Source organism: Phocoena sinus, chromosome 18, assembly GCF_008692025.1.
Source record: "Phocoena sinus isolate mPhoSin1 chromosome 18, mPhoSin1.pri, whole genome shotgun sequence".
Classification (NCBI taxonomy): domain Eukaryota; kingdom Metazoa; phylum Chordata; class Mammalia; order Artiodactyla; family Phocoenidae; genus Phocoena; species Phocoena sinus.
The window spans coordinates 52466689-52538777 of record NC_045780.1 but is presented as its reverse complement, the minus strand read 5'-3'; the positions used below and the strand labels follow the sequence as shown (position 1 = coordinate 52538777).

The 72089-nt window shown below is 40.1% G+C and overlaps 1 protein-coding gene across 2 annotated transcripts; it reads left to right on the top strand.

Annotated features, from left to right (window-relative positions):
• The first annotated feature begins 19807 nt into the window (after positions 1-19807).
• On the top strand, positions 19808-67342 carry OBI1 (ORC ubiquitin ligase 1). 2 transcript variants are annotated; one of them, XM_032611647.1, is made up of 6 exons: positions 19808-19925; positions 29279-29414; positions 31817-31908; positions 34348-34596; positions 44147-44235; positions 63840-67342. In XM_032611647.1, exons 1-6 carry the CDS (start codon positions 19854-19856, stop codon positions 65353-65355), a joined length of 2154 nt encoding a protein of 717 aa, XP_032467538.1. In that variant the 5' UTR covers positions 19808-19853; the 3' UTR covers positions 65356-67342. The 2 variants fall into 2 exon arrangements, with proteins under 2 accessions (XP_032467538.1, XP_032467539.1); XM_032611648.1 differs by lacking the exon at positions 29279-29414 and having other exon boundaries at positions 19816-19925.
• Positions 67343-72089: the final 4747 nt, after the last annotated feature.

The following is a 72089-nucleotide window of genomic DNA, read 5'->3' as shown; positions in this document are numbered from 1 at the left end:
CATTGTTCTTAGCCTTGACTTTCTATCCTCTTGAAGTAAATAAATAAGTAAACAAATAAATAAATAAGACAAAAAAGCAAACTTGTTGCCTCTGAAGTGTTTGGGTATGACAAAAATGTAGCAGGAATAGTCAATAGTTTAAAGTCACTCGAGGTATCCTTTAAGGAAATCTATCAGCACAAGTCACAGGCTCAGAATCAAACCTTTCCATCTCACATAAATCATACTTTTCAAGGGATTCAAGGGACTCTGAGAAGACACTTGTCAAGGAATCTGCTTTCATTGAAAAGAAGAGAAACTCCTTCGAAATCCTTTCGGTGGATTGAATGCCAGTCGTGGTTGGATTTAAGATCTGTTGATAGTTCCCCAAAAACCCACACCTCGCCTGATCCTTTACTCTTTCTCTCTATTCTTTGCCACAGCAACTATGCAATCACAATTAGATAGAAAGAGGAACGCCTGGACTAAAGTTGGGAATGATATTTGACACGGCCCTGCTCAAACAGCAGTCAAGGTGGGCCAGCAGAGTCTGCCCTTTCCCCTGGACTTGAAAAAAATCAAAGAGATGGGGGAAAGAGAAAGCAAAACCTTTATCAAAATTTAGAACTTTTGCTACTAAAAGATACTCTTAAGGAAATAAAAAGAGAAGCCGCAAACTGGGAAAAAATATTTGCAAAGCACGTATCTGACCACAGGTTTGTATCTAGAATATATAAAGAATTCTTACAACTAAAAATGAAGTCAAGCATCCAGTTTCAAAAATGGGCCAAAGATTTGAGCAAAGAAGAAAAATGATGGCAAAAAAGCACATGAAAATATCCTTTAGGGAAATGTGAATTAATACCATAAGAGACACCACTGCACACCTATTAGAATGACTAAACTTATAAAAGCCTAACCATACCAACTGTTGGAGAAGATGTGGAGCAACTGGAATTCCCATGCACTGCTGGGGGAAGTGTAAAATGATGAGTGACCTTGGACAACATTTTGCCAATTTCTGTAACACAAACACACAATCTAAAGTCTGACAATTGCAGGAGAGTTTCTATGTAGATAGCAATGGCGTATAAGACCTAAGAAACTCCAAATGGAGCCTCCTGATCTCCATTTGAAGCAAGGATAATCTGCTGGCATTTTTCCTCCCTGGGCAAGGGAAACACAGTAAGTCAACCAGCAGAAAAAGACCTGCCTTCGAACGTGTGTCTCAGGTCTGGCCTGTGAGTCCTACTGCCCCAGTGCTTAGCCTTGCATATTTCATGTCACTTCTGGTACTGAGCACACCTGTCGCTAGCAGCAGCATGTCAGCGGGGGCTGTCAGTGGCAGCTGTTTCCCAGCTGTTTACAGCAGAGCTACATTGCTTCAGGCTGAGCTTCTGTGCTTTGTCCAGCCACCTGGTCTGATTTCTTCCACCTATCCTCTATAAATCTAATGATGATTGTTTAAGTTTTGATGCTATTGGGAATAACATAAAGGTTGATATTCTCTTTAAGAGTTGAACTACAGTTTTGTGACCCCAAAGTGGTACTAAACATTCCTCTTGGCCTAAACTTGTCATAAGATTAGGTCACGCAGCCCAGGAGGCATATCTGGCCCCTGACTCTGAATTCCTGGATTGATTTCAGAGCTTTCTGAACCCTTGGATTCACTCTGGGGGCACTCCTGTTTAGTATTCACTTTGCTGTTCAAAGAGCATATGGCTTTTTAGTCCTCAGAGAACAGCGAGTGCCCTGATGAGAGTGAATGCTATAATCTCACTCATTTTCATCCTCATCTACCAAGGCTTCCCTTAGCAAATTCGGCCATTCTTCTAAGTCCAGACCAAGTCATTCCTGCTCCAGGAGCTCTTTCAATATTCTAGCCTATAGAGATGCATCTCTCTCATTCCTGGCTACATTCAGAACATATAATATTCTGCCTTTTTATTCCACAATCCAATCCACTTTATACACTGTTGATAGGTTGGATTTTCTGAAGCATATCTCTGATCACACACTCCCTTGCTCAGAAATTTCCATTGGCTCCCAAGAGCTTACAAAGCAAAGTCCAAAGTCCTGGGACCCTCGACCACCGGCCTCAACCCATCTGACTGGTCTCTCTACGGCTGCCCTTATCCAGTTTGTTTATGCTCCAGCTAAACTGAACTGTTGGCTGTTCCTTAATGCTTTTCTATTTCCATAACTTAGTTTATGCTATCACTTCCACCTAGAACACCCTTTCCCCTACTCCATACGTCTATATATGACAAGCCCAAATGATGTTTTTCTAGGAAGTCTTCTTTTTAACCCACTTAAAATAATCTTTCCCACCACTCAATTCCTATTATTGCACAGTTGAATCTCTCTTAAGACTCTTGCCATTTTATTCCTTTTTAAGAGTTATTTGTGTATAAGTATTCTCCCCCCACTGAACTACAATTGCTTTGAGAATATGCAGGGTCCATATTCCATTTATCGTTGCTCATAGTCTCTTGAGTATAGTAAGAGGTTAATAAACAATTCTTTCCAAGACCAGCTCAGTCTTGTCCTCCAAAGACAGCTGGGCCAGATTTTGTGAGAAGAGAGGAATCTAAATGTTTGCCCCCATATTTGCTAGTTCTGTGTCCTAGGGTAAGCCACTTAGCCTCAGTTTCCACAAACGTAAAAGTAAAGTGATGACATCTTTCCAATCTGCTCACTGGGCCATTATGATGAGCTAATCAGATGATGCATTTGAAAACCGCAAAATCCTGCACAAGGCTTACAGTCCCCAAAGTCAGCATCTGGCATATGCTTTCGGAATGCATACATTTTTATACACTGCATCAAGAAGTTTTAGACACATAGAACCATTAAAAATTAGAGTAACTCAGTGACATCTCATCTAGTACCTGTAAGGCCCAAGAAGCTTGGGACTTTGCCCCTAAATAGTGTCAGAGACACAACTCTGAGTCCTGTGCTATTTCCATTAAGCCATGTATAGCAGGCACTCAGAAACATTTGCTGAACCAGATAAATTCTATGACATTTTTATTTAAAGTTCAAAAGTCCCCATAGATTGAGTTTCCCTGTGGAATGTACATGGCTGAGAAAACAATATTGAAGCAGTGGTTAAAGCTCACACGCTACATCCCACCCCACAGTTACTCTCCTACTTGGAGCAAGGTCTCCAAACCTCTCTGAGCCTCTGCCAGAGGGTAATCTCTAAGAGGGTGGGGACTTTGTGTCTACTTTATTCATTGCTGTGGACCTAAACCTAGATGAGTGCCTGGCACATAGTATGAGTTCAATGTGCATTTGTTAAATGAATGAATGCACCTCAGTTTTCTCAAAAGTGAAATAGCAAGAATCTCATAGGGTTGTCCTGAGAATTAAATGAACGGAAGCACTTAAAGCTCTTGACGGTGACTGGAATCCAGTAAGTAGAATCCAGTAAGCTGGCCATTATTACCATCCTGAAAACAAATCTCTCATCATCCCTACCATTTGGGGCTGGGGTTAAGGGGAGGGCTCCAAAAGAATGGGTGCTCTAACCTGAGCACCAAATCTCTGTTACCATGGATTGCAAATCTAAAACAAATTAGGAAGCACATTCTGGTAAATGTTGGTTCCCTAGAGATGCCTGTATCAAACCAAGTACTATCAATCACTGAAGATCAGAACTTGGAACAACTACAGACAAAGAGAGCTAGAGAACAAAAACTTGAGAACTAAGTCCTAAACTAGAGAACAAAAAGGGTTTGCTGACGCCGAACGATAAAATTATGTGTTAACTTTTTCATAAAATGAAGAAACACCCTTTTCCAACCAAATGCCTTAAAAATTTAAAGTAGAAGCAAAATAAGGCAGTAGTAGGGCATCTAGGTTATATTCTTCTTATATTAAAGGGATGTTTTATTAAATGCCACATTTGCATCCCCTATTGAAGATTGGTTATGAAATTAAACTTGTTAACACCCTTTTTCACAAATACTCACACCTAAGCAAATTAAAGGACAGTTAATTAGCTATTTAGGTCAAGTGAGAGCAACAATATATAACACAAAAGGATAACCAATATTTAAATAATATAATAAAATATAATTAACAAGAATATTGACCTAGGCATAATTTAACATACCCTTGAGGATCCCAGAGGCATCTCAGTATTCTTCAGAGTCACAGAATCATCATTAAGAATTTCAATTATAACTGTGTAGTATTGATACTGATTACCTGAGCTTTCTGTTCATTTGAATTCAGTATGGGAGTTGTTAGTTATATAGGTGTATGAAGGGAAGTGTGTATGGGGGTCGAGGTGTGTATATACATATAGCATACACACAACGTTAATAGGGAATGTATGTATTTCCTTCCTGCCTTGCTTTCCTCCATGTTCCCCTAAAAAGCACACAGTATTCTAATAAAACATTCTCACCAGTTTAAAAAAGGGCTTTAGGCAGTAATTTAAATTTTTTCCACTTAGCATGTGCTTTGACTCCTAAAGGCTTGTGCGTTTGTACTTTTAAAAGTTTATTTTTAAAACAATGAGGTTTCATCCCTTGTGGATCTTCCAAATAATGGTTAAAATGCCAAAATAATGACAGATCCATTCAAACATCAATGAATTTAAAATTTATTTTTAACTGTATTCTGTTATCATTCAACAAGACTGACTCTTCCGGTAATTACCTGTCCACTATCCACTGACTACATTGGTCTCTCGTATCTATGTGAACGTTCTAAAACAGACCTTTCCTAGTTCATTAATCTTTTACATACAGATTTTAAATCAAAAGGCGAGAGTCCTTCATGGAGAGGTTTGCATATTGAAGTGCTCCAAGATATATTCTGTTCTTCCAAAATAAATTCACGCAACAACAATTTTTTAAAAACCTGATTTTAATTACGTCATCTTTTCCCACAACTAATTTCTTTCTGACAAATATGAACCTAAGAGTTTGGAAAGTGTTCTTTCTGCCAGGCAGAGTACCTATGCTAAGACCACAATGCTGAATCTTGAGCGAAATTAGAAAATTCAGTAGTTGCACGTATGCCGCTCCTTACCTTGTTGTCCAAGCTAGAAATCCGGGTATAACCCTCGTTACGGAAGACAAGTTTATGTGCCTGATGCACAGTGAGACCAAACAAACCGGAACGTTGGAGTTTAGAGCAGAGAAAGGTTTATCGCTGGGCCATGCAAGGAGAATGAGTATGGGGGCTCATGCTCAGAAGACCCTGAAACTCCTCCAAGGGTTTCAGCAAAGCGTCTTTATAGGTCAGGTGAGGGAAGGGCGTCGCAGGGTAAGTGATCAGCTGGCGCACAATTCTCTGATTGGTTGATGGTGAGGTAACAGGACGGTCAACATTATATCAATCTTTGGGTGCCAGAAGGTCAGGGGAAGGGCGGCTACGTGCTCATAATCCTCATGTACTTAACTTCTTCCATTTGGTGGTGGTTTTTAGCATCTGAAAAACTCAGGAGATATGCACGAGATACTATTATCTGGGTACTTCAGAAAGGAGATTAAAAAAAAAAAGACTATTTAAAAAAAAAAAGGAGCTACAGCAGAGGATATGGGGGCGGGGTCTGTCCCAGGAAGTCCCCTGAGGATCCTGCTCGGTTACACTCTGATGTCACTTTCCCCACCCAAACTCTAGAGCGCAGGCTCAGAAGTTGTGGCTTGCGGGCTCTAGAGCGCAGGCTCAGTAGTTGTGGCGCACGGGCTTAGTTGCTCCGCGGCATGTGGGATCTTCCTGGACCAGGGCTCCAACCCGTGCCCGCTGCACTGGCAGGCGGATTTCTAACCACTGTGCCACCAGGGAAGTCTGATCAAGTCTTAAATGTATCTATAACCCCAAAGTGATTCAAGCTCCTTGAGAGCAGACACCATGTCTCACCCAATTTAATACCTTGCAGGTATAATACATATTTTCTGGAACACAATGCATCCTTGACAAGTGATCGTTAAATGAACAGCCACTGAAACACAAGACAGAAAATCTATTTATGGCATTTAGAAGCTATGTAGTTTTGCTACCTCTCTGAACCTCAATTTTCTAACTATAAAAAAGGAAGAAAGGTAGGCTATCTATTAGGGTTGTTGTAAGGAACACATTGGACACATTCCAGAAATGTCTGCTGGACTGAACCACTATTCTCATTGGCTTACCTTTTGCACCTCTGCCAGTTACGTGTCTGAGAAGGAAATTTTGGTGAAAGTCAGAACCTTTTCTTTTGCTACTCCTCAGTTTTTGCAAAGCTACAGCAATGTAATTGAAACGATTTCTTATTTATTTAGAGATTATTTCTTGAAAACATACAGTGTTTAATGATACTTTGGTGGAGGTGTAAGAAGAGGAGGGAATGGGAACAGGGAGGGAAAGTGTCCATCAAAGCCCATTTGAGTCGCTAAACTACCTTCTTGCTTAGGGTGTGGCCGGGGGAGGATGAGAAGGTTCATTTATCAGATGACTCAAATTTTGACTTTTAACGTTATCTCAAAGAGAATCTAAAGACTTCATTGTAGACACACTGATGATATTAAAAGGAGGCATCTATCATTCAGCCTATGCTTGTATATCAAGATAATAGTTCTCAAAATTTTAGTACAAACCATAGTTAGAAATCTATTCTGTATCACAAGTCAGCACAGAATAATACCACTATCACACACAAAGCGTTGTGTATTTGTGTTCTGTTCTCTTCTATTAAAAGTTTCTTAACGTGTTAGCTGCAACCAGGACAGATGGAGGTGAAGGTGATGGGATGGGAAAAGTGGAAAAAGTCAGTATAAATTGCTGAGGGCTTGCAGTCTAGAAGTGGGGCAAACACAAATCCCAGGTAAAAATTTTCATCCAATTCATCCTGGTTTGGGGGGAGAGAGGATGAAGGAGATTTTTGCACCTTGGTTTCCCTGCTTTTCACTCACTAAATGATTTCATGACCCACTAATGGGGATGTGACCCATGGATTGAAGACAAACCAAACTTTTACAAGCTATAACACTGCCTTTAGTGCCAAGAATTAAAATTCTAGGATAAATCCTATTTTGGGCAATGTGAAAGTAATTATATTTCATGGTATTTCGCCCTGAAGTAATTTGTGCTAAAGGAATTAATCTGTTAAATATCAATATTCAAAATATAACACATTATTTGTGATAACTATTTTGAGACTTTTTCATTTTTTAATATACTGAGGAGTCTTAAAAATAAATAAAAGACAAAAAGTTAAGTGTCCCAGCCTCTTGACCTCCTAAAGGTATTTCTTATACCTGTAGGTGATAAAGTATTTCCCCCAATGCCTTTAAACAAAGAAAGTCACCCTCTGAAAGTTAAATGTGCACATCTGACGTATCTTTCAGTAGGTAGACAGCATCTGAGGCCCACAGGAGCAGAGGTTGGCTGCAGCTAATCAGTAGGAATGGCACATCAACAGAACAAATAAGTCACCAAAGGAGGACAGTGGGGAGACACCGAGGCACAGAGACCCATTGGCAGTATCTATGTGTCCAATCCTCTCTAGTAAAGAGAGGCTCTGATTCCAAAGGTCAGAGAGAAGTTTTCTGGGAGATTATCTCCCCAGGATTCCATAGGTGGGAACCATGTCCCTCCAGACTCTCCACGTTCCTTTGTTCTGAAGCAACGATCACTAAATGAAAGATACAAGTCATTGGAAAGGGATTTGCCTCTTTGTAATTTCACGACTTTGCATTCTTCTTTATGTATGTGCCCATGAATTTGATTAAGGTGAGTCTGATAAGTACTGACTGACCAGATATATCCTAGTTTCGGGACTTTTCAAGGCTGAGACCAGAACCCTGAGGCAAGTTGAGTTTAGCAAGATCGTGCCGCCTGTAAAGCCTCGTGACAGACAGTTCACAGTGTTCCCCATCCAGTCCACAGATCTGTTGGGTGTCCTACTGGCCCCTTGGCATTCCTCAGCCATTTAAGTCCTCCCTAGAGCCATACAGAGGAATTTTTATAATTGACAGTTATTTTTATGTTATAATTATGTTAAACAAGTAGATCCAGTATTTCAGACTTTTTTAAAGACTTGAAAGATCCTTCAGAGTTTATTTAGCCCAACTATTTTCAGATGCAGATGAGAGAACCAAGGCCCACAGAGGTGTACGTATTCCACTGTGTCACACAGGCAGGTGAGGGCTGTGCCAGGGTTAGCACCCACCCCTTGATGTCAGGCATCTCTGAATCATCTCGAGGGCAGTTGTCTCTGAATTACTGTGAATTAAATGTGTAGGCAATAATCTTCTGATAAAATGTGCTTAGGTTAGTCCCAAGGCAGAAGTAAGAAAGAGAATATATCAAGAGAGGTAGGATATTTCATTGAAAACAAGAAAAAGCCCCACATCTAACACAAGCATATAGAACCTGGGACAGGGGGAGAGGGATGAACTTCAGGTTGAAAAAAGCCCCTCAGTTCTCTCTTAATCTTCTCCTTCTCTTTCTTTCCCCTCCTCTCCCCTCCCCTTCCCTCCCTCCCTCCTTCCTTCCTATTGTTGTTACTTAAATCCAGTGGTTTCTTCATAGAATAATTAGGAGTTTGTTCATGAAGCAAGGAATAGATACACAGATAAGTAAACAGATGTGTCCATGTATGCATACAAGCGTGCACGCACGCACACACACCTCTCATTTTCTTTAAAGATAGACATATTGTCACAGATTGGGTTTTCTGGGAAGAAGACACTAAGACAGAGTTGAATGTGCAGGGGTTTTGTCAGCAAGCGCCCCTATGATCAACACCCACGGAAGGAGGGGAAGGAAATAGGATTGATTGGGCAAAGGAAGAAATGAGGCTGGGATGCAGGTCAACGGATACCTCAGCAGGTTGTACAGGGAGCTCCAGAGCTCAACTGGTTTGAAATGGTCAGGCTTTTATACCCCTACCTCCATCAGTTACCAGATGTGGGTGAGCCTAGGAAGGATACGACCCAGCTGAGTCAAACCCCGAAGGGGCTGAGGGCCGAAGGATATCTGCTGACAATACTCCCAACAGCTGGGGCCCCCACCTCCCCTTGAAAGGGAGGACTGAATGGTTTAGCTCTGTGTCCAGCATGCATGTATTCCCAAGAAAGAGCCAGCCTGAGCTGTATGTACAGACACAGGCACCACATGGAGTCTCACACAGAGTGAGCACTTAGAGGGCAAGGCTGTTGTGTTAGTGAGGATAGGCTAGGATCTGCAGCTACGAAAAAAAACCAGTCTGAAGTCTCAGTGGCTTATAACCACAAAGACTCATTTCTAGCTCATGTTTCAAGTCTGTTGCATGTGGTCTGAGGCTGTGATCTACGTTGTCTTCACTGCAGTACCCAGGCTGAGCGAGCAGCTGCCACCTAAAGATTCCCAGTCCTCACGGCAGAGGAAACAGAGGCGTGAGGAAGTGAGCGTGAGCCCTTTCAGCTGCAGATTGCAAGAGACCTATGTTACTTCTGCTCATGTTTCATTGACCAACGAAAGCACCTGATCACACCCAACTTCAATGGGATTCTAAAATATAACACTCTTCCAGGAAGGGGAGGGCAAGCTGATGTTGGTGAATGGTAATACGACTTACCCCAGTTACATTAATCTCAAGGAACACTCCAGCAAGACTAAGAACAATTCTACAAATCACCATTTAAGTTCAAGAAGTACAGAAATGGTGTGTGTGATCATGAAAAGTCTGTAACTGCAGAAAGGGAGGAAAGAGATTTGTGTGAGGCTCCTGAGGATGGCAGCCATGAGAGCTGGATCCAGACACAATAGACTTTCAGTATATTTCTATGAAATTGAATTGAATTTAGGGTTTCATGTGGGTTTCTTTTGAATTTAGTTCATCACCAAGATAACCTAGGTAGCACATCCAGTAAAATACATGGCATAATGATGCACGCTTTGAAGAATTTTTTTAATGTTAAAATTTTGTGGTTATAAAAGTAATATTTTTTACAATTAAAAAAAGCATAAATAAGAAAAAATCATAAATAAGAAAACAATCTAAATCAGTATAAGTAAGAAAAACATATAAATAAATACGAGTAAGAAAAAAAATGTGTCTTAGTTAAGGTTGCCATAACAAAATATTATAGACAGGGTCGCTTAAACAACAGAAATTTATTTTCTCAGAGTTCTGAGACTGGAAGTCCCAGATCAGGGTGCCAACCCTAGTTGGGTTCTAGTGAGAGTTCTCTTCCTGGCTTGCAGACAGCCTCTGTTTTGCTGTGTCTCCACTTGGGGGCTGTGAGTGGTAAGAGAGAGTTGGTGGTGGGGGGTAGATCTTCCTATTCTTACAAGGCCACCATCCTATTGGATTAGGGCCCTACCTTTATGACCTCATTTAACCTTAATTACCTCCGAAAGACCCCATCTCCAGGTACTGTCATATTAAGGGTTAGGGTTATAATATATGCATTTTGGGGAGATACAATTCAGTCCAGAGCAAAAATTATAAATAATAATCTCCCAAGGTTATTGTATCAGGAGAGACTAGGTTATGCTCTGGTAGCACATCTTAGAGTCACTTATGGTAATAAAGGTTCTCTTTCAGGCTATTTGCCTGAAATCTGACTCTATCAAGAGTCAGCCAGGGACTATTTTCTTTACTTCACTCTGGAATTGAAACTAACAGAGCAGAAACCATTTTAAATGTTCCTGGTTACCGTGGTAGAAAGAAAGAGAGCTCTCAACAACCTCAAACAGGCAATGAAAGGCTCCAGTCAAGAAGTAACCATAGGGGCTTCCCTGGTGGCACAGTGGTTGAGAGTCCGCCTGCCGAGGCAGGGGACACGGGTTCATGCCCTGCTCTGGGAGGATCCCACATGCCGCGGAGTGGCTGGGCCCGTGAGCCATGGCCGCTGAGCCTGAGCGTCCGGAGCCTGTGCTCCTCAACGGGAGAGGCCACAACGGTGAGAGGCCCGCGTACCGCAACAAAAAAAAAAAAAAAGAAGAAGTAACCACACTAATTGTACCTGCATCCTACTCCCAAAACTGGACCAAGGGCTTCACCACAGACAGGAGGGCCAGGCAGGCAGACCAACCACACCCTCAGGAGGCAGGGAATTGGACATCACTGTAAACAGTATTCATGGCTACTATTATGGGTTAAATTGTGTCCCCTCAAAATTCATATGCTGAAGTCCCAACCCTATTACTTCAGAGTGTGACCTTCTTCAAAGACAAGGTCATCACAGGCATAATTGTCTTTTCGGATTACCTTTATTTGATATTGATTATATATCTCTGGACTCCTGCTTTTCCCATTTAATCTGTGTGTTTACTACTTTTCACCTCATGGAATCCTGAGATTTTAGTTGATTTACTTTTTTTTTTTGACATCTTTATTGGAGTATAATTGCTTTACAATGGTGTGTTAGTTTCTGCTTCATAACAAAGTGAATCAGCTATATATATACATATATCCCCATATCTCCTCCCTCTTGCATCTCTCTCCCACCCTCCCTATCCCACCCCTCTAGGTGGTCACAAAGCACCGAGCTGATCTCCCTGTGCTATGCGGCTGCTTCCCACTAGCTATCTGTTTTACATCTGGTAGTGTATATATGTCCATGCCACTCTCTCACTTCGTCCCAGCTTACCCTTCCCCCTATCTGTGTCCTCAAGTCCATTCTCTACATCTGTATCTTTATTCCTGTCCTGCCCCTAGGTTCTTCAGAACCATTTTTCTTTTAGATTCCATATATATGTGTGAGCATATGGTATTTGTTTTTCTCTTTCTGACTTACTTCACTCTGTATGACAGTCTCTAGGTCCATCCACCTCACTACAAATAACTCAATTTCGTTTCTTTTTATGGCTGAGTAATATTCCATTGTATATATGTGCCACATCTTCTTTATCCATTCATCTGTCAATGGACACTTAGGTTGCTTCCACATCCATCACAGGTACAATTCACTAAAGTTAAGACGAGGTCATACTGAAATAAGAAGTCCCTTATTCCAATATGACTGTTGCCCTTATGGGGGAACTTGGACAGACATGAGCTCAGGAAGAAAGACATGGGAAAATGAAGGCAGACATCATAGGGGTGTTTTTGCAAGCCAAGGACCAATACAGATTGCCAGAAAACCACCAGAAGCAAGGGCAGAGCATGGAACAGATTCCTCCTCACAACCCTCAGAAAAAAACAACCCTGCCAACAACTTGGTCTCCGACTTCTGGCCTCAAACTGTGAGACAATACATCTGTATTGTTAAGCTGCCTGTTTGTGGTACTTTGTTATTAGCAGCCTTTGCAAACAAAGACAGCTATCACAGTAACTCTTGTTTACGCCCCCCCCAAAAAAATTCCAGTTACATCGTTAATTTATGGTGAATTAGAGTGCCTATTTGCTCATATCCTTGTCCCCACTGGAGATTCTCTTCTTTGGTCACAGAAGCTAAATTCTAATCAAACAGCCATGCCTTCATTATTAAGCCATGCTGAGGACTGTGGATAAGAGATCACAGAGAACTGTGATTTAATCATTAAATTACAATAACTTCAAAACTGTTTTGTGATCGTTCTAAAGGGATCATATAATTTCATGCCTTCTTTGAATGGCAATGAAACTTAGCTACTTGGAAGGAGTCCACTGTCCTTGTGGAGGCCACTTCAAGCTTCTGGAAATAGGACAGCACTTTCTAAGGGAGGGTAATGAAGACAGTGGAAGCAGCTGGTGGGGTAAGAGTGAAAAAAAAAGGCGCTTTCATGCTACGATCCCCCAGCTGTTTCTGAGAAAATAGCATCTGTGACCTATTCTGTGATGTGGCTGCATCTTTTCCTCTAAGTTGAATTTACACGCTGTGTAGCAGAAGAGGTTGTTCCCCTAGCTTACCACGCAGGGATCCTGCCTGTGGACTTGCTCTTCCGGACAGATCCTACTATTTAATTTGTATGATAGGGACTTCCCTGGTGGCACAGTGGTTAAGAATCCGCCTGCCAATTCAGGGGACATGGGTTCGAGCCCTGGTCCAGGAAGATCCCACATACCACAGAGCAACTAAGCCCGTGCACCACAACTACTGAGTCCGTGCTCTAGAGCTCTCGAGCCACAACTACTGAGCCCGTGTGCCACAACTACTGAATCCCAGGCGTCTAGAGCCCGTGCTCCGCAACAAGAGAAGCCACCACAATGAGAAGTCCGCGCCCCGCAATGAAGAGTAGCCCCCACTCGCCACAACTAGAGGAAGCCCGTGCACAACAATGAAAACCCAACGCAGCCAAAAATAAATAAATAAACAATAATAATTTGTATGATGGTTTTAAAACATCATTCTTGGGTAAAAATACACACACACACACTTGTTCTTTCTAAACCTGAGAACAACAGCTCGAATAAATTAATATACATTTTAAAATGGTGATATGCAAGTAAAGATAGAGAGACATAGAGCTAAAACTGGGATAGACTGCCAATCTGTAAGCCATTATTTGCTAAGACCCACTGTACTTTGTACCACATGGATAAAACAGGATTCCTCATGATCAGGGACCTCCAGTTTAGTTAGGGAGAGATTTTTCCAAAAATGTAGAGCCCAACAGAGGCGTATATGCCACTGCACATGGTTCAGCTGGGTGCTCTCCCTCTCAACGCTTGCAGGAATTGACTCATTGTATAATTGATGGCTTATTAATATGTTTGCCTTCCTGCATTTAGAATGTAACTTTCACCAGGACAGGGCTGGTCTTGTCTTTCAACATTTTAACTTTAGCATTTGTTGTGGTGCTTGATCCACTGTGGATGTGAAATAAGAGCTCAGAGAATAAATGCATGAGGTACAAAAACTGGTGGATGTAGATCATAAGTGATCAAGAATTTGAAAGGCAAGGGGATTATGAGCAGGCTGGAGCAGGCAGGAGAAGCATCATGAAAGAGATGAAACTTGAGACTTGGTCATAGTGAATGGAGTGAAGAAAAGAAAGAAAAGTCATAGATCAAAGAGTTGAGGATGGTGAAACGATGGGGAAAGGAAGCCTTATTTTAAATAACACTTGTAATAAATGATTCAACTGCTGAAACAATGACTGGGAGTGTTGAGTGTGTAAAGGAGTGTTGATGCTTTTTACCTAAAAGAGGTAAAACCACTTGGCAAGACTCCAGCCAGCTGCCGAGGACTCCACGGCCAAGTGCAGGATGTCTTTGTGAGAGAGGTACACAGAGGTGGAATGCAATTAATTATAGGTCTTCAGTAAATAGGATGAACAGAGGCCTGGTTTTGAGTTCCCATGGAAGGGTCCCACCTTGGAAGGGCTGCTCACACCTAAACTAAGGGCAAGAAGAAAAGGACTGTGCTTTGTTGGGCACCTTTTTTTTTTTAACAGGCTTTTTTTTTAAAAAAAAATATTTTTAAAAGTTTTTTTAAACTATTTATTAATTTATTTTTCGGCCACACCACTTGGCATGTGGATCTTAGTTCCCCGACCAGGGACCAGGGATCAAACCAGTGAAGTCCCTGTCGGGCATATTAAAGACAAAGCAGTCAGGATCTCAGAGCTGGGGTTCCTATTCTGCTGCTCTGGCAAATCCTAGAACCTCTCTGTCTTTGTGATTCCTGTTACGATATTCCTGGACGTATTATTTCCTACATTCATTCTCTAGCATTCAACAAACATTTGTGAAGTACCTCTTAGCTTTAGGTGGAACTAAAATATTCTTTAAAAAGTTACCTAGTTTAAAACAATCACCCAATGTGCAACATTTTAAAATATTAAACATTATAACTTGCTGTGTCATAATGCCAGGGGCTAACCAATAGTGAGAACACCCATCCGGAAGAGAACTCACTGTCAAAATAGACATTTTATGGTGGAATAGAAGACTTGGGCTCAGTACTTCCATTTATAAAATGACTCATAATCAGTACAGGGGCTGGCATATCACTGATAATCAATAAAGTATTTGTTGAATGAATAAATGCAGGCGGGGACATTATCTGATTTACAGCTGTCTACCCAGCTCTTAGACCAGTGCCTGCCACATAAAAAAATTTAAAGATTGGTGGAATAATAAATAACTAATTACATTTATTTATTTATTCTGCAATCACTTATATTGTTATTACATAAAAGTTTGATGTGTAGATTCAGTATTAAAACCTCAACTGCTACTCAAGAGGCCAGGATTTCATTCCAAACCAATAAAGCGTAAGCGTAACTTTTCTACTAGAATGTAAGCCCCATGAAATGAACTGTCTGTTAGTTTTCCTTAATGTTTTTAATAAAAATACATTAAATGGATAAATGCTAACTTCCAACAGTCTATTCTAGAAAGAAAAACAACAAAAAGATAACAACAAAAAACCACTGTGCAAGAAAAACCCAAGTTCTTCCTTCTGCTGTAGTAAGAAGCATCTTTCATGATGACATCTTGAGACATTTTAGCTCAAAATTCCCAGCCTGTGAGAAGATGGTACCATCCATACAACTGGGCCAGCACCTCTGATTAATTGTTAATCCAACTTTTATGAGTTTTCTCAGTGTTAACCGCAATCCAATTGGGGGTGTATAAATTTAAAACCAAAAAAAAAAAAAAGAAAAAAGACTGTCTCAGGAATGAGAAATAAATGTAATCTGAAATCAATATTTATGAAGTTGTGATTAATTGACTGATGACCAAATGATTACAAAACGTCTGCCTGAAACATCTACTCAAATTTATTAGCTTTGACCAAAAAAATTAAAAAACAATCTGAACTGGGTCAATGAAAGAATAATGCATTCCTAATCAATTTTTAATAGCACTTAAGATTTTATATTTTTTTAAACTTGCTTTTAAATAATTTATCATAAAAATGAATCTGATTTAAACAAGGAGTAAAAGGTGTTCCACGGCTATTTGATGGTTTTCTTAGCAAAGAAATTCAATTGTAACTGACTTTTTATTACTGAACTACTTTATTAATAATAATACATCTTGCACTTACATGAAGGCATTTAGCCAACAATCTCAAAGAGTCTAAGTGAAATCTAGGATTTAGCTCCCATTCTACCATTATCTGGTGGTTTACCTTATCTAGGCCTCAATTTCCTCATTTGCGAAAGGAAAGGCCTGCATAAAACCCCCTAAGATCCTTCCTACTTCTAAAAGTTTATAATTCTAAGGATTTAGGAGGCTTTAGCCTATCCCAGGTGCTGTATGTATCTGATCAAACTCCTCAGGTCACAGGACTCCTCATGGGTCTACGAAGAAGCTGAGAAAGAAATTAAGCAGAAAGTCAACAAGCCATGTAATCTTTGTTTTCCTATTAAAGTAATGGCAGCATTATTTAATGATTTGGGCCAAATAATGTCTGTTTAGAATATGATTTGTCAAGATGCCATATCTTATTAAAATTAAAGCAAATGTGAATTAAAGCATCGCTTTGGTTTTCTATTGCTGTGGGACAATTCACCCCAAAGCTTAGTGACTCAGAACAGCAATAAATATTAATGATCTCTGATAGTTTTTGTAGGTAGGAATTCAGAAGTGACTAAGCTGGGAAATTGTAGCTTGGGTTCTTTCAGAAGGTTGCAGTCAAGATGTTCACTGGAGCTGTAGTCATCTGAAGGTGTGAATGGGGCCAGAGGAGCCATTTCCAAGATGGCTTAGTCACATGACTGGCAAGTTTGTGTTGGCTGTTGGCAAAAGGCTTCAGATCCTCCCCAAGTAGGCGTATCCACAATGCTGTCTGAGTGTTATTTGAGGCACTTCCACAGGGCAAGCAATCCAAGAGAGCAAAGCAGAAGCTACAGTGACTTTTATGACCTAGCCTTGGCAGTCATACATGTCACTTCTACCATACTCTATCGGTCATACAGGGACAGCTTCACGGGCATGAAGCTGTGTAGTCACACAGGGCCTTACATTCAGAAGAGTCCTGCACTTGGTTTAAAGCTTTGATGCTGCCATGTTGATATTCTTAATCATTTTATCTTTGGACTTTCGAAAGTGAAGTCAATAGGAACCATGGAGTACACAGGTGAGCAGAGAAGGTACTTGCAGTATGTGTATTCACTGCTATTCCTTGCCACCCCTTTGCATATGGTGTTAGCAATGTACAGAATTCTGGTGGGAATTCAGTGAAACTCAAAGCAAGGACAACGTCAGCGTATTTTGGAAGCCTCCAGCTTCCAGAGTGTTGGGAGAATGTGCATGTATTAAGAAGTGAAATAAAGAGTTAATTTTGTGCATCACCAAAAAAGAGAAATGCCCTTCATAGGGCAGAGGGAAGAGAGAGTTCCTGGCCTTAAAGCATTTGAATTATTTAAAGCAAAGCCTGGGAATTGGCCTGGAATCAATCTGGACCTAGAGAGAGTCCTAGTCAGTCTGTATTGTTAACGATAATACTCAGGGGTGTGTGTGTGTGTGTGTGTGTGTGTGTGTGTGTGTGTGTATACTTATTCACAAATCGTTAGTGAGCAGAGCAGGTATGTTATGGTATGATCCTATCTGCGCTTATGCACACAATAATATATGAATGAAAATGTTTGTAAGGATATGCTCCAGAATGTTGATAGTGATTACCAATCAGGTTCGAGAGGTAAGGCATAAGCTTAGAGGAACTTTTGCTTATTATTTTATATATTTATAAATGGCTTAATTTTCAAGATGACTCTTACAAAATGCCATACAGTCTTCCATTTTGAAGTGAAAAACAAGTAAACACAATGTGTAAAGCAGCCTGGGTCTGTAATAAAGGTAGTTGGTGGCTAAAGAAAATATTACGGTCTGTGGACTAGTCACTCAGTACCAGATACGAGATAAATCAAATACAATCCCGGGCCTCAAGAAACAGACAGTCTGTTGTAGGGGCAAACAAATAAACAATCAACTATAATAGAATGTTATTAGCCTAATGCAAAAAGAGCTATATGGACAGAGCACTAGAACAGCACTGAGAAGCTGTGACAATGATACAAATGAGGGATGTTTGAAATAGTCTAGATTTAAACATTCTACTTAAAATGTTGGTTATGATTTTTTAAATATATTTTTGTGACTGAGTACTAACACCAATCATCAGGATGATTAACAAGAAATGAACTTTCCCTAGTAGCTTTGGAAAAGTCTTTTTTTAAAAAAACTGTCTTCAACGTGTCTTCCTATTGCACTGTCTCCAAGGCAGAACAGTCTCAGTCCTACATCCCCCTCAGAGGGTGGGAATGACAGGTCCTAAAATACCACATTAGGTATAAAAAAGGTGAGAACAAGGTGAGAACAGGGAAGAAAACAGTAAGATGGGGAAAAGGCAAACCTTGAACGATGGTGGGTAATGACTTGGAGCTTTCGCATTCTGAAGCCTGAGATTTACAGCCAGGAATATGAAAGATGCATTTAGCAAAACATGTGAAGCCGAGACCCCATTTAATATGACTCCAAACAGCCAGGAAATAGGCAAACCAGATGACTTTTAGGCCAGTCATTCAGAAAAAAAGTGGCCATTAAACAGACAATCAATATGACTATTTTGCCCAGATCTCCTATCCCAAGCATGTGATGGTCTCCAATTCCTAGGAAATTAAGTTACTGAGCTGTTTGGAAGAATTCTCACTATCACCTGTGAGCCGATTTTGAACTGGAATTGGGCTACTTCAAGTGAATTACTAGCTGCTTCAGTCTCATAATTGTCTGTTCCTTTTGTAGACGTGATAGTAAACATACATTGACCTCATTCAACACACACACACACACACACACACACACTTTACCAATGAGGAAGCTGAGAAGCAGAGAGGTTAAACAAATAGTCTGAAGCCAGTAGAGCCAGGAATTTGTTCAGGCAGGGATTTCTGCCCTGCAGCCCAGGTCCAGACCCCTTTCTTTTAACCATGAGGCTGCTTCTTGTAATTATAATGCTCTCTCCCACAAAAAGATTAGTAGAAGTAGTTGCACTGGTTTTGTTTCTAAATCTCCCTACTCACAGATTGTATTTGTTTGCATAAATTGATCACACTGGCTCTTCCTCACTTAAAATAAATTGCAGTTAAATTCCAAATCTGTTATACTCAAAGATTCATTTAGGAACTTTCAGAGTTTTTCTTTTTCATTGGTAGGAAGTGCTAACTTATAACATCACACATTCTTCTTCAGAGTTCAGCAACATAGTGGTACATTTCATATCCAACCAGGCGCCTTAAATGAAGGCTTTAAACGCCTGTGCGAGTGCTGTCGGGGAGTGTGGATGGTTCACGCTCTTTGCAGCTTTCTCACACGTGGGTGTAAATCAGAGTCCACGGCTCAGATCCTAAAGTCTTTCGGATAGAAATCACAGAAGGGCCAACAGTGAAAGCGTGTCTTCACGGAAAGCTGCTATTAATGTACGCAAAACGTCTCTGAAACAAACAAGGAGACAATCACTGTCGTTTATAAGTGACATTACATCATTTAAGAATGTAAAAAGACCTGAGCGCGGTAGAAAGTTGCTTGGAAAAGTTAAAATGTACAGATAACACATCAAATTTTTATTTGTCTTTCCTCTTCCCGTTTTGACTGTGCCGCGTTTTCTGTGTCGGGTTTACTCTTTAGGTGGAAAACTCTTCCCTCCTCCCCACCCTCCAGGAAAGATCCTGGGATTTTAAATCGCCTTTCTGCATCTTCCTCTCCTCCCTCCACCATTACTCTTTCATTTAAACTTTCAAGATCCTCGATGCCCGTAGCAAACCTCCTTCCTTCCCATTCTCAGGAATCCTGTAGCTCCCGAACCGGGGAGAGTATTTTTCAAACTGAAAAGCAAGGAAAGAAGGAAGGGAAACAGCTCCAGCAGCCGCGCGCCGGGAAAGCGCATTTTCGTTGCCTCGACCGGCGCGGCGTGGCCCTGCTGGGCCACCGTAGCCGGCCTCGCGCGGCCTCAGTCGCTGTGAGGAGCCGCGGTCGGCGGGACTTCCGTGTTGGCGGGATTCTGAACGCTGCCATGGCTCAGACCGTGCAGAACGTTACATTGTCGCTCACTCTGCCCATCACGTGCCACATCTGCTTGGGGAAGGTAATGGGTGATTCCGGGCACGGCTACGAATCGGGGTCGGGTGTGCAGTGGCCCGCCAGAGCCGAGGCCGGTCTCTATGTGTGGCGGGGACGCGGCGCGAGGCGCCGGGCTGGTTGAGGACGCCGACCCGCGTTCTCCTTAGGCTGGGGTGGCCACGTCCTGGGCGACGGAGGGAGAGCGCCGCGATTCGTGTGGTCATCTCTGTGCCTTTCGGAGGAAGATGACATCGGTCTGGGGTGTGGAGGGAGGGCGGCCTCACCCGGGCGACTCCGGCGTCGAAGGAGGCCTGGTCAGAAACGAATCCCAGCAATTTACGCCCCTGTGCATCCCCATCAAAGCCTGAAAACACGTTTCCTGGGAGCCTCGCTACGGTTCCTTCGTCCTCTGCACAAACTAGAGTGTTTTGTTCTTGGGCCTCCAGTGCTGGTTGGAGAGTCTTTTCCATTTCCAAGATCATTTCCTTTACTTAGCCCGGCGTTGGGAGTGGCCTTTGCTCTGGGTTCAGAATTAGAAAAATAAATAGTACGTGTCCCTGAATGACGTTTAGAATGAGAGATACGTTTGTTAATTCCAAGAACGGATCAGTCACGAGGTAGAATACCGTCTTTTTGTGATGCAAGAGGTGCCTAAGGTGTTTGTGAAACTAGGTGGAGAAAGTAGTTCAGAATTAGAAGCGGAGTTTTGAAGGTTCTAATGCATTTGGCTCTTTCATTTCCGTTTATGCCTCCCGTTCGGTTTAAGAAGAACATTTTGTTTTACTACGTAGGTCTAGAAGGGAGACTTTTTTTCTCACGCTGAATTGTTTTTACATTTGTGGTGTGTTTGTGTGTGTGCGTGTGCGTGTGTGTGTGTGTTTACCGTCCCCCCACCCCCACTGAAACTGTAGCCACAGGCTTAGGATTGAGAAATGCAAACTTAATAGAGCAAACATTTGAGTGTCAGCCAATATGATCATTTGATCATCTGCTTTAAGTCTATGTAAATTTCTTGAGTTCAAGAAGTAGTAGGAAGTCAGGCTTGGAAGAAACTGATGACTCATGATATCCATCAGAATGAAATGCCAAGGAAATAGCAGATGTGCTGTGAGAGGATATAGAGATGGCTTGATCCATTCTGACTGGCGAGATCAAGGATGGCCTGTGGAGGGTGGTTATTTGAGCTGGCACTTGCTACCACTGTCTGCATACATAGCTGAGAGGAGGGCAAGATGTTTCAATATGCTACAGTCTGCGTTTGGCTCCTGACTTGAAGTTCCCACAAGTTAAGTTCTGAGTGAATTTACTCCCAACAGTAGCCTGGTAAAGGGCTGATAAAATAACCTTCGGAAATAATTTTCACTTTGTTGTACACATTATATCTAGTTTCCCTTAGTTCATAGACTGTCTCTTGCAGTTGTGTTGAAAATGTGTTTTGCCTGGCTGATTTTGCCTACCTATGCTTCCTGTGTTTAACAAAACTGATAGCTAATAGAATATAGTGCTTTGCAGATTACAGGATGCTTTTGTATACATTTAATTATTTCCTTTACTGCTCTCACCAGTGCTGTGAGATAGATAGGGCTGATTTCCCCATTTTTCAAATAAGAAAACTAAGTCTTAGAGTCTCCAGTGTTTGAACCTGTTACCATTTGTGTCTTCAGTAAGTTACTTCCTAAAAACTCACTTGAACTCATGCATAACAGCAGACACTTTTGGTGTCTTTTTTCTGCCATGTACTGGTTAACTGTATTCTAGAATTAAATGTGATTAATTAATTAAAGGTTAATGATTTGTTTATGTCTGCTATGGAGGCAGAAAGGCGTAGTGGTTGAGGGCCCTGAGTACTGTGTTCAGACTAAGTTCTAATCTAGGTCTTCCACTTAATAGTTATACGACCTTATACACATTACTTAACCTCCCTCAGAGCAGTTTCCTTATCTGTACAATGGGAATGATAATAGTATTAACATTAATCCTTGTCTTTTGGGGAGGATTAAATGAAGTAATTCATATGCAGTGCTTAGCATGAAGTTTGGCACTTAATAAATGTTAACCTTTACTATGGACACTGAGGCAGACCCTCAAAATGAGGAAGCCAGCCTTTCCCAGTAAATGTTCTTCCCAGTTGCTTCATGAGACCAGTACACTCACTCAATGAAGATTTACATTCCCAACAGAGTGGGACCTGTTTGTCCAGGAAATTGCCACAGTACATCGAGAGGTTTTAGTTGGTTCCCTATCCCTGTTTCCTTTTGTATAGTTAAAGCAATTCTGATCTGCTTGTGCTACTCACCCTCCCACACACAGCTGTATTTGTGGGGTACTGGAGATGGTATGGCCTGGAGTAGCAGCGGGTTCCTGATGTTACTTCCATCTCCCCGACACACAGCATCTCCGGCCACCTCTGAGATCTGCCTTAAGGTCCTTCCTGACTAGCCCTCTTCTGTATAATCATCCTTTTGCTGCCCTCACCATTTGTACCATATAGAATTAGCAGTCTTCATTTTTGATTTTTCTACAGAATTAGGGGCCATTATTCCTAGAGGTTTACTGTAAAAAAAAAAAAAAACCTTGCATATTACTTAAAGAAGATAGGGGTGGTATAGACCTTAAATCTGAAGAGATAAGGTAGATGCTGATTGGAATGGGGGTGGAGGTGGGGAAGAATGCGGGGGGGAGGGAGCAGTAGTGGAGATAGTCCAAGTATGTAAGTGGTTAATACTCTGTCTTTTGAATACAAATGTGCTTAAAATTGAAAAGTTTAAACATTTTGCATTTCCTACCTCTGACTCTACCTCAGTCTTAAAGGTGGATTCTCTCTGCCCAATAATGTTTAGCAACCTTGCCAATATTGTAAGTAAGAGCTCTATGTGGCCTGAATAAGTTGGGTACATCCTGTGGGACAATTTATATATAACATTTTCTTGCCTATTCCTCTTTAATTTTTTTCCATGCCTTGGACTAATAGGCCAGCAGGCCAAAGTACAGAAATGATCTAGCCCAGGATATCTGTTCAGTGACATTTGGTCCTGCCACCAGAATGCTACAGACCAGTTTATCTCTAGATAATTCCAGGCTTTTATCTCTCAATTAGGATTTAAGCTATGAAACAAAACTGTTGCAGGTAATACTTTTATTGACCGAGTCAGCGTTTTGCCATGAGTGACAGCCAAATGTGGCCCACAGTTAGTTTTATCAAAGGACAGAGGAGGTTCTCAAGAGAAGTGCCAAGCAACTAGGCTTCTAATGCTGTTTAACATTAATATATCATATCCAGTTATTCCTCACTTGAGTATGAATCCAGTTTGGGGCACCATGCTTTAAGATAAATATAAATAAACTAGAGTATTTGAAATCATTTGGAAAGGAATTAAAATTGAGGTTGGAATATAGATGGAATGGAATAGTGTTGGAGTGAATGAACATGATAGCGAATCATTAAATAAAGTATTTTCATTTGGAAGGGAATCAAGCTTTGGGTAGCTCCACGATATTAAGATTTGTACGTAATATAATGCAAGCTTTCTGGCTGAAATAATCAGAAATGAAATCAGCTTTCTTAGAATGTGGAGTGTCCGTCTCTTGAAATGTCCAGTAATAGCATGGACTCTTTCCCACTAGGAACACTGTGGAAAAGAACCCTTCTTTCAGGGAGGACTTCTTGCTTTGCTTTCCACACATGTAGTTGATTTAAAATGTTGCAAAGATAGAGCTAGAGACAAAGCCTTAGCAACTTAGCATCCTAACTCTAGGTTGACTGAATTCATTAATCAGTGTTCATTAGGGGCTGTTGATCGGCCAGCAAGCCACCCACCTCAGTACACTGAGCCCATGTTTGAGTCCTGATTGTCTCTCAGTTCCCAAGAGTAGATTTAAGAACCAGCCTTGTACATAATTGTCACAGGTAATTTGCTTTGAAAAAAAGTCATGTGGAGTATATAAATTTTGCATTTTCTCTTTTCTAGATTAAAATAAGCTTGAAGAATGCAGACACTTTCAGAAAAGTATAACAATGTTGTGTCTTAACATGGAGTATAATAAAAATTAACTCAAAAAAGTGTTGATATATCCTAATAATTTTCAAGGTTGGCATATAATAGCTGACATATTTACTTCACAAATAAGATTCCAGTTTATCCTTAAGGCATTCTAGGTAGGGATAAAGATGGGAGAGGGGAAATGTATTAGCTCTCTTTTTATGTAGACAGAAGTGGGGACCCAGACCAATAGGCATTAAGTATAATAACTTAGTTCTCAGGATCACACAGTTTTAAAGTTCTAGGTCCTACTCTGGCCCAGAGCCAAATATTTCTTGAAACATAGCAAGAGCAATCCAGGAATTTTATTTTTAAAAGTTTCCAAATTTCTAAGGTTGAGTAGGCGGGCCCCTACTACAATCATTTCTACCTCAGCTTTGTTTTTCAGTCTTTCTAGGTCTCCACTAGTGAAACCCATAAAATTTTGACATAGGTGCCAGAAGGATATTCTTCGGAGAAGAAGGATTAGCTCTAGTCTCTAGTAAAGGTGACAAGAGCAGAGAAGTTGATTGTAAGTGAAATTGCCAGGCCAGCTGGTAAAGTTCATCTACTGCCTTTTCCCTCCAGCCACCTCCATCAGTACAGTACCTCTTTTCTGCAGTCCCTACTGATCCTGGTGTCTTGATCCTTTCAGACATGTGCCTTCTATTTCTTACTCCCAGATTATTATTTACTAAACCTGCTCTAAGGAAGAAAGAACTATTTCTTAGTTGAAAGATCATTCAGTTTGCATGTGTAATGGTGGTTGAATGCTGACTCTGCCACTTGGAACCTGTATCATTATTTCCTTGAGTCTCAGCTTCTACAGCTGAAAATGAATTTGATACTATCAACCCCATTAGGTTGTTAGGGAAATTCATGTGAGTATCCCAGCCCAGTGGTTCTCAATGGGATGGGAGTACATTTCGTTCCACAGAGACATTTAGCAATGTCTACTTCTGATTGTCTTTGGAGGTGTTACTCATATCTAGTGGATAGAGGCCAGGGATGCTGCTAGCTAAACATCCTACAATATACAGGACGGCCTCCCACAACAAAAACTTTTTGTTCCAAAATGTCAGTAGTGTCAAAGTTGACAGACCCTGCCCTAAACCAATATATAACTCCTATTAGGTAAGTCTAGAATGGATATTAATGGACAACACCTTTAGCCATGACTCCTCCCAGGTACGTTTGCTTTTTATGAAAGGGGTTTTTGTGGTAAAGTCTCTTAAAACTGAAACATCTTCAGATAAGAGAAACTACATAGTAGAATTATATATTATAGGGTTAATGTTTTTTATACTTAGGACTGCTTCCTTGGGCCCATTCCAGTGAGGAGAGCCCACTTTTCATCCCTTGCTTTGTCTTCTCTTCCTCTCCTCACCAGCCTTGTGGGGCATTACCCTAGGATATCACCTCAGCATGCTTACTCCACATTAGTTTGGAATTGTACGTGCCACTTAGCTTTGCCATTGTCTTCTTGCATTTTTATTTTGTAAGAGTGCTTACTGTGTTATTGCCACAGATCTCATTTGAGAGTAAATTGGATATAAAGTCTAATAACATAGGCAAATTATGACTATTTCTGTATCTTGAGAAGATCTTATTAAAGAAAATTATTTGTGTATGTGTTTTGGTGTTGTATATAGCAGGATCTGGGCAGAGGAAATGGGTGGACAGGAATTGAAGGAGGGCTAGATTCTTTGTGTTTTGCTTCTGTAGGTTATGGTCAAATAAATAACAAGTAATTTGTTTTAGTAGTTCTTTCTCCTTTATAGGTTTCTGTTCTCCTAAGTACATTTAAACCATTGTCTAGAAATCATCATCTGATAAGTACATGGTCCAAAGAAATGACTTAGTCAACTGTTTCAAAATCCAACACAATGACAATGATAATACCAGGTATTGAACAGTGAAAATGATTCTCCTTTGGGTGACATTGCCAGTGGCTGTTAGCAGACAGAGCCAAGTAGTCTGCCTGTGGTTGTTCTTCTGTATCATTCTGGCAGATTAAATGGAAAGGTTAAACTTTCACTTTTTCAAAATTTGGCAGTGGCCATTGACCTTTTGCTTCTTGAGATGCTTTTAGCAGCATTATCTCAGCCTTTTGTTTTAATACATCAAAACTCACTTCTATTAATCTTAGAGTATACATTGTATAAGTTGTTGTAGGTGGACATAAAGCTGAACAGGACAGTGCCCCTGCCCCCAGGGAGCCTGAAATCTAATAGGGAAGGCAGGGTGTAAACAATTTTCCAAGGCCAGTGAACATTAAATCAATGTATAAGAAGTGCTCTTATAAGAATCAGACAAAGATCCAGTTAATTCTAAAAACGATTAGTGAAGGCCTTACAGAAGAGGTAACCTTTGATTTCCATCTTAAAAGATGGGAAGGATTTTATTTTGATTGGGGAAGTTGGGAGGCCAGTGGAACATATTAAGCTAAAAAATGAGAGCCCAGTAAACAAGGAGACTCTATTCTTATTCCTTTTGATGAACATTGGGTATATCTGTGTGGTTGAAGTATAGGTTTTGTCAAGTATTGAAACAGCAGATCAAAGATATGGCTATTTAAGAACCAGATTACATTGTTCTTTGGAAGCTGTACTTAAAACTATGAGCAGGGAAAAAAACGTTGTTTTGCAGGAGAGCAGTGAAAGCTGCTGCTCCATATTTTAAATGGCTAGCTCTGGCATCAGTATGAAAGGTGGACAGCAGTGAACATGTGGAAGCAAGGAAGCTTGGGAGGAGGTCATTGCAATAGATTGGGCTAAGAGAATGAGAACCTGAAGTCATTGAGGTGAAGATGGAAAAGAAGTGATAGATGATAGTAAAAGAACATTTAGAGGTAGGTTTGCCACATTTTGACTATTCTGGGATATACTTTTTTTCCCACGTTATAACATCTCTGAAATCTGGTTCTATCTTATAAGCGATAGCATCTTGCAGTTGTAATTGGCAGCATTTTTCATTCTTTCTTTTTTCTTAGTGGTAAATAAAATATGGGTATATCTTAAAATCTCTGGCTTCTTAGACTGATATATGATACCAGCATTTGATGATTGATTGGATGGTGAGGATAAATAAAAAGGGTGCGTCAGAGACAGCTCTCAGTATTCTAGCCTGAGTGGTGAGGTGGTGGTGCCAGTAACTTAGACAAGAAGCGCAGGATGGGGAGTGAGTGTGTGGAGGCCAGGTTTGGCTTTGGACATGTTATGGTTGGGGCAGCTTTAAGATGCCTACATGGAGTTGGCTCCTGGGCACGTGAATATAGTCCTTTTCTCCTTTCCCCTCCCCTCCCCAGGGATTGCTGTGTGGAAGTCTCTGTGCTTACATCTTTATATTATTAAATCTTAAGCAACATCTGAATGAAAAGTTTACTAGGTTAAACCATAGTTTTCAGAAGAGGAAACAGATGCCACTGTAACTAAAGGGTTAACCCTAGGTCAAACAGTTCAATAAGTAGCAGAGCTGAAGTCAGCCCCAGGTTTGTCTCTAGAAGCCTAAGCTCTGCCACTTACTAAGGTCCAGTTACAGAGGATTCTCAGGAACTGTTACCATAGAAAACATGTTAACACTATGTGATACTTGAGATTGAGAGAGAAAATAGAACTTTGTCAGGTAAGGTGTCCCAGGACAAAACATTAGGGAAAGCAGCTGTACCGCCTCCTGTGCTTTGACTATAAGCATCTGCTCCTCTTCTCATCATACCTACTCTTCCAGTATTACTTCAGCCTTTTCAAGATCCATTGGTTGACTCTATCAGTTTGCTGCCATTCACATACTCAACAGTGTTTGGCAATCCAGCTCTGTACATAACCCTAATAAATTTACTTTCTTACCTTCCAAAGCAACTGCTTTATTCTCCTATTTTCTCAAGTCGATATTCCCCCCTTCTTCTCACTTGCAGCTGGTAACCTCACGTCATATTTAATCACAAACAATAAGCAGTTGGAACATGAGTTCCCTCATCTTTCCATCAACAGATCTTCCATCCACTTTGTATTTGTTCTTGTACCCTCGGTTTTCCCTTTTGTTAAAATGGAAGACAGATCCTCACTCCATATAAGCCAAAATCTGCCCCCTTGTGCTTTGGATATCATTCCCCTCTTGACTTCTTAGGGACTTTGCTATCTATGGCTCTTAATCCCTCCCCCTCTTCCTCCATCATTTATTAATATCCCCTTTTTACTGTGTCATTCCTGTTATCATTTCTTATGCTGGCCATATTTTTATGCTCTCTTCTTTACAACAAAATGTGAAAGAATTGCCTATTCCCTCTGACAAGTTCCCCAATAAATTGAATTTTAAGTACTGTCCTAATAGCAATTACTTCATTCAACAAGACTTTATTGCGTACCTACTGTGTACTAACCTATTTTCTAGGTACCAGGGATTCAGAAATGAATGAGACGAAAGAAATTCTTACGGAGTTTCCAGTCTAAAAGGGGAGATAAATATAAATTTACAATAAATATGTAAACAAATAAGTAGAAAACTAAAACAGCTTCTCTTCTATTTTCCCTCTGATAAAACAGCTACACAGTCAGAACACCTACATCGTTAACCCTGAGCAGGCCACCTAATATATTCACACCTTGGTTTCCTTATTAGTAAAGTATATTTACTGTTTATCTCACAGGGTTATTGAGAGAGAGAGAGAATGCATGGAAAGCCCATTGTAAAATATAAGACAATATAAATGTAAAGTATTGTTATTTGATTACACTGAGTCAAAGATTTATATATTTGGTGTATTTAAGTATTTCTGTCAGCATTGTTTGCTATTTAGATTGTAAACCACAAGAGCGTATGTCTTGTCTTTTAAGATTGTTGTAGCTTTCATGCCTCTGGTTTCGGGGACTTTCTAGTAAGAATCAGTGCTAAATTGTTGATTGCTATTGCTCTGTAATATAGTAGAATGACTTGAGGGAAGGATTTCAAGTCTTGAATGTCATATGGGTGATTGGACTAAATAATCTTTAAAGAACCTTCTAATTCTGACATTTCATGATCCAAAAATAGAATAGTTGAAGGAAAATTGCCCCAGCCTCAGTGGAACAAAATGCATTTTATTTTTGGCAATAAGTGTGGTTTGGAACAAAATAAAACCATTTTATGATGTGTTCAAAGTTTCAGTCTCTATGACCAGATATCTAAGCTAGTATCTGTATTATACATGTGTAAGAAACAATGTGGTAGCACAAGCAGCGTTTTTATGAATCCTAGATATTATACTTCCTCTTAAAGCACCTACTTCTGTACTCTAGAGAAGAGATTTGCTGTAAGCTAAAACTATTGAGATTCTCATTACGACTGTTACCCTGTACTAAAAGTAATGTTTCTTTTTTCAAAGGTACGCCAGCCTGTTATATGCGTCAACAACCATGTATTTTGTTCAATTTGTATCGATTTGTGGTTGAAGAATAATAGCCAATGTCCAGCCTGCAGAGTCCCCATCACTCCTGAAAATCCTTGCAAAGAGATTATTGGTAAGGGTCTATTTTATAAACATACAGAAATAGATTTGAAACAATCTTAAATAGTGTCTATTTGGAGGAAGACTGAAATAGACAATTTTCAGTGATGTTATTTTACCAATATCCTACTGGATGGATTGGTCATTTGGCATAATCTGTAAGTGGAGCAATTGAGGAGCACAAAGCACCATGAGAAGTCTCAGAGCCTCCTGGAACTTTCGTTCTGGTAGAGGCTGTGCATGTGGACCAAAATATTAATGGTTTAAAGCAGCAGATGCTAACAGCCAAAAACAAACAAACAGAAAGATCCACAGAGTTTAAACAGGGAAGTTCAGCTAGGAACATTGAGAAGGGATCCATGACACAGGTGGCCTTTAAGATGGAGATTTAAGGATGGATAAGTTTTCAAATGGTAAAGATTAGGGAGGGCATTTCATGCAGGGGGAATAGCATGCACTACAGTTTAGAAGTAGTAAAGTAAGGCATGTTTTTGGAAATGATCAGTAGTCTAGTTTGGGTCTGACTGTTGAAATAAGACTGAAAACGTAAAATGAGACTCTTTTTTTTTTTTTTAACATCTTTATTGGCGTATAATTGCTTTACAATGGCGTGTCAGTTTCTGCTGTATAACAAAGTGAATCAGCTATACATATACATATGTCCCCATATCTCTTCCCTCTTGCATCTCCCTCCCTCCCACCCTCCCTATCCCACCCCTCTAGGTGGAAGGGAGGGAAATCACCCGAGCTGATCTCCCTGCACTGTGCGGCTGCTTCCCGCTAGCTATTTTACATTTGGTAGTGTATTAGAGCAGAGCATCTTGAGTGACAGACTAAATCGGGGAACTGCTGTGTGGGTGAGAAGGGCGAGGTGGGCATGATGGTCTGAGCAAGGGGATGGCACAACCCAAAATGTGTGTAAGGAGTATCACTCAGGGGATGTGTGCAGGCTGGGCTCCAGGGGAGAAACGGGACGTGAGTAGGTCAGGTTGGACGCGCTTGCCCAGGTGAAGGAGAGTGTGATTCTGGATTAAGGGAATAAAAAAGAACATTCAGTGCTACAGTAGTGTAGGTAAGAGGGCGGATAAAACTTGAACTAGAAGATTCTTGAAAAATAAAGCATTTAAAGAGCTTTTTTAGTGTTATTTCTCTTAGATTGTTAAAATTAAATGATTTTTATTTGGTTTTGCTTTAGGAAAAATTGAAAGTGAATTCATGATAGCATGAATCATAGAAAAAAACCTTTCAGAAGACTTAAGAAGTCATTGTCATAGTCCCAAGTTAGGCAAAATCGGCTTAACTAAAATTTTTATAATGGAAAGGAAGGTACATATGCTAGAACAAAAGAACAACCAGTGGAACTTTGGAACTAAGTGATCTGAAAGGGGAGTCGGAGCTGGCTCCAAGGTTTCTTTCTTGAGTACCTGGATGGAGTCTGATAGAGGAATATTTCTCTGCTGTGCTGGAAACTGGAGTGTTAACCTTAGCCTCTACTTTTCTACCTGCACTGACCTTTACCAGGAGTCAGGTCTTTCCTTGCGGAATATGAGTTTTGTTGATTAAAATAATTCGAATGTTCTTTTCCCCAGCTTCTTTTCACATCCCTTCTCCCTCCTTTATTCATTCATATCTAAGTGATATTTCATAAATTCTCTCAAGTAAAATGGTTCATCCATCCTGCCATTTGGATAGAACATCCTGAAAAAGAATATCTGTATATGCCTTTGCTATCATGATGCTGAGAAGTACAAAGAAGGTAACCACAGCATAAGTGAAGAGCTCTCAGGAAGAAAACATCTTGAGTGTGTTTGTGTGAGTTATTATGGACATACAATTAGTGCTGTGATTTATAATCCACCGCAACTGGGTTGTTAGAATCAGTGAAAAGACACATTAATCTTTTCAGTTGTGTAACCACATATGTTTGAATGAATACATTGGTTATAATAATATATATCATAATATATGTATCATATGTGATATATACAGATAATAATATGTATTTGATAATTATATCATGTACAGATAATATTGATAATATTTATACAACTTATTGGTTAGCTGTAAATATAATCATTGATTTTATCATTAGCAGTTGTCTGGTACTCAAAATTTGCAGTTGTCCAAATGTGATCATTAATAAAATAGAGCCTTTGCCTTCATTGAGTTTAATATAATAAGATACATAGGTAAGTAAACACAACATGTTATTTTATTGAAGGTATTTCTTATGGTGTTATTTATCTTTTCTCAGGATTAAAGTACAGAAGAGGCCTAGATGGCAGCCCACGTGGTTATAAGGAAAAGGGTAGAAATTAAGCTAGAGAACTATATAGAACAATAAGAAAAGAGTTCATTTTAATTTTCATTCTACCCAAATCAGAATGAAAAGTTAGCTTTTTTTTTTCCCTATAGGAGGAACAAGTGAAAGTGAACCTATACTGAGCCATACAGTCAGGAAGCACCTTCGGAAAACTAGACTTGAATTACTCCACAAAGAATATGAGGTAAATAATAATTAAAATGTTAAATGATGACAGCATTGAATTCAAGGTAAAACTGAGCTATCAGTCCCTGGACTTCTTAGAGTAAGCATCTAATGAAATCTTATTTTAAATGCCAGTTTAAAAATATCTTATTTGATAAATTTTTTCTTTTTCCCTTTCCTATTTCAAATAGTGGAAGGGAACAGATGGAAACATTTCCTTTTTTTCTTTCTTTTAATTTTAAATTTGTCCTCAACAGAAACATTGTTTTGTAAGTTACTCCCTCAAGAGGTGGGAGATAAAGGAAACTCCCTTGTAAAAGTCAGTCTTCCAGCCCCCACAAGGCATTGTGAATGGTCTGGCAAACAGAGACTATAACCATCATTCTGTTTTTGTTTCTACCTATAAATTCACTGCTAATTATAAGTCTGATCAGTTCTGGTAAAGAAAATATACTTATGTCAGCTACCAGCAAAGAGATTTTGGTGTGAGATATGCTATTTCCTAATTCTTTTTTTTTCCCCATGTAAAACAGTGGTTTTTTTTTTTAATAAAAATTGTGTATATTTAAGGTGTATAACATGTTTTGATATACATATACATGGTGAAGTGATTACATCAATCAAGCTAATTAACATAGCTGTCTCCTCACATAGTTACTTTGTGTGTGGGGTGAGAGTACCTGAAATCTACTCTCTTCGCAGATTTCCAGTATACAGTACAGTATTATTAACTATAGTCATCATGTTATACAGTAGTAGATCTCTAGACTATCTCTATCCTGTATAACTGCAACTTAGCACACCTTGAACCAGCTCCCTATTTCTCCCACCTCTCCATTTCCCCCACCTTGCACGCTTGGTAACCACTGTTTAACTCTGCTTCTATGTATTTGACTCTTTTAGATTCCAAATATATGTGAGATTATGCAGTGGTTTTCTTCCTGTGAAGGTGATTTGACATGGTGATGGAACTTTTTCTAAATTAGCTTCATGTTAATGGAATACATATACTTTTGAATAAACATTAGGCCCAGTTGTCATTTTATATCGACTAAATGAGGGATATTATTGCTCTCTTCCTTTGACACAAAATATCTTTAAGTTATACTATGTAAATGGAAACTGCTTCAGCTGCTTTAAAAATTTTTTGAAATAATGTGGGACATAAATAAATGAATAAATGTTCATTCATATGTTTTCCTGTTTATATTTGTTTATTCATTAATATATTAATTCACACAAGTAAAGTGATTTTCTCATTTTATAATGCTATTTAACTTGAAATGTATTGTAATTTAAAATAGTAAATAGCACTATCTGTGTTAGCTCTGAAACGTATTCTTATTTACTTAATATTTATCACACTTAGATGCTAATCAAATTAATCCTTTAGAAGATCACTGGCATATTGAAGTTTATTTTCTAACAACAAAATTTCTGACAATCTTAGTTTAAGATGAAATATCCATTATAGATGAATAAATTGTATCACAGAAAAGAGTTCTAGCCCCAAATGTTTAGTTACTGGATTTAAGGTAGCAAGCAGTTCCACATGGGGAAAACTAATACTTGGAATAGTCTTAGCAGTAATTAAAGATCCAGAATGTAGAAGAGTTAAAAATTAACTACAGGTACTATTCTGAAGTGGAAAGTGAAAGGACATGGTATGTGGTTTTACTCCTACTTCAAATATAGAAGCAAAAATATAGACATCAAACAAAACTATAAATCTTGATCAAAACTGTATTTTTAAATTCCCCTCAGTAAAGCAATTAAACATGCCTCAGAATTTTCTTCTGAGGGATCTACTTCCTTGTTGAATTCATGTGCCTTTTCGTATTTTATGGATATCTAAAATAGAATCAAAGATTCGACATTTTAATTTTTTTTAAATCACAAACTATCATTGAATTAAAATAAAAGCAATGGAAATGCCTTTTTTTTTTTTTTTTTTAAAGAAGATGTTGGGGGTAGGAGTTTTATTTATTTTTGCTGTGTTGGATCTTCATTTCTGTGTGAGGGCTTTCTCTAGTTGTGGCAAGCGGGGGCCACTCCATTGCGGTGCGCGGGCCTCTCACTATCGCGGCCTCTCTTGTTGCAGAGCACAGGCTCCAGACGCGCAGGCTCATTAGTTGTGGCTCACGGGCCTAGTTGCTCCGCGGCATGTGGGATCCTCCCAGACCAGGGCTCAAACCTGTGTCCCCTGCATTAGCAGGCAGATTCTCAACCACTGCGCCACCAGGGAAGCCCAGAAATGCCTATTTTTATCAGAGTCAAAATACATTTTGAGAATTTCAACTATATGTGACTTTCTGTCTGCAAAGCTTTTCTGATGCATAAAGAATCTATGTATCTACAGAATTTTGAGTATAAAATTTAAAAGCACATTGGCCTCACTCTAGCATATGTATGTGTTTAGTGTCTCTGTCTACCTGATGGCTATGCAATGCTTTTTCAGGATGAAATAGATTGTCTACAGAAAGAAGTAGAAGAGCTTAAGAGTAAAAATCTCAGCTTGGAGTCACAGATCAAGACTATTCTGGATCCTTTAACCTTGATGCAGGGCAACCAAAATGAAGACAAACATCCAGTTGCAGATAATCCAAGTAAAGTTGACCCAGAAACTGTAGCAGAGTGGAAGAAAAAACTTAGAACAGCTAGTGAAATCTACGAAAAAGTGAAAGATGATGTGGAAAAGTTGAAGGAGGTAAGTTGTGGTTGTTTTTAAAATTCTGTAGTATTTTAAGTACCTTCAAAAGTATAAGTCACCATATTATTTTGAGTCATCATTAGATGATTTGGGGGGAAAGGACAGAAATCCCTGGATGAGCATTTATAAGAAATAGGAAAACTTTTTCTCCTTAAATGTTATTAGCTGCCAAGAAATATCAGGTGGTTCCATTTGTGACTATAATTGGAGACTCTGTAGTGCCTCTATATGAATTTGCATCTTCTTGTGGAAGAGTGACATCAATTTAAAGGATGTATTTCTATTCTTCTCATTGTGGTTTGGCTTAATTTTGTTTTTTAAGCTTATGTTAGTGACTGCCCTGTATGCATAAAGACAAACACCTGTCCATTTCCCTACCTATAAAATGAAAGGTTTAGACCATATCTTTTCTAGCACTACCATTCTCTGATTTTTTTAATATTGTAAATAGTTAAATATTTAATGACTGCTTCCAAGAGAGCTGTGAGTAGCTGGTTTAGACTACTCCATGAAAGAGAATATTTGGCTTATGAGGCAGGTTCATTTTTTTCAATTATTCTTCCATCCATACAACAAGATAAAGAAAGCATAGGTGAAAAGGGCAAACCTCTAGGATTTTCCAGTCTAGGAAAGGAGATGAGATCCATGCTATCAGCACTAGAGGTAATAATCAAGTGCTGTAGAGCTTTGCTGGCCAAAGGGACTAGCCTTTAGCTTGACTTCAGGTTTATCCACAGTGGAGTCTTGTGCTGAATAGAGATGGTTTTGTGGTATCCAGGTCCACAACCACCCATTCAGCCTATGTGCATTCTCTTAAAATACTGTTACTGTGCTGAATTACTAAATCCTGCCTCCTGAAATCATTAATGCTCCATATGATATTTTAAAGATGTGCTACCACATACTGATCTTCAGTGAGGTTAAGCAGCAGAGAAGTATCTGCAGCTTAGTGTGAATACTGAGTCATACCCACGTGTAAAATAAATGCCATTTAGGCTCAGAAAAGGCCACGATGAGACAAAGAAGGGAACTTAGTGCTTTTAGAGAAAAAAGAAACTACAGACATAATTGCACTGAGTTTGTTACAAGTTTAGGGGAAGTGTGTAATTTCTTTGGTTTTCGGTAGCCAACATTATTAGCGTTTTGTCTAAGAAGAGAAGAGGACATGAAAAGGAAATACAGCTGGGAAGTCACAGTATTTATCAATCAGCCATGTCCCCTGTAACTTTTCTTCTTCCTGAGCCATCAGTAAGTTCTATAGGGTCTCTTTTATAGTTATTGAATTGCATTTAAATTTTTGGTAATAAATGTTTCTTAGAGCATGAAGATGTGTATGAAAACTTTACTCTGGGCTTATAAGAGTGGTATAGGGAAAAAAAAAAGAGTGGTATAAGAGATGTATGTAAAAGAGAGCTACATAAAATACAGTTTTTCTTTGTTCTTTTAAAGGTCACGTGTTAAATTCAATACCCAGAGCTACCCAGAGACCTCACAATTATCTGGGATATTTAATAAGCCCATTTTGGATGCCCAGTGAAGATATTAGGTAGAATTAGGCAATAAGCTGGGACATAAATAAATTTTAAAATGCAGCGGCAAAACTTGAATGTAAAGTGCAAAATAACAACATACTGTAAATCAAATATAGGAGTACTAAACATTCAGAATAAAGGAATACCTAGAATGAGTGAAATGGACTTTTTTTTTTTTTGAGTTTTGGATTGTATCTTATTTTTTTATACAGCAGGTTCTTATTAGTCATCCATTTTATACACATCAGTGTATATATGTCAATCCCAATCACCCAATTCATCACACCCCCACCACCATGCCCTGCCAGTTTCCACCCCTGGTGTCTATACATTTGTTCTCTACATCTGTGTCTCAATTTCTGCCCTGCAAACCAGTTCATCTGTACCATTTTTCTAGGTTCCACATATATGCATTAATATACGATATTTGTTTTTCTCTTTCTGACTTAACTTCATTCTGTATGACAGTCTCTAGATCCCTCCACGTCTCTACAAAAGACCCAGTTTCATTCCTTTTTATGGCTGAGTAACATTCCATTGTATATGTATACCACATCTTTATCCATTCGTCTGTCAATGGGCATTTAGATTGCTTCCATGACCTGGCTATTGTAAATAGTGCTGCGGTGAACATTGGGGTGCATGTGTCCTTTTGAATTATGGTGTTCTCTGGGTAAATACCCAGTAGTGGGATTGCTGGGTCATATGGTAATTACATTTTTAGTTTTTTAAGGAACCTCCATACTGTTCTCCATAGTGGCTGTATCAATTTACATTCCCACCAACAGTGCAAGAGGGTTCCCTTTCTCCACACCCTCTCCAGCATTTGTTTGTAGATTTCTGATGATGCCCATTCTAACTGGTGTGAGGTGATACCTCATTGTAGTTTTGATTTGCATTTCTCGAATAATTAGTAATGTTGAGCAGCTTTTCATGTGCCTCTTGGCCATCTGTATGTCTTCTTTGGAGAAATGTCTATTTGGGTCTTCTGCCCATTTTTGGATTGGGTTGTTTGTTTCTTTAATATTGAGCTGCATCAGCTGTTTATATATTTTGGAGATTAATCCTTTGTCCGTTGATTCATTTGCAAATATTTTCTCCCATTTTGAGGGTTGTCTTTTTGTCTTGTTTATGGTTTCCTTTGCTGTGCAAAAGTTTTTAAGTTTCATTAGGTCCCATTTGTTTACTTTTGTTTTTATTTCCATTGCTCTAGGAGGTGGATCAAAAAGATCTTGCTGTGATTTATGTGAGAGTGTTCTTCCTGTGATTTCCTCTGAGGGTTTTATAGTGTCCGGTCTTATTACATTTAGGTCTCGAATCCATTTTGAGTTTATTTTTGTATATGGTGTTAGAGAGTGTTCTAATTTCATTCTTTTACATGTAGCTGTCCAGTTTTCCCAGCACCACTTATTGAAGAGACTGTCTTTTCTCCATTGTAAATCCTTGCCTCCTTTGTCATAGATTAGTTGACCATAGGTGCCTGGGTTTACCTCTGGCCTTTCTATCTTGTTCCATTGATCTGTACTTCTGTTTTTGTGCCAGTACCGTATTGTCTTGATTACTGTAGCATTGTAGTATAACCTGAAGTTGAGGAGTCTGATTCCTCCAGCTCATTTTTTTTCCCTCAAACCTGCTTTGGCTATTTGGGGTCTTTTGTGTCTCCATACAAATTTTAAGATCTTTTGTTCTAGTTCCGTAAAAAATGCATTGGTAATTTGATAAGGATTGCATTGAATCTGTAGGTTGCTTTGGATACTATAGTCATCTTCACAATATTGATTCTTCCAATCCAAGAACATGGTATATCTCTCCATCTGTTGATATCATCTTTAATTTCTTTCATCAGTGTCTTACAGTTTTCTGCATACAGGTCTTTTGTCTCCCTCAGTAGGTTTATTCTTAGGTATTTTCTTCTTTTTGTTGCAATGGTAAAAGGGAGTGTTTTCTTAATTTCCCTTTCAGATTTTTCATCATTAGTGTATAGGAATGCAAGAGATTTCTGTGCATTAATTTTGTATCCTGCTACTTTACCAAATTCATTGATTAGTTTTAGTAGTTTTCTGGTGGCATCTTTAGGATTCTTTGTGTATAGTATCATGTCATCTGCAAACAGTGACAGTTTTACTTCTTCTTTTCCAATTTGTATTCCTTTTATTTCTTTTTCTTCTCTGATTGCCATGGCTAGGACTTCCAAAGCTATGTTGAATAATAGTGGTGAGAGTGGACATCCTTGTCTTGTTCCGGATCTTAGAGGAAATGCTTTCAGTTTTTCACCATTGAGAATGGTGTTTGCTGTGGTTTTGTCATGTATGGCCTTTATTATGTTCAGAGAGGTTCCCTCTATGGCCACTTTCTTGAGGGTTTTTATAATAAATGGGTGTTGAATTTTGTCAAAAGCTTTTTCTGCATCTATTGAGATGATCATATGGTTTTTATTCTTCAATTTGTTAATACGGTGTATCACGTTGATTGATTTGTGTATATTGAAGAATCCTTGCATCCCTGGGATAAATCCCACCTGATCATGCTGTATGATCTTTTTAATGTGTTGCTGGATTCTGTTTGCTAGTATTTTGTTGAGGATTTTTGCATCTATATTCATCAGTGATATTGGTCTGTAATTTTCTCTCTTTGTAATATCTTTATCTGGTTTTGGTATCAGGGTGATGGTGGCCTCATAGAATGAGTTTGGGAGTGTTCCTTCCTCTGTAAATTTTTGGAAGAGTTTGAGAAGAATGAGTGTTAGCTCTTCTCTAAATGTTTGCTAGAATTCACCTGTGAAGCCATCTGGTCCTGGACTTTTTTTTGTTGGAAGATTTTTAATCGCAGTTTCATTCCTTGTGATTAGTCTGTTCATATTTTGTATTTCTTCCTGGTTCAGTCTTGGAAGGTTATACCTTTCTGAGGATTTGTCCATTTCATCCAGGTTGTCCATTTTATTGGCATAGAGTTGCTTGTAGTAGTCTCTTAGGATGCTTTGTATTTCTGCAGTATCTGTTGTAACTTGATGAGGCTAGCTAATGGCTTATCAACTTTGTTTCTCTTCTCAAAGAACCAGCTTTTAGTTTTATTGATCTGTGCTATTGTTTTCTTCGTTTCTATTTCATTTATTTCTGCTCTGATCTTTATGATTTCTTTCCTTCTGCTAACTTTGGGTTTTGTTTGTTCTTCTTTCGCTAGTTCCTATAGGTGTAAGGTTAGATTGTTTATTTGAGATTTTTCTTGTTTCTTGAGGTAGGCTTGTATAGCTATAAACTTACCTCTTAGAACTGCTTTTGCCGCATCCCATAGGTTTTGAATTGTAATGTTTTCACTGTCATTTGTCTCTAGGTATTTTTTGATTTCCTCTTTGATTTCTTGAGTGATCTCTTCGTTATTTAGTAACATATTGTTTAGCCTCCATGTGTCTGTGTTTTTTACGTTTTTTTCCCTGTAATTCATTTCTAATCTCATAGCGTTGTGGTCAGAAAAGATGCTTGATATGATTTCAATTTTCTTAAATTTACTGAGGCTTGATTTGTGACCCAAGATGTGATCTATCCTGGAGCATGTTCCATGTGCACTTGAGAAGAAAGTGTAATCTGCTGTTTTGGGATGGAATGTCCTATAAATATCAATTAAATCTATCTGGTCTATTATGTCATTTCAAGCTTGTGTATCCTTATTAATTTTCTGTTTGGACGATTTGTCCATTGGTGTAAGTGAGTTGTTAAAGTCCCCCACTATTGTGTTACTGTCGATTTCTTCTTTTATACCTGTTAGCATTTGCCTTATGTATTGAGGTGCTCCTATATTGGGTGCATATATATTTATAATTGTTATACCTTCTTCTTGGATTGATCCCTTGATCATTATGTAGTGTCCTTCCTTGTCTCTTGTAACATTCTTTATTTTAAAGTCTATTTTATCTGATATGAGTATTGCTACTCCAGCTTTCTTTTGATTTACATTTGCTTGGAATATCTTTTTCCATCCCCTCACTTTCAGTCTGTATGTGTCCCTAGGTCTGAAGTGGGTCTCTTGTAGACAACATATATATGGGTCTTGTTTCTATATCCATTCAGCAAGCTTGTGTCTTTTGGTTGGGGCATTTAATCCATTCATGTTTAAGGTAATTATCGATATGTATATTCCTATTACCATTTTCTTAATTGTTTTGGGTTTGTTTTTGTAGGTCCTTTTCTTCTCTTGTGTTTCCCACTTAGAGAAGTTCGTTTCACATTTGTTGTACAGCTGGTTTGGTGGTGCTGAATTCTCTTAGCTTTTGCTTGTCTGTAAAGCTTTTGATTTCTCCATCAAATCTGAATGAAATCCTTGCTGGGTAGAGTAATCTTGGTTGTAGGTTCTTCCCTTTCATCACTTTTAGTATATCATGCCACTCCCTTTTGGCTTGTAGAGTTTCTGCTGAGAAATCAGCTGTTAACCTTATGGGAGTTCCCTTGTATGTTATTTGTCTTTTTTCCCTTGCTGCTGTCAATAACTTTTCTTTGTCTTTAGTTTTTGCCAATTTGATTAGTATGTGTCCCGGCCTGTTTCTCCTTAGGTTTATCCTGTATGGGACTCTCTGTGCTTCCTGGACTTGAGTGGCTATTTCCTTTCCCATGTTAGGGAATTTTCAACTATAATCTCTTCAAATATTTTCTCTGGTCCTTTCTGTCTCTCTTCTCCTTCTGGGACCCGTATAATGGGAATCTTGTTGCGTTTAATGTCCCAGAGGTCTCTTAGGCTGTCTTCATTTCTTTTCATTCTTTTTTCTTTGTTCTGTTCCACAGCACTGAATTCCACCATTCTGTCTTCCAGGTCACTTATCCGTTCTTCTGCCTCAGTTATTCTGCTATTGATTCCTTCTAGTGTATTTTTCATTTTAGTTGTTGTATTGTTCATTTCTGTTTGTTTGTTCTTTAATTCTTCTAGATGTTTGTTGAACATTTCTTGCATCTTCTCGATCGTTGCCTCCATTCTTTTTCCAATGTCCTGGAGCATCTTCACTATCATTATTCTGAATTCTTTTTCTGGAAGGTTGCCTATCTCCACTTCATTTAGTTGTCTTTCTGGGGTTTTATCTTGTTCCTTCATCTGGTACATAACCCTCTGCCTTTTCATCTTGTCTATCTTTCTGTGAATGTGGTTTTTGTTCCACAGGCTGCAGGGTTGTAGTTCTTCTTGCTTCTGCTGGCTGCCCTCTGGTGGATGAGGCTATCTAAGAGGCTTGTGCAAGTTTCCTGATGGGAAGGACTGGTGCTGGGTAGAGCTGACTGTTGCTCTGGTGGGCAGAGCTCAGTAAAACTTTAATCCGCTTGTCTGCTGATGAGTGGGGCTGAGTCCCTTCCCTGTTGGTTGTTTTGCCTGAGGTGACCCAACACTGGAGCCTACCCGGGCTGTTTGGTAGGGCTAATGGTGGACTCTGGGAGGTCTCACGCCAAGGAGTACTTCCCAGAACTTCTACTGCCAGTGTCCTTGTGCCCACGGTGTGCCACAGCCACCCCCCACCTCTGCAGCAGACCCTCCAACACTAGCAGGTAGGTCTGGTTCAGTCTCCTATGGGGTCACTGCTCCTTCCCCTGGGTCCTGATGCACACACTACTTTGTGTGTGCCCTCCAAGGGTGGAGTCTCTGCCTCCCCCAGTCCTGTCGAAGTCCTGCAATCAAATCCCGCTAGCCTTCAAAGTCTGATTCTCTAGGAATTCCTCTTCCCGTTGCTGGACCCCCAGGTTCAGAAGCCTAGCATGAGGCTCAGAAGCTTCACTCCAGTGGATGGACTTCTGTGGTATAAGTGTTCTCCAGTTTGTGTGTCACCCACCCAGCAGTTAAATGGGATTTGATTTTACTGTGATTGCGCCCCTCCTACCGTCTCATTGTGGCTTCTCCTTTGTCTTTGGTTGTGGGGTATCTTTTTTGGTGAGTTCAAGTGTCTTCCTGTCGATGATTGTTCAGCAGTTAGTTGTGATTCCAGTGTTCTCGCAAAAGGGAGTGAGAGCATGTCCTTCTACTCCACCATCTTGAACCAATCCTGGACTTTTTTCCTAATGTTTCCAGGGCTAAGTGAGTTTTGAACAATTATGAAGCCAGTGTTGAGAATGCAAGATATAAGTTAGCTGAAGTCTTCATTACTCTTTTAGGTGCAACAAATAGGCAGAACTCTCCCCTTTGTAACTTTACCCACCTGATTCTCCTAAAGTTGAAACTATCTCTAATAGTTGAGGAACTAGCCAGCCCATAAAGAGAATCTTAGAGAGCCACAGGACTGGTGAGAGACCTTGACAGAGGGGATGGGGAAAAGAAATCAAATGAGGTTCTAATTTAAGCCTGTCATTCATCACCAAAAAGCATTCACTAAGTGCCTCCTCTTATGAGGGCTTAATTCATTGTTTGTGTGTATGAGGAAGTAAATTACTTTTCCTGTGTCTTCAGAGGGGCAGTAATGGTATTTATCAGTCACTTAAAGAATTAACCCTCCACAATCTTGTTTGGTTTGCACCCACGAAGATAAGCAGGTGCTCAGAGCTCAAAAGGAACCTAGATGAGTCTAAGTGAGAGAGTTAGGCTTGGTGCCCAGAAGAGTGTCCTCTGTCCTGCTTCTCTTGTCATCCTCTTGGGGTATTTGTGTGTTGATGGGCAAATAATATAGTCAGAAGTTCTAGAAATTATTGGTCAGATTTTTAAAATCTGTTTTCAAGTTTTCTTGGTTTAAACCTCTTTGTTGACAAATGTTCTTGTGACCCCTTCACTTTGAATGTTAATGTTCTAGTCAGACAATGAATTCCTCTTGCCAGGTTGGTAAGATTGGTTCCTAGTCTAGGGAGTCTTATTTTTTGTTGGAATTGAAAAACACAATGACTAGGGAGTTTAAATGAAGTAACTTTTTTTTTTTTTTTTTTTTTTTTTTGCGGTACGCGGGCCTCTCACTGTTGTGGCCTCTCCCGTTGCGGAGCACAGGCTCCGGACGCGCAGGCCCAGCGGCCATGGCTCACGGGCCCAGCCGCTCCGCGGCATGTGGGATCCTCCCGGACCGGGATACGAACCCGTGTCCCCTGCATCGGCAGGCAGACTCTCAACCACTGCGCCACCAGGGAAGCCCTAAATGAAGTAACTTTTAAGAAGACTACAATAGACACACTACTTTTTGGGCTGTCAAGAATCAATATTGAGCTTCTAGATTTCTTAGCAATTAATGTTTTGTCAAGCAGTTTTTAGGTATCATAGAACTCAAAAAAGAAAATCATACTTGGGATTTTTTTTTTTTTTTTTTTTTTGCGGTACGCGGGCCTCTCACTGTTGTGGCCTCTCCCGTTGCGGAGCACAGGCGCCGGACACGCAGGCTCAGCGGCCATGGCTCATGGGCCTAGCCACTCCACGCCATGTGGGATCTTCCCGAACCGGGGCATGAACCCGTGTCCCCTGCATCGGCAGGCGGACTCTCAACCACTGCACCACCAGGGAAGCCCAGGATTTTTTTTTTAAGTCAAAAGAGAATCCGTAGAATTTATTAGAAAACATTGATTCAATTCTGAGAGTCCCAGAATTTGTGAGCCAGAGCATTTGAGAAAGCCATTTTGAAGAAAGCAAGCTATGTTATCACTAAAAACTATTTTTAAATAGCAACCAAAAATCAATCTCACAGCTCAAGATTCTTAGCATTAGTTTTGTGAATAATTGCATGTGGTATAATGTTATCATGCTTAGAGTATTCAGTTATGTGAAAAAGGAAAAGAAAAAAACATATTTGCCATTAGTTTAGTCCCTTAATGACTCTAAGCTGACTAACATAGTTCCGTTTATTTCCCTGGATAGGGGATTTGCAGAGTGCTTGGGGAATACGGATTAAAAATGCTTGGTTGTGTTCACAGTTTCACAAGTCATTCCCAACGGTGATTTTAAGTTTCTGAAGACATGTTCTAGTATTCAGTTTTCTGATATTGTTGCTCTAAAGAATACAGATGGCTCATGTCATTATTTTTACAAGGCACTTTTGTTTTAACTTGTGCTTAATTATTTTCAACATTTTTTTTTCTAAGGCAAATAAAAAATTGAAATTGGAAAATGGTGGCCTGGTGAGGGAGAATTTACGCCTGAAAGCTGAAGTTGATAACAGATCACCCCAGAAGTATGTATTTTGCTAACAGAGCAATGTTTCAGGTTATGTCAATGTTTTAGAATAAGCTGCTGTTATAGTTTGTGTTTGTCATTTGACTTTTCATTGAAGCATGTAAGTTTAAATAGGATGTCTTACCTCTAAACATCAAGTGTATACTTATGTTACTGGTAAAATCTTGGTCATAGTTAAGACTAGTGTTGAAGAAAAGATTTCCCTCTGATCCTTTTTCTGTATCCGATTAGCAAGAGGATTGTTTTATGTGACCTAAGATAGGTGAGCCTTCACTTCGTTTTACATGTAACTGTTTAGTGGTCCTAACAAAGAGTAGGGAGAGTAACATAATGCCCTTTAGATGTTTTCTGAAATAATCATAGTTAAAATTCATATAGCGCTTTCTCTTTGCCAGGTACAACAACCTGTGATGTAGAACTATTATTATTCTCCATTTACAGATGATGAAATGGAGGCATAGAAATCAAATTAATATTTCTAAATCTGCACTGCTAGTAAGTGGTGGAAATAGGATTTGAACCAATGTAGTCTAGCCCCGGAATCTGTGTTCTGTTACATTACATTGAAAACTATTACACTACCCATTATACTAAAAAGCCTATCTGAAATAGAATTTTAAGGCATCATTTGTTGAATTTTGGACAGATTTGAACTATACAGTTAGATGAATTTATTCTTTTATGATGAGATAGTTTTCACTCCATTCCAAAAGGTAAGCAGTTGGAACTATTGACCCACTTAACAGTTAGTTTAAAATGATAAGAAACCATTGAGAGTTAAGACTTGAAGATTGAGAAAAGATGGGAGACAGTGCTTAAGGTTGTTATTTTTCTGGGAAAGAAAGTGACAAGTGAAAAGAGAATATGGCCCCCATCCCTCTGAGGAGTGGCATATCAGAACTCCACACTTTTCCCATTCAACCATTAGACTTCATTTTTTCCTAATGGAAAAAGACAAAGACAGACATAAACAAACAGTGGAAATTTATCCTACCAGACGTAGTTCTCTGCTTGTCATTTGAAAAGGAGAAAATATTGCCTTCAGTAGAACAAGTGTAGTATCCAGAAATGGTACAAATAAACCATAATTACTCAAAGCAGAGATAACTAACCAATAGACAAAGAAGCATAGCTTTTACTTTGAAATAGTTCCTTCCCCTTTTCTCTTTCACTTCAGATAATGTTGTACTTTGACGAATTAGTGAAATAAACTTAAGAAGTGTTGCCATTATTATATGGCGGTTTGAATCTCTGCTCTTCTCATTTATTGGCAGCTCGCCTTGCCAGTCATAGTAATGCTTGTCCATTAGCCATTTCCCACGGCAGGCTGAATGGAACTAAAGCCATTTTGTTTGTAGCTTTTATTTCTTGAAAAGTTGCCCACCAGATTTCAGATTTAATACTAGCCACCAGGATGTGTGTTTTTAAATAGCCATGACTCCTACCTGATAAACAACTGAAGGATCTTATCTAAAGAAACCTCACTGCTGTCTATTCTAACAAGCAACCACACTTCTGAATCCCATATAACTCTGGGATTTGCTATCTTTAACTTCCATTCCTTCCCTTCAGGGGAAAGGAACAGTTTCACTTAAAAAACGATTTTAACTGACCCCTATTCCTGATCAATTTGCAATGCATTGAGGTATTAAAAGCATGGCTTTTGATTTATAGCCTTAGTTTACTCTGCATCACAAAACCCTAGTGGGATTCAGAGAGAAGCTGACCACAGCTGAAAATACCCAGATCTGGTTCACCTGAAGAGAGCTCCTATTCGTATTGAAAAGCATATGAAATTTCAAGAGTTTAAAAGTAAATGCAAGCAAATAAAAACCATCTATTCCGTTTCATTGCCTTGATTAGGAAGTGCCTTGACAAATTATTTTTCTCTTATCTACTTGGTTAGGTGTCAAGGTATACTTTTTATACACATGACCTTAGTTTCTGATGTATCTTTCAGGTTGTGCAGACATATTCTACAAATCGTGCAGAAGAGAGAGCTTTAAAATTTAGATACTAGAGAGGAAAAAAATTAGGAAGTTATATTTGTTAGCTTGGACTGCCATAACAAAATACTATAGACAGGGTGGCTTAAACATTGGGTATTTATTTTCTTACAGTTCTGGAGGCTAGAAATCCCAGATCAAGGTTCAGCAATTTCGGTTTCTGGCAAGGGCTCTCTTTTAGTCTTGCAGACAGCTGCCTTCTCACTATGTCTTCACATGCCAGAGAGAGAGTGCGCACGCTCTGGTCTCTCTTCTTATGAGGATGCCAGTCCTGTTGGATTAGGGCCTCAGCTTTATGGTCTCATTTAACCTTAATTACTTCCTGAAGACCCTGTCTCTGAATATAGTCACATTGGGGTTTAGGGCTTCAACAAATGAATTTGGTGGGGAAGTTGGGAACACAATTCAGTCCATAGCAGAAGGTGTTTCTTTTTAGGACACCCAAGCAAATATCATGCTATTGCCCCAAAACTAGACTAACATCTGGTGTCAACAAGGGGGACTTAGACATTTACATTGGTCTCAAGTAGATAGTATTGTATAAAAGTAATAAATTTTATAATTTTTAAAAACAGTGCTATAATCTTTAAAATGAAATCTGGATTATCATTTATCTCCTATGCTATTGTTTTTCTAGTCTATCTTTTACCCTCGATTATATCCAGTCTTAAAGTGTACCTGCATATTTTTCCTTTCTCAACTTTAACTTAAAAGCCCTTTTGAGCAGTGTGGCAGATATCCTACTAATCGTACTCTTCTAGGTTTCAATAATATCCATTCTATTCCTTGTCAAAAATTCATTGTCTCGATATCTAAACTGGTGGTCCAGAAAAATGCGATCTTTTTCTTTGACTTGATGTAGCCAAAGACTTCCTGAATTTGTCTTCTAATTCGTTTCAGCTGGAGAAAGCCGTCTGTTTGCCCTTTCAGTTTTCTCTAACATGGACTCCTAAGAGAATCAGATTTAATATTCAGAACTCAAGAGGTGGTGGTAATGTCCTTCAGTTTACAAGACTGTTATGCGAAGAAAACTTACTCTCCCAACCAACCCAGAAATACTAAAAGTTTATTTACTTGACAGTATCCTAGGTGCTTTGAACTATACAAAATAAATACTCTTTCTGACCCCTAAAGTAGGTTAGGTTCCCTTGCTGTAATTTCTCTTACTACCTTGTACTTTCCCTTTTTAGCACATATCCCAATTACTAATAATTAATGTTTTGTGTAATTATTTGTTTCATGTTCTTCTGTTTGAGTGAGGACTATAGTTTTATTCACGGTTGTAGCCCTGCATTTTATAGTGTTCTGGCTAATATTCTGCTCCTAGTATATATTTGTTGAGTAAATGAATAAAAACGTAGCTCCCAAGACTATGAGAAAACAGACAGACAAATCCAGAATATGGTACAATCAATTGGAAAAATGACCAGATTTCTTCATTAAATCATTGGCAAAATGGGAGGGGAAGCCTGATTTACAATAAAAGAGGACTAAGAGATATAATAACCAAATGCAGTTCATGGATTTTGTTTGGATATTGATTAATAACAAATGTCAGAAGACATTTTTGAGGCAATTGGATATATTTGAATATGAACTAGATATTAGATGATACCAAAGAATTACTGTTAATTTTGTTTAGGTCTTATGGTTACTTAACAAAATGTCCATGTTTTTTTTAGAAATGCATACTAAAATATGAACTATAGTATATTTTAACAAAAAAAGGGATATATATATATATATATATATGTGAAATGAGGCAAAATCTTGATAATTCTTGAATGTGGGTGATGAGTATATGGAGTTTTTCCTGTTCTCCGATTAAAACCAACAAAACATAGTCCTTGCTTCCAGGAAGTTCATAATCTAATGAAGATGAGAAAAAATACATGAAACAACTAAATACTAAATAGTTACTAAGTCAAATAGCAGAGACAGCAATATGAGTTCACAGAATGGCCAGTTGGTTGGAGTGACGAGAGTCTTTATCTAAGAGGCAGGACTTGAGCCCAGCTTTGAAAGATGGAGATTTCAGTGAAGAGGAAGGCATTCTGAGCAAGAGGAAACAGCTTGAGCGGTTAGCAGTATTAAGAGGTCCCTTCAGCTCTAGTTCCTTGTCTCCAGAGTAGCCACAAGTCATGCCCAAGAAAACACGGTGGCTTCCTTCTCAAACTCAGCAGAGCAGAGGTCCTCTGTGTAATTTGCACATCTCTCCATTGTGACCATCATCATCCCACTTAAACAGCTGGTTAGCACAATTCCACTACATCTAGTACTCCACTACATTCTGCTCTAAGCAGAAAGGCCTGTTCTCAGTCTCCTATTTAATGGGGAATGCCAAGTGTCACACCTCCACATGATAAGAAACAAGAATAAGAAGCTGAAGGGAGGACTTTAGAATTGCATTTCTCTATTCCTGAACTGTGCCAGGAAGTGTGATATATTTGTCCACGATAGAGGAGTTCCTTAGTGATTTTTTCGCTCGAAGGGGTATGAAGAATTGATTTGTAAAGCATTTGAGAGTCCCATGCCCTCTCTCTGAGATCTCTGTTCAGTTGTGACATTTTTTTTGTTCTAGTCACGCTAGGCAGAGTTTGTGCCATGTTGCCGCCTATCATGAGGCTTTAGCGGAGCAGATGTCCATGCCCTTAGCTTCTAACTTAACCTTAAAGCGTAGGGTATAAAGCTCCATATACAAAATTCCATAGGTCATTTAAATCAAACCTGGTTATAATTGGATTAATGGCTTTCCTTTCTATAAATATGTGTTTGGGAATGTCATTGTATCTTTAGTGAGATCTGTGGGTTTGATACTATGGTAGTGTTAAGCATCATTTTTACTGCCCAGCAGCCCGAAGGCTTATCATTATGGACCAGTCTTCACCCATGCCTCAGCTCCTTCTGGGGGAAGATAAAGGCTCCAGGTACTCTCTAGATGGTGAGCAGTATTTCCTATTATTAGTACATGAAAAAAGTGCTCTGAGGAGGAAAGAATAGACTTCATAAGTCATAACCTGCACGTTCTTCCCTTCTTCCTGTATTTGTGTTCCTTGAGCCGTCTTATCAACTCCCATGGCTTTAATAATCATCTACTTGTATGTCTGAGATTGCAAAACAAAATCTAAATCTTTGGCCTTGCCTTTTCTCCTAAACTGTAGATTAGTGTTTCCATCTATCTATTTTATACTTTCACTCAAGATCCTATACCTTAAATTCACCACAAAGCACAGTAGTTAAATAAATGCTTGGTTCTGGAGACAACAGTACCTGGATTCAAATTTCCTTTCTTCCACTCTGTCTCTCTTTTCCCTACCCAGTTCAGTTTCACCATGCTCAAAATTGCTTTTTATAAAGTATAAATCACACTATTAAATCTCCTATCTGAAACTATCCAGTGTTTTCCTAAAATAAAATCCAGACTCTTCACGAACTAGTCTGTGCTTGCTTATTCCACTTCATCTCATTCTCATTCCCCCAGCTAATCCTGCTCTAGCCATACTGGTCTTCTGTTTCTACAACATGCTGGACTTTTTCCCTCTGCTTAGAATGTTTTGCTTCTGCATCGTTATGTGGCTGTCTCCTTTTGTCGTCAGAGTCAGAGAGGCTTTCCTGACCATTCAGTCTAAAGCAGCCCTCTGAGGCTGTCCTTGTGACCTTACTCTTGTGGAGTTTAGAATGGAGAAGACAGAACAAGAGGTCAAGCAACTAAACAAACATGGTAATTTCAGTGATAAAGGCTAAGACAGTAATACTGTAACATTGGTTGTGCATTAACTATGGGCTCTGTTATAAGTACATCTCAAGTTTTAACTCATTTAAACCTCACCGGAACCTATAAGATAGGTACTCCTACTGAGCACATTTCACAAAAGATAAAAACTGAGATACAAAAAGTTTAAGTATCTTCCCCCAAATCACAGCACTAGTAAGTAGACAGAGTTCAGTTCTAGAGAGTCTGGCTCTGGAGCCTGTGCTCATAATCACATGCTATATTGCTTTGCCATGCCATGATTTTATCACTACTGTTAAGAAAACATAGGCAGAACGCTCTATGACATAAATTACAGCAAGATCCTTTTTGACCCACCTCCTAGGGAAATGGAAATAAAAATAAACAAATGGGACCTAATGACACTTAAAAGCTTTTGCACAGCAAAGGAAACCATAAGCAAGACGAAAAGACAACCCTCAGAATGGGAGAAAATATTCGCTAATAAAGCAACTGACAAAGGATTAATCTCCAGAATATACAGCCAGCTCATGTAGCTCAATATCAAAAAAGCAAACAATCCAATCCAAAAATGGGCAGAAGACCTAAATAGACATTTCTCCAAAGAAGACATACAGATTGCCAACAAACACATGAAAGGATGCTCAGCATCACTGATCATTAGAGAAATGCAAATCAAAACTACAATGAAGTATCACCTCACACCAGTCAGAACGACCATCATCAAACAATCTACAAACAATAAATGCTGGAGAGGGTGTGGAGAAAAGGGAACCCTCTTGCACTGTTGGTGGGAATGTAAATTGATACAGCCACTATGAAGAACAGTATGGAGGTTACTTTAAAAACTACAAATAGAACTACCATATGACCCAGCAATCCCACTACTGGGCATATACCCTGAGAAAACCATAATTCAAAAAGAGTCATGTACCACAATGTTCATTGCAGCTCTACTTACAATAGCCAGTACATGGAAGCACCCTAAGTGTCCATTGACAGATGAATGGATAAAGAATATGTGGGGCTTCCCTGGTGGCACAGTGGTTGAGAGTCCGCCTGCCGATGCAGGGGACGCGGCTTCATGCCCCAGTCCGGGAAGATCCCACATGCCGCGGAGCGGCTGGGCCCGTGAGCCATGGCCAGTGAGCCTGCGTGTCCGGAACCTGTGTTCCACAACGGGAGAGGCCACAACAGTGAGAGGCCCGCATACCGCAAAAAAAAAAAAAAAAAAAAGAATATGTGGCACATATACACAATGGATTATTACTCAGCCATAAAAAGAAAGGAAATTGAGTTATTTATAGTGAGGTGGATGGACCTAGAGACTGTCATACAGAGTAAGTCAGAAAGAGAAAAACAAATACCGTATGCTAACACATATATATAGTATGCTAACACACACATATATATATAGGAATATAAAAAAAATGCTTCTGAAGAACCTAGGGGCAGGACAGGAATAAAGACACAGACGTAGAGAATGGACTTGAGGACACAGGGAGGGGGAAGGGTAAGCTGGGACGAAGTGAGAGAGTGGCATGGACATATATACACTACCAAATATAAAACAGATAGCTAGTGGGAAGCAGCCGCATAGCACAGGGAGGTCAGCTCGGTGCTTTGTGACCACCTAGAGGGGTGGGATAAAGAGGGTGGGAGGGAGACGCAAGAGGGAGGGGATATGGAGATATATGTATATGTACAGCTGATTCACTTTGTTTCACAGCAGAAACTAACACACCACTGTAGAGCAATTATACTCCAATAAAGATGTTAAAAAAAAAAAAGGAAGTAGAAGGTGCGGAAACAAGGGGCTGCTTCCGTCCTCCCACCCTTCTCGTTCTTTAATGTTTAACAGTGGCTTTATGAGGTGAATGCTTGAAAGTATTCAACATTAAATTCAATGTACTTCACATTAATTGTTTGCAAATACATCGTTAGCAATTCTTAAATATTTCAAATCAACTAACTTGAAGTGCAGAAGGCTTGTTCTCAAATAACTTCTGAGGTGACATGAAAACTGAAAGCAGCCTATGACTTGAGTCCAGCCTTGCTGTCTATGTCCTTCACTTGCAAAACCCCAGCACCTGAGAGGCACCTGATAAATACTTGCTGAATAACTAAATAAGTAGATAAATAACATTCGATAAATTGACCTGTTGGGGCCATTGCTTTCTTTATATAAAATGTGGATAATGTACTGTTTTGAGGATTAAAGGAAATAATTGTATGTCCTTGGCACAGCATGTAACACAAAGAACTGGTAGAGGTTTGTGTCTAAGTAACTGTATCCATTATCCATCCCACACAAAAGATTGTTTATCCTCTTGCTTTGTTCCTATGCTCCTTCATGGCTTTACTACTGGTCCGGTTGCCTAAGATAAAAACTCCAGGGCTTCCCTGGTGGCGCAGTGGTTGAGAGCCCGCCTGCCGATGCAGGGGACATGGGTTCGTGCCCCGGTCCGGGAAGATCCCACATGCCGCGGAGTGGCTGGGCCCGTGAGCCATGGCCCCTGAGCCTGCGCATCCGGAGCCTGTGCTCCGCAACGGGAGAGGCCACAACAGTGAGAGGCCCGCGTACCACAAACAAACAAACAAACAAAAAACTCCAGTCTTCCTATGTTTCTCCACCCCTTGTCCTCACCCCACACCTAACTGTTCAGTATATTCTATCCTACCTATTAAATGCCTTGGTAATGCATCTTCTTCTTGTTCCCACTAGTTTAGATCCAGATGATTTCATGCTTAGCCGATTTTAACAACCTTCCGACTGATTGCTCTTCTTTTCTTCTCTCAACTCTGGAGCATCTGCTTTATTGTTGCCTGAATTCTAAAATATAACTTTGATCATCTCACTGCCTTGCTTAATAACCTTTGGTGATTTCCCATTGCTCACAAATTGAAGCCCAAATTTCTTAGTATAGTACAGGAGCCGCTTTCCCAATATGATTTCAGCTTAGCCTTCTTAGCACCTCTCCAACCTTCTTCTTCTTATACTCTGCTGTGGCCATGCTGAATTTCTCCCTGGGCCAAGATTTGCCATGTTATGACATGTACCTTAGCTCATGTCTTTTCCTTTGCCTTCCCTGGTCCTCTCCATTAGCCTCTCTGTTTTTATTCTGCCTGGTTAATCCCTACCCATCCTTTGAGATCGAGCCCAGTTGTCAGTTTATCTATGAGACCCTCCGAGATTTCCAAGATGATTCTTTTATCATACTGTTTTAAGGATTACATCGTATACTGACCAGCTCTGACTGTCATGCTCAGTTAATCTGCCAGCTCCTTGGAACTAATACATTTTTTTTTTTGGCCACACCACACGGCTTGCGGGATCTTATTTCCCCAACCAGGGATCAAACCCATGCCTCCTGTGATGGAAGCGCAGAGTTCTAACCACTGGACTGCCAGGGAATGCCCAAGACATGTTTTTCTTTTTTTTTTTTTTTTTTTTTTTTTTTGCGGTACGCGGGCCTCTCACTGTTGTGGCCTCTCCCGTTGTGAAGCACAGGCTTCGGACACGCAGGCTCAGCGGCCATGGCTCACGCGCCCAGCCAGCCGCTCCGCGGCATGTGGGATCTTCCCGGACCAGGGCACGAACCCGTGTCCCCTGCATCGGCAGGCGGACTCTCAACCACTGTGCCACCAGGGAAGCCCTTTTTTTTTTTTTTTTTTAATGAACTCAGTGTGTATCTGTATAAAGTGTGAGTGTTTGTGTGTGTGTATTTTTCCTCTGGGACATGGCAGAAGGAAGGAGTCTTTACACTCTAATACTTTATACTGCTGCTTGGAGGGAACTGACCAGGGAATTAAGATCTTGAGCTTTCTTGAAGCTTAAGGGATATAGGGTTTAAGAGGGCAGAAAGTCAGAGATTCCTGGCATTCTCCAAATGAGGAGAGTAGAGGGATTTCCTGAAGTTTTCCAAAATTGTACTAGAGATTGAGAGATAGAAAGAGGAAAAGAGGAGGTAGTGTCAGGGCTTGCCTGGCTCCAGGACGATGTTTCTGGTCTGAGTCACCTTACTTGAACCAGGTTTTCCTGCCCTTACCTGTCTCCATGGTGACAGTGAGCTGTGCCCCTTCCTGGTTCACAGGTCTGCTCTTCCTAAACTGTGTCTCAAGATGTGCCAGTACTACACCTGGCTTCCTCAGCAGCATCTCTGCTCTTGCTAGCCTTGGCTGTTCTCTCTTCTTGACCTTTTCTGGCCTTTTTTGTTTCTCACGATTCTGCTCTGACAAATGCCATGATTCCTGGTATTTGACCCCAGCCTGATCCGTTGACTGATTCTGCTGTGCCCTTTGGTTTTCCCGGAAGGGGAACTTGTAGACTGTCAGGGGAGCCTGATGATACCCTGGGGCCAGACTGTGACAGCTGGGTGTGCTCAGGCCCCTCAGCTGCCTGAGGGGCCCTTCTCTGGCTACTCAGCTAATTGGGGGTGGACATTTACTGCAGTTTTCTGTCAACTTGCCTTTATTATATTGATAAGATATTTTAGGAGCCTGTAGTGCATGCTAATGACTAAGCGGTAAGGTTGTCAGAAAGATTACGAACTGCGTGAGAACAAGGATAATGTCTTCTACTCCTTTTGTTTTCCTTCCTCATCACCTCTCAGCATGCCTTAGTCCTCAATAACTATCATCTGAGCAATAATTACAGAGTGGCTGGATCACAGTTTTTTGTTTTATTTTGTTTCATGTTGTTCTTCATGCTGAGAGAGAGAGATTGATTTAACTATAGTGAAAAATGTATAGATACTATTAGTTCAGAGATTTTTAAGTATGCTTTTTTTCACCCAACAACAGTTGCATTCTTTTATACTATTGAGATTTTATTTTTGTTGTTAAGGTTAGTATATTTTGGGAAAAGGTATAAATCCTTTATTCCTCTGAGAACTGTAAAAAGATATGAAATAGCATGTCTCGAGGTTCTCTCCTTCCATGAAAGATTAGGATCGCCATTTATGTCATGTCAACTTTGAGGCTGATCTTTTAGGGCAGAAAATTAGGGCATTTCTGCATGGAATTGAAATGAGATATATTTAACAAATAGAATGGAATTTATTCCACAGTAAAAAGAGTAGTCCATCTTCAGGCAGTGAATATAGATGTGGTTTAGCCCTTTTTAGAGACTTAACCACAAAAAAGAACCTGTTCCTCTTCAATTTACATATGCTGCCCAGCACTTGGGTGTTTTCTATTAGGAATTTCTAGGTATTGCAGCAAGAACTTTCACCACAATTTTTAAATACAAATGCATGGTTAGTTCAATAAAATAAACACACACAATAAACCTTTCTTTAAAATTGTGTTAATAATACGAGCTTTTCTTTTTGGCTGCGTTGAGTCTTTGTTGCTGCATGCGGGCTTTCTCTAGTTGTGAGCAGGAGCTACTCTTCGTTGCGGTGCACAGGCTTCTCATTGCTGTAGCTTCTCTTGTTGTGGAGCACGGGCTCTAGGCGTGCAGTCTTCAGTAGTTGCAGCATGCGGGCTCAGTAGTTGTGGCACGCGGGCCCTAGAGTGCACGGACTTCAGTAGTTGTGGCGTGTGGGCTCAGTAGTTGTGATGAATGGGCTTAGTTGCTCCATGGCATGTGGGATCTTCCCAGACCAGGAATCAAACCCGTGTCCCCTTCATTGGCAGGCGGATTCTTAAGCAGTGTGCCACCAGGGAAGTTCCTGAGCTATTATTTTTAAACTCTGTTCTCCATTTGAAAGCTTGCCAATCAGACTCTTATTTTTTTTTTTTTTTTTTTTTGCGGTACGCGGGCCTCTCACTGTTGTGGCCTCTCTCGTTGCGGAGCACAGGCTCCGGACGCGCAGGCTCAGTGGCCATGGCTCACAGGCCCAGCCGCTCCACAGCATGTGGGATCTTCCCGGACCAGGGCACGAACCCGCGTCCCCTGCATCGGCAGGTGGACTCTCAACCACTGCGCCACTAGGGAAGCCCTACCTTAATTTTTAAACAGGACTTTTGGGAGGTGGAGGAAGAAGGAATGGCTGCAAGGGCCTTAATTCTTTGTCTAGTTCCACTGTCCATGTGACCTTTGTCTTTAGGGGGAAATTGTGGCTTTTTTTTATTCTTCCAAATATTGGAGCACTTTCTGTTTTGTGATAAATATAACAATATAAGATGAAATATAACATAGCTTGTGTTTTTTATTCCTATTAGAACCCTAGATAAGTAAGGACCTATGTGATATTTAGGTCCTAAAATTATACATTTAAAATTTTGCTCATTTCACATTGGTACCTTTGTTTCCATGTAGTTGAAGATGCCTGCTGATTGTGCATGAGGTAGACAAGAAGATAATATATGCTTTTTACACATAGCACAATTAAAGATGGAGCTTCCAGTTTATGGTTCTGGTTCAGATTTAGTATTCATATCTGGTTAAAATAGTCATGCTTTTTGGGTTGGCATTTGCCAGGTTGATCTGTCTGTGCTGTAGTTTCCTGCAAGGCCATTTTAATAAATGATCTTTGGAAGTTTGAAAATACTCTTGAACTTATACCTAGAACATAATAGGTGTTTGATAAATATTTATTGGCTTTGTGCATACATATCTGAATGTATTTCTACATCTTGTTATTTCCTCTCCATATTTCTAATAGCAAATGTATGTATTAATAAATAGTACAACAATTTTAGTCCCTTGACCATATATACAGACTTGGCACTCAGTAGACATGCTTGTGTTTTATACTATGTCATAGTATAAATAGGTGCTGACATTATTTAAGAAAGGATCTCATGTTCAAGCATCTCATATGGCTTCATACATGGTGTTTGGACTCAGACAGACTTGGCTTCTTGCTGCTTCCTTTCTGCATAACCTGGAAAAAGAGACAACCTTTTTAAGCATCTCATTTTTCATCTTTAAAATAAGAATAATAGATCTTGCTTCATAAAGTTAACATGACAATTAAATTAGGTAAGTTAATATATATCAAGCATATAGCAATGTCCTTGACACAAGTAAACTTTCAGTGAATTGTGGCTGCTGCTGTTATTGTCACCAGCGTTGTCGTTAGTAGTCACTTAGAGCATTGTGGAAGATTTGTCTGTTACATTTAATTTTGGTAATTTCCATCCCCAGAGTTCACTTGCCTTTATTTATTTATTTATTCGGATGTTGGGCCAGGGAATAGAAACATTATCTTGAGTCTTCAGGAGGGAAGAGGTTTTTCCTGTTCTCTTTTGGTATGCCTCATGTTGTTTAATATGTTTTTGTGGACTCAACTAGTGTGACAGGGATTGGCTATAGACAGTACTTTTATGATTAACAGATTCTCTAGGAATGTAACATTTTCATAAGTGTTTCATTTTAAACAGAGAAAACTCTCTTGAAGAAACACTGGCAAGTCATCAGGTTCAGCAGTGGATTAAAATGTATAGGGCACTTTCCAAAGCTTCTCTAGTAGTTTAAAGACAGTACGCTCTACCCCATCCTCCTGATACATACACAGGGATGAAGGTAGATATGAGTAATGCACAGACAGCTCATTGGGAGCAGGTGAGAGAAAGGCCCTCACCACCAAGTACAGTTTTGAGCTGTCGACAGTGCCGGTCCTCCCTGTGTTCTTTCCCTGGAGTACGCCTCCTCCGCATCCTGTACACACATGTGTACAGCAGAGCACAGCACTGGACCTCCCCCTTTCCTTCCCAGCGCTGCCCAAACTCAGATCCTAAAGAGCTCATATCACAGACCACTCACTGAAGTTCTGTGTAATCAAAAAGAGGCATTTGCAAACTTAAGGAATCTTTAACCCATATATTATGCTGTAGGAGAAAATACTTAGGAAGGGGAAAGGAACAGTAGAAAATCTTTTCCCCTAAAACTTTTATCTCTCTTCCATGTTTTAAGAAGATACTTTCCAAGTATCTCCATAAGTCAGGGAATGAGAAGATATGCAACTGCAGTTATATAGCCAGGCATCTCTGCAATAAAATTTACTGTATGCCTGGGTCATTCTTTTCTTAGGTAAATGTAACAGTTCTTTCAAAAGCAATTATTGAGGCTCACTCAAGTTTACTTGGTTTTCCCACATACCAAGCATTACTTTAGTACAGGTAATCCTCACTTTGCATGGTTGTATAGAATCATAAAAATGACCATTCAACCTAAAACCATGCAAAGCAATCTCAATAATCAGTGAGAAAAATCAAATTGTTCTATAAACTTTAATAATTTTTATCAAAACATTAAATCTCTTACTGTCAGTTATAAATGTATATGAAGATGAAAAAATAGTAAAACTGATACTTATTTAGTACATTAATATTTTTATAGTACAATTTAAAACATTAGAAACATTGAGAATTGAAATGTTTTATTTCTTTATAAAAAACTTACGGAGAATAATTTGAATAGTGCTTGCCTTCTTAGCGTATAGCTTATGATATGAAGGCAGCAACTTTTCTAACGCTTCAACAACTATTCCTAAGTTTGCATCAGCTTTACATTTAATCCTGTTGTGCTTTCAGTATTGTGAAATAGCTCCATGTTGCTTTAATGTGAAGTTTTTTGCCAGCCTGTCACTTCCTCTAGACATCTTTATCCTTTTCATCACAGCCACTTCTTTCATTTATGTCAACAAGTTCGCCTTTCCCAAGTTCCTCTGGCTTACCTAGGATGTCTCAAATAGTGACATTTTCAACATTCCCACAGTCAGCTATTCTTCTCTACACTTACATTTGATTCTAACTTTACTACTGGCATTAATCACTTTTCCATTTCTTTGCCAAACCTCATCTTTGTTGCCTAGTGCTATCTTTTGATTATCCATTTTTGTAAATGTCATGTGACAGCACAACTATATGTTTTATTGTCTGTGTATGAAGTGAATAACAGGTGCACAGTCACTTTCAGACTTTGAGAGAAGTGACCTGATTGGTCACTGTTCATGATGCACGGTCTGTTGTTTATATAGTGTTTTGTGAACTGAAAAGCTGGCAGTGAAGTTTTACTTTATGCAGCTACTCACAGTTAATATAATGTGGTAAATTTGAACCATGTTGTTCAGTGACTGGTGGTATTTAACTAAACTGTGGTAACTGAAATTTGTGCATATCGAAACCATCAAGGACCTCGATTTTGAAGACCTATCAGGCTGGATCACAAAAGCTGGTCCATATCCAAAGATTGCTTTCACTTTGTTTCACTCTTACCTCAGGTAGTAAGTAAGGACAATATATAAAATCAAAGGTACGTGGAAGGCAGAGGGGCTCACTTCCCCAGAACCCCTCTTGTTCCTCAAGAAGATGTTTCTGAAGTTTGGTGGTCTCAGCAACCCACTGGGCTTTGCTGCATTAATCCCTTTTGTTGGGGCTGCCATTGAGAACTAGAGGGGCAAAGTAAATTACTCAAGTTTCACAGCTAGTTAATGGCTGCATAGCACTAGAGGTTAATTCTTTTGACACTTGGTTCTGGCATTTATTCTTTTATCACATTGGCTTTCTTCTGACACTCTTCAAACACGTCCTGTTCCTCCTGTGTGATGAGCTATGAGAAAATGTGGTCTTGGGAACTTTTCATTATTAGAGATGCCCTTACTCTAGTTATAATACCTCAGAGGTCAAACCAATAGGACTTTTCATTTCTCTTACTTCTAGTAGGGACAGGACCAGTCTTGTACTTATGTAGCTTTTTGAACAGGGGAGCTCTCAGCCATAATGTGTACATCAGTTAACGTTGCAAGATGAAGAATCCTTTAAGCTTCTCCGTAGATTTTAGCAAAACACACTTCTGATATCAGATGCAGCCCCCAAACTGCTTTATGTTTTCTCTGACATAATGAAGCCCTTGGCCATCACTGCTGCTTTGAAAATCAAAGCCTTCTGGTCTCTAATGGAATGTTTATAAAAATACTCCATTTTGAAATTTGTGCAGGAAAAGGAAGTATGGTAAATGATATTAGAAATCCCTCTGGCTTGCCTTCTTAATGTTATGTAGTCTGGAAATATCTGGAATTAGTGTGAATAAGAGAGTATTAATACCCAAAGTTAAATAAGCTCTTATCCTCATTGTTTTCATCCATGGAAGTATAGCATCAGGTGTGCATCTCTAATTGTTATTTCTATATGATCAAGTAAGTTGTCTCTTGCCAAATTTAATATTGGTATCTAGGGTAAGCTAAAAATATGTCAGAAGTCTCATCTGTTTGCATTCTTTTGCTAAGGTGAAAGTGGAAAGTGTTTTTGGATGGAGTAGAGTGTAGAACAGCAAGCCTGTACAATAAAAAGAACTATACTGTGTATGTATGTCATTCTCTGTTGCTTTCTCTGGTGTCAGTGAAAAAAAGAAAATAAGCAGTCAAACGTATGAAACATTTAGTTTAGTAATATAGTGACTCATAATGCTTACGTGTGAAAGAGACCCAAGGACCTTTGGATTATCCTGTGGTGTTGGCTCTGTCTTGATGTAAGGCATTGATGTATCTTAAAGTAAGAAAATAACATCTATTCAAAACATATTTAATGAGAAACTACTGTGTACTGTGAATTGTTCTAGGGAGCTAGCCATAATTCCTGCTTTCCTGGAGCTTATACTCTAATGGTGAAGAGAGAGACAGAAAACAGATAAGCTACATGGACTGATAAATTAATTGATCAGTTCATTGGGTTTCACTATATATTTCTTTTAGTTTGCCCACCAGCACAGTTCCCTTATTAGAATGGTAAAAAGGTCTGAATATTTGAAGTGTTACAGACTTGCAGAGTATTGAAATAGAACTTAGGGGAGTTGAGGGCATTGACCTTTTAGAAAACAGCCGGCTCCATCAGTGACTCCTCCTTGCTTGTCCCTCTCATATGTGCTTAGTTGCTGGCCTCTGTTGTTAGTTCTCATGGCACTTCAGCTTTCTCTCTGAAGTAATACAAAAAATATACTTAGGCTATCATTTTGACTTCAGCTCAGAACATTTGTTAACTAACTTCTTTTAAAAACATAATAATAAAAAAATTAGGGGCAAATATAGCATCATAAAATGACATTATGTCTGAAATTCCAGACTAAAATCTAGAATAAGAAGCTGCTAATATTTGGAGAAACATTCCTTATTTGTCACTACTTCTTTTTTTTTTTTTTTTTTTAATTTATTTATTTATTTTTTGGCTGTGTTGGGTCTTCTTTTCTGTGTAAGGGCTTTCTCTAGTTGCGGCAAGCGGGGGCCACTCTTCATCACGGTGTGCGGGCCTCTCACTATCGCAGCCTCTCTCGTTGCGGAGCACAGGCTCCAGACGCGCAGGCTCAGTAGTTGTGGCTCACGGGCCTAGTTGCTCTGTGGCATGTGGGATCTTCCCAGACCAGGGCTTGAACCCGTGTCCCCTGCATTGGCAGGCAGACTCTCAACCACTGTGCCACCAGGGAAGCCCTGTCACTACTTCTTATGTAGGCCTTTGAGTTCCCAAGGACATCCTTTGGTAACAGCTGACTTACTATCTAGTAACATTATTTGCTTTTAAACCATTTGATTTTATTTTTCATCTGAGGATAGTTTTATTATAAAAATTGCACTTAAGAAAAAGCAAATTTTGTCTTGGCAAGCAAATTTAAGGCTGTCACTTTTGCTGTTTGCATTAAATAAACATGCTACATAGTTTTTCCATTTAAAAATATGTGGGTTGTTTGATTATGCCAGAGTAGTTACAGTCAAGAACCCACAAATATTTATTTTTTACTTTTTTTAACTTTTTGACCACACTGCACAGTATGTGGGGTCTTAGTTCCCTGACCAGGGACTGAACCCGAACCCCCTGCATTGGAAGTGGGGAGTCTTAACCATTGGACAGCCAGGGAAGTCCCAAGAACTCACAGATATTTTTGCTGAATGAACTTAAAGATCTTTGTCCACCTTTTAAAATTCTCTTGCAGAAACTACCACTCTGTCAAATACTACATATACAAAACAAAACATTTTTCTTTGGTGAAAAAGGAAAAACTCCCATCATTCATTTAACCAAATACTCATAGTAGTAAACTTTGTCTTTAAAACAAGGAGGCTTGTGGGCTTCCCTGGTGGCGCAGTGGTTGAGAGTCCGCCTGCCGACGCAGGGGACACGGGTTTGTGCCCCGGTCCAGGAAGATCCCACATGCCGCGGAGCGGCTGGGCCTGTGAGCCATGGCCGCTGAGCCTGCGCGTCCGGAGCCTGTGCTCCGCAACGGGAGAGGCCACAACAGTGAGAGGCCCGTGTACCGCAAAAAAAAAAAAAACAAAAAAAACCAAGGAGGCTTGTTACTGAAGTTGCTCTGGTGTTTGCTTTGATTTTTAGAGGTTGATGGGAGTGTGCTCTTTCTGGGAGATCAGTTAATTGCAGTGAGTAGGTCAGTATTTGGCAACATGTCTTTTAAGGTCCTTTCTAACCCTGAGATTTTATGAATCTATATTTACCTTTGTCCCTGCTTTTTTCCCTTAGTGCCAAGAGCAGGGATCATGTAGGGGAGGAGCTGGAGAGTGAACTGGGCTACAGTTTAGGAGGAGGTGATGGGTGTTGAATGAGAGTCATACAACATATAGTTGTTGACGCAAAGAGGTACATTTACTGTTGGCTTCTTCTCCGTTTTAATTTTTTAATACTTAGTACATTTTCTTAATTGTAATTATTCTTTTGTAATTAGGGAAAAAAGAAAGAAAAAGATAAACCCATAGATTAAAACAATTTGTAGAAGTCACCTTCTCAAGTACCTTGCTCAAAACAGACAATCCCTGAATTCTTCAAGATGGGCCTATATTTACGTCATCAAAAAGATGATTAAGAAAAAGCTTTTTAAAAGAACTTCTGTGGAGAGAAGTTATTTTTCATGGGGTTAGAATGTAAGACTTATGTTTACTGACTCATAAGAAGCAGTTTCCTGAAAGATGAAATTTCCTTTGGTATTCAGATCAGATAGAATTTAAGATAGATACTTTATGTCCCTTGGAGCTGGGACAGTCTTATTGATCCTTTTATTGTCAGCTCCAAATATACCATGAGCCATACTAGGTGCTCAAAACTTGTTTTCTTAGCTGAACCCCAGTACCCATTCTTAAGGGAATAGTGGAAACAAGGTAATCCCAAGTGAGAGGAGTGATTTTTTGTTGTGTTCTTTTTCATTTATTCTTCAAAATGTTCCTTTTCAGAAAATGTGAAAATGTTTTTATGTGTAATACATTGGAAGCACAAGCATTGACTTTGTACCTCAAAGTTGGAAGAAATGAAATTGATGTCCCACACAGTTGTGAAATGCCAAAAATAAGTAGAGCTGAAATGAATTAAAGCCCAGTATTCAGAAAGGCCAAGTAAAAACCTCAGATCAAGGGTAGCTACAATTGAAAGGATCAAAATAAGTATTTAAACCCACTCCTGCTGGAACTGCTAAGATTTCTGAATTTCAAATTGGCATTTTATGTTTGACAAGGTGACATTGTATAAGGAATGTATTGTAAAACAGTGCTGTACTATAGGAAAATGATTGAATGTAAATATTTCAAGATGTGGACCACTGTTCAAATGTTATCATAAATCTTTGCCATTGTTTTAGGATATAACTCTTCATGCATATATGAGCTGAATTGATAGTGCCAGCTCTTAGGAGGGAAATTATCAGTGAGTTTCTGCCTCACTGCTACTACTAGTATGATTTGACCACAGAAGTATCCTATTAGGCCTTTGCCATTATTATCATATGCTTATTAGTACATAAATGGGGAAACCCTCTTTTGAAGGTACTACATCTGTCATTGCTCTTATCCTGTTCATTGAGTGGTCTGAAGTGTCACTGTTATGTGAAATTAGAATGGGTGGAGACAATTTGCACTCTTAAACTTCGAAAAGGAAAGAAAAAGTCTTGAACTATAAGGTTAACGATCCTTCCATTCTTTGTAGGTTTGGAAGGTTTACAGTAGCTGCTCTTCAGTCCAAAGTAGAACAGTATGAACGTGAAACCAATCGCCTCAAGAAAGCCCTGGAACGAAGTGATAAATATATAGAGGAACTAGAGTCTCAAATTACACAGCTAAAAAATTCAACTGATGAGAAGGAAGCTATGAATTCCATTTGCCAGAGAGCACTTTCTACAGATGGCAAGGGGAGCAAAGGCACCGAGGAGGATATGGCATCCAAGAATCAAGGTGATGGTGCCAGAAAGCAGCTTGGCTCATCAACCTTGAATTCACACCTGGCAAAACCTTCTAGCAGTTCTGTCAGACAGGAAAGCACCAGCAAAACAGAACCAAATTGTTCTAAGAACAAAGACTTATATCACAAACGGGTGGAAATAATGTTAGATGTGACAGATACAAGTATGGATACTTATTTGGAAAGAGAATGGGGTAATAAGCCAAGTGATTGTGTATCCTACAAAGATGAAGAACTCTATGATCTTCCAGCTCCCTGTACTCCTTTGTCCCTTAGTTGCCTTCAGCTCAATACGCCAGAAAATAGAGAGAGCTCTGTGGTCAAAGCGGGAGGTTCCAGAAAGCACTCAAACCATCTCAGAAAACTGGTGTTTGATGATTTTTGTGATTCTCCGAATGTTTGTAATAAAGATTCTTCAGAAGATGATAGAAGTGAAAGTGAGAAGAAATCAGAATGTTTTACTTCCCCAAAGACAGGGTTTTGGGATTGTTGTTCCACGAGCTATGACCCCAGCTTGGATTTTGAAAGCTCAGAAGAGAACACGATAGCAAATTGTGTTGGAGAAATTTCTTCAAAATTGAGTGAGAAATCAGGCTCATGTTTATCCAAGAGATTGAATTCTCTCCGCTCCTTTGAAATGAATCGGACAAGAACATCCAGCGAAGCATCAATGGATGCGGCTTACCTTGACAAAATCTCGGAGTTGGATTCAATGATGTCAGAGTCAGACAACAGCAAGAGCCCTTGTAATAACGGTTTTAAGTCATTGGATTTGGATGGCTTAGCAAAGTCATCTCAAGGCAGTGAATTCCTTGAGGAACCAGATAAGCTGGAAGAAAGAACTAAACCAAACCTTTCTAAAGGTTCTATAGCTACTGATCAGTTAGAAAATGGAAATGAATGGAAACCCAATTCTTTTTTTCTCCTCTCTCCATCTGACCAGGAAATGAATGAAGATTTTTCACTCCATCCCAGTTCTAACCCAGGAACCAATGAAATCAAACCCCCAAGCTGTTTGTTTCAGACTGAGTTTTCCCAGGGTGTTTTGTTAAGCAGTTCACACAGGCTATTTGAAGATCAAAGGTTTGGGTCATCTTTGTTTAAGATGTCCTCAGAGATGCATGGTCTTCATAACCACCTTCAGTCTCCCTGGTCTGCTTCCTTTGTGCCCGAAAAGAGGAATAAAAATGTGAATCAATCAACAAAAAGAAAAATCCAGAGCAGCCTTTCCAATGCCAGCCCATCAAAAGCAACTAAAAGTTGACTAATTAGAAAGGTGTCATTTATGTTTTTGTCCTGAGAGGAAAATAAGATTTCAAAGTTAGTTTTTTCCCCTCATAAAAGCTCTATACCATTTTGAATTGATAATCTTTCGTCAGGTGTCAAGTCAGAATGGTGGATTAGCCTGTACCCAGGATACTTTTGTTCACTTTGAAGAGTTTTAGTCTTTTTCATTTTCATTTGGGGATCTTTTTGACCAGAAAAGGTAGGGTGAGAGTTTCTTTTTAATGAATATTATACGTATCTGGTTTGGGTATATTTTGTTTTCTTGAATCTTGATTTAACTATTGAGGTACAATGGCCTATTAGTAAGCCTCAGTTATCTTCAGAACTTGGAATTTTTAAATAAAACTTTCGGTGTTGTCCACATACTGCTCATAAGACACTTGAGTTTCTTTAAGGCTTTTCCTAGGGTGGAAATTATTTTGCCTGCCCCTTTTTATTTATGTTTAGTGATAGCCTAACTTTTATTCAAGGCCATGATGGAGAAATAGCACTCGAACCTTAGTCCAATACTCATCTACTTTTTTTTTAAGTTTTATGTATATGTTTGCATTTTTAACATTGGGTTCTGTCCAGTTTTTGTGAAAATGTGTTGCTAGTATGAAAGAATACATTTTCTATATGAAAATACTTGTTTTATGTCAGGTAGCTTTCATTCACTCATCTTTTTGTGTGTGTTGAAAATCAGAAATTGAGCCTACTTTAGCAAGAAGTCATGGAACAGTTGTGTTTGGAGGAGCCTAAACATGGTAGCTTCATCGTTTCAGATATACAGGTGCAGGAGCGCTCATTGCCAAGTTCTTGATCCACTTATGTCCCAGGGGAACTTTCTTTGGAGTGGTAAAGTTCTTGTTTGCATGTTACTGTTCTTCATGGAAGCTGTATGCATGGTAGCATTCTTGCTTGCACTGTTTTCCTTACTTAAGAAAAAGAAGTTTCAGTTGGCTAAAAGATTATCTGTTATGTAGGCCCCAAAAAACTTTTTCATGAAGAGTGTAAAGGGGGTGAGAATAGGTGAGCTAAGCACAATTTTTAATTTAGATTCTGAAAAGGTATATTATTCTAAACATGTTTGGTATGCCCATATAGGCCTTTAAAAATGGTTTGTATGTTAATGACTTGTTTATCTAATGTGCACTGAACATTTTACATTAATACTGTACCGTTTTACAGTAATACTGCATGCTTTTCTATGTGAATTGAATAAAGGATGTCAGAAGCACTGTAACCCTTGATGTCGGCTCATGTTGAATTAGCCTATAAAGACCAGTAAAACTTACCATTTTTTATTGATCTTTTAATATAGGGGTTGGTGGACTATGGCCTGTGGTCCAAATTCTGGCCTGTACCTGTTTTTGTGAAAGGCCTGTAAACCAAAAATGGTTTATAGATTTTTAATGGCTTTTAAAAATCCAAAGAATATTTCACAACACAGGAAAATGATATGAAATTCAAATTTCAGTGCTTTTAAATAAAGTCTTATTAGAACATGGCTGCACTTACTTGTTTACATTTTATCTAGGACTGCTTTTGCACTGAAACGGCAGAGTTGAATAGTCTTAACAGAGACCATATGGCCCACAAAGCCTAAAATATTTACTGTTTGGCCTTTTACAGAAAAATTTGCTGACCTCTGTTATAAGAGACTCAGGATTCAACAAAACCATAAAAGTATAAAAAGTCACTTTTATGATTTGGAGGATCATGACCTCTACTTTTAGAAGTAATAAGAGCCTCCTCCCCCCAAAACGGCTTAATATAAAGCATAATTTTTGTTCTATCATATTTTTTCCAATAAGTATTTATATATTACTTTGTCTTTCTGATAATGTTTAAGCTAATGGATACTCTCAGAGATATTGCAGTTTAAATATCTTTGACAATGTGGATATGCATTTGAAATTCTATTAAATGTAGAAATCTAACATATTTCTGAATAGAGTAAATTTGGGGGTAAACCTCACTCTAAGTTTGTCTGTAACTCTTTTTTTTTAACCATGAGTGTGTTAGGTTTTAATACAAACTGACACTGTGCCATGGAAATGCAGAGTGTGTAACCTGATTTACTAGTGCCTAACCGGGTGAGGGTGTCTCTATTGGGTTAGAGTATTTCCTAGCTGCTTCAGAAACACTGCTCCATTCTCTCCAAAACAATATTTCATATATTAAATTTAAAAAAAAACTGCCATTCCTCAGTTGAAGGAAATAATCTGTGCAGGATCTGATTTTAATGACACATTCTCATTTGTACTCCTAATCTCTTTACCATAATCTGAAATGTCATGACAAATATGGTGGTGTCATTTTAAAATATATCTATTATATATACACACCCTAAAGCAAGACAAATACTTTTTTTTGAAACCAAGTACTTTGCTAACCTGTATCTCATGTAATCTTCTTTTCAAACTCTGTGAGCCAAGAATTAATTTTCCCCAGTTTACAAATAAGTGAGTTGAGAATTAGTTGTCACACAGCTAGAATGGGATTAGAACCCTGTCTCGGAGCTGGGCCTCTGACTCCAGACCTTGTACTCTTCCTCCCTCATGCATGGAATGCATGGGAGTTCACATTTATAGGCCAAAGGATGAATGGGTTTGAAGTTTCCAAGGATTCTTTTTAAAGTAGTATTTTGGAAGTATTAGCATGTTTCTTTTCAAGTAGCATTTAATTCCTGACTGTGTCCTCAATCTAAGTCTACTACTAAGTGGAAGCTCAGTGATGGGAGTCGTGTGTGTGCCACTTTTAAGTTTATAAAGATTCACATTAACTCTGACATTTAGATGAATTTCAAAATAGCACTAAGGCTATGTTAGAAAAAGATGTGCTAGTGATAAAGGGAAAAGACACATCAGTTCATGTCTTTATAAAAACAGTATCTTTTGACTGCTCATCTTTTAAAAATGCTATGGCTAAGAGAATGTGACATGATGTTAGATATTATTTTGACATGACCTTTAGTGTTTATCTTTTAATTTTTAAAATCTTCATCCCATCCAAAGTGACAAATCTTTTTCCTGTTCTGATGGATCAACTGAGACTTAAACTGAAAATGTCAGACTTGAAGATATATAGTCCCTTAATTTCAAATCTGCTCTGTTTTCTTATAAGTTCGTTTGTATTTACTCTGGTTTGAAACCTCTGAAGGTACCACTGAACAAGGGAAGAGCTTCAGTCTTGATTCTTAAGATGTTTCAGGAACCTGTTTCTATATACTTGAATGGTTTTCAATTCAAAGTGTAATACATGCACTAGACTTTTTCCCCCCTCACTTTTGTACCTGTGAATGATATTTGTAGAGAAGAGTTTAGATTCATGGAGTGCGGCCTATTTAGAAGGGTTTCCCAAGGCCTCATAAGAAGGTCTTTCATTCCTATTCGTGGGAGTCCTACAACAGTCTTTGCCTATCATGATGTAACCCGATCCTTTTAATAATACTTGGCAGAGAGAAAACCTTTTAAGCAGTGATCTCAGAGTGCATAGCGAACATTTATTGCTTAATTCTCGGAACCCCACTCTGAGGGAGGAAGCTGCAGCTTTCTTTTAAGAGCCCATCTGAAGCTTAGGCTTGGATGATCTTCAGTTTGACATGACAGAGGCAGCCTAGAATAAGTTCGATTGAAGCTCCATTTCTTGAATCAAGGTAGATTTCTAGGTCTGCTGTGTCTTAACAGGGAGCAGACCCACTCTAATAAATGTTAGTTGCATTAACCAAATGTGTAGAAGTGTGCGCCTAGTGTGACATATAATTTGGGGCTGTGAACATCCAGTACCGTAGGGCAAAGATTTGACTTAGGCATTTGCTGAGACTTTCTGTGAGGAAGGAGGACCTAGTTCTGGACCATTTTAATTCTTATAACACTGGTGAGTAGAAAAGTGTCTGTATTGGGTATAGCATGGGGCAGAAAGGAAACCAGACTGCTTCACGGAAGTGCTATTTGTTTTGGGTCTTTAGGGATGAATAAGAGTTTGATGCGGAAGAGGACATCTCTTCTGCGCCTGTGTCCGCTCTCCTGCAAGGGGTTGCCTATTCATCAGGTGTCTCAGAAGAGGTGCTGAAGGAACCATTCCCTAACATCAGGGCTCCCGATTGAAAAGGTTTCCCGATTGCCCCAGCCTGAGCTGGCAAGTTTGGCTTTGGTCCGCCTCATCTCTCTTGAGCATCCCCTGAGACTCTAGGCTCAGCCTCGCCGCCAGGACCGGCGGCCTGCTGGCGAGACTGTGATTCCCAGAAGGCTAGAAGGCTCAGGAGGTGGCAGGGCTGGCCCATCATCTGTCCATTAAGCCGAGGCTTGGCGCTCTGAGGACCGGAAGGCGCGACCTCGCTTCCCTCACTGGGTCGTCTTTGTGCTGGGGGTGGGGAGGTGAGGTCTGGCCAGCCTGCCTCGGCTACGATCCCGCATTCCTTCCTCTGATTCCGGCGAACCCCTCCTTCCCGGATTCTCGAAGCCAGTGCCGCTCCCCCTTCTCCCGAGAGGACGGATCTGCCGGTGCCCCTCTGGTCGGAGTTTCCCGGGCTCTTGAGGGCGCTCTCAGCTGCTCTCTCCAGGGCCCCGCCCAAAGAAAGGGCCAGCTCTGCGGTTTCCTTTCGCTTTATTACTACTTGCGAAACCTGGCGATTAAGACGCGAAACCAACAAAGAGTTTTCTTTCCACCTTAACCTTGCACACAATCCTTTAACAAATTAATTAATCCTAATGAATTAACACTTCATTTATTTAAACGCACTACAGTCCATGAATTAAATTTTCATGCAGTGATTAAAGGCTGTTAAAATATGCATGATTTCGTTAAAATTTTATAATAAATCAGGGCAATGTGTTACATGACAAGGCAACTATTTCCCAGTGCCTCGCAAGGGGCTTTGATTTGTGCAGGCGGCGGGGAGGAGGGGCGGCTGGCGGCGGCGCCTGCGAGCTTCGGAGCCGGGCGACAGGACCCAGCTCCGCACTTCGGCGTGTGGACTCGAGGCTTCGCGCTTTCCTCGGGGCGTCTGGACCCTCCTGGGGATCCCGCTCCTGCAGGCCGAGACGAGTCTGCGGAGGGCGACGGACGCTCGCCTCTCGGTTCCCGGAACTGCGGTCGCGGGGGCCTGGGGGTCCTCTGCGGTCCTTGTGCGCCAGCGGAGCTGCCTGCCACCAACGCGCGCGTGTGGCCGGGTGGGAGCGGCGGGCCCGCGGCTTTCCGGGGAGAGGAAGGCGACACAACTTCCATCTCGTCGCGTGGGGTCAGAGGCGGGCGTGTCTGTTGTAGAGTTGGTTTGTTCGTTGTTGTTCGTAACCAGGAGACCTCGAAGCCCCTTCTCTGACCAGCGCGTTCTCCCTTTCTGGAAGGGGCCTGTGCGGGGCGGGAGCAGCTCTGCTTCCCTTGGGACCTAAACACAGGGGCCCGTGGCCAAGCGTAGCGGTCCAGCATTGTCACTTGGACAGTGAAACTTGTTCTGGCAACTAGCGGGCGAGGGAGGCCGTGCCCCTGTTAGGACGGAGACGTAGTCCTACATCATCCCTAGGGCTTTCACAAGGTAGGTGGGTTTAAGTCCACCGAGGGGTTAGGGTGGAGATTTTATACATATACATATATATATATATATATATATATATATATATACACACACACACACACACACCTAGATCTCTACAGATGTAACGCCAAGAGAGATAATGACCGGCAGTGAACTTTACTGCCGCATCATTCGGATCCCAAGTGTGTGTATCAGGGACATCTCGGAGTGGGGTGCTCGACATCCAGGAAAATGTTCCCAACGGAAGTGGCATTTGAATTAAACGGCCAGAAGAACGAAAACACTGGGTTTTCAGCGGCTTACTCGAGAACCTCCTCCGCAGGTCCCAGCTGGGAGCCTCACAGGAGCTGATCACCACTGGCCTCAATAACTCACCCCACCTCGGCCTTTGGGACCGAGGGAGACAAGCGGCCGCGGGTGCGGGCAGAGCAGGGTAGAAAGGAAGGACAGTAGCCTGTGGGAAATCTCCCAGCTCTCGCCAACGAGAGCGTGGCTGTGAACTCGCGCCTCGGGCTGAGCGGTGGCACAGGGCAGGGCGACCTCCCAGGACTGCCTTGAGGGCTGGGCGGGCGAGGAGCCCAGTGCCCACACCGCGGGAGGGACGGGAACGGAATGCGCAAGGGTCAGCGCTTAGAGAGACCCAGGGGCAAAGCTGCCCAGGTTTGACGCTGGCAAGGCCGCCAGGAGGGGAAGCGAAAGCACGGCACTAGTCCCCCCTCTGTCCCACCCTTCGGACAGAGGGTGTCTGAGCGGAAGGGAGCCGGACCTCCCAACTGCCGCCCCTCTTCCGAATACCGACACTCCCCCCCGCCCCCCTCCCAATTCTAGGCCTCCTAGTCCTCTGCTGGCCAGTTCATTCCCACCGCTTAAAACAACCCAAGCGGCCTCGGAAGCCGGCCGACTAGAGGCTCTGGCGACTTCCCCCGCGCAGGGTGCTGGCTGCACGGTGAACGGGCCGAGTTTCTGGGCGACAGCCGGGAGGAAACGTGGCGGCCCGCATCTGCGAGGAGCAGAGCTCCGTCTTGGGCCGCCTGGGTTTGCATGTTGTTCCAGATCCCCGCGTTTGGGCAAGAACGTGAGGCCCGATCCCCTTCTCTTGTACGCGCACAATCTCCACTCACTTCAGTGCACATTCCTCAGGACCACCGCTCCCCCCATCCCCCGCCCCCCGGTGTCCCCGAATGCGGATAAAT

What these genes read in the sequence shown, in the direction of transcription:
- OBI1 (XM_032611647.1), top strand. Translation starts at nt 19,854, where the DNA reads ATGGCTCAGACCGTGCAGAACGTTACATTGTCGCTCACTCTGCCCATC. An exon ending in TACTCCACAAAGAATATGAG is followed by an intron (nt 31,909 to 34,347) that starts GTAAATAATAAT and finishes ATGCTTTTTCAG; the next exon opens with GATGAAATAGATTGTCTACA. An exon ending in ATGTGGAAAAGTTGAAGGAG is followed by an intron (nt 34,597 to 44,146) that starts GTAAGTTGTGGT and finishes TTTTTTTCTAAG; the next exon opens with GCAAATAAAAAATTGAAATT.